This window comes from Myripristis murdjan, chromosome 12 (assembly GCF_902150065.1).
Source record: "Myripristis murdjan chromosome 12, fMyrMur1.1, whole genome shotgun sequence".
Taxonomy (NCBI): domain Eukaryota; kingdom Metazoa; phylum Chordata; class Actinopteri; order Holocentriformes; family Holocentridae; genus Myripristis; species Myripristis murdjan.
The window spans coordinates 30,120,865-30,192,953 of NC_043991.1; the positions used below are offsets into that span (position 1 = coordinate 30,120,865).

The following is a 72,089-nucleotide window of genomic DNA, read 5'->3' on the forward strand; positions in this document are numbered from 1 at the left end:
ATTGTGTGTGTGTGTGTGTGTGTGTATGTGTGTGTGTGTGTTTTTTTTCTTGTATATTTGTGTCTTGTTTGTGTAGGTTTTTAGGGTTAGGGTAGGGTGAAAGTACTATAGATACTCTATAGATATATTTTAGTATATTTTATTTTTATAGGGTAATGCAAAGGGTTTTCTTTTTCTTATATTCTTTGTATTGATTTGATGATTATTCATTATATGTTTTTGCTGATGTTGTGAGGTAGATTTTGTGCAGCCTACCATTGTTCCTGTGCAATGTGTGGACAGCCTGCTGCTGGAACACTAGAGTTTACCAGTTTGGCATCAATAAAGTACATCTATCTGTCTGCCTATTAGTTTGTTATTCACAGTTTAGTTTGTTACTGAGTTTGTTACTCACAGAACGTTACCACCTTTATGTGCTATCAGTCATTTCTCTGAACAGCTGCTTTTCTCCTCACATTTTGATATTACACAGCGTGAATTCTCAGGTCAGAATAAATCCACTGCATGTCTTTTTTTGTGAGTGGAAGTTCTTTTTTTAATTATTTTTTTAGAGCACTGAATCTATGCACATGAGACAGCTGTCAGTTTGAAATGTTTATTGCACATTAGATCAGTTTACATTTAAAAAAAATCAATTTTAAGCTTTAGACATATAAGATTAATGATTATCTCTATCGCTCATGATGCAATTAGTCACAGTAATGGAACATAATATTCTATAATATTGGCAGCAGACTGTAGTTTTTAAAGTGAGATTAAAAAAAAAAAAAAAAAAAATCAGCTGTGTATAGTTCCAGCATGATGGAAGAGTCATGGAAAATAGGGATTCTTATTCATGGCGTGTTTTAGGCACTACTTGCATTTTGATATTCCTTGAATCCTGCTGTAATACAAATACATAGTCTTAACACTGTAGAAAAGAGCACTGGTATTAGTTGAGTTATGTTATACAGTATAATTTTTAAACTTAACATTTTTTTAAGCTTTACAAAAAAGTTGAATATTTAATCATTATTTACTGTAATAAAACAATATACCACCCATAAAACATTTACCTTTTTAAAAATGTCAGAAATTTTGACATTTTTACAACAGTATTTTGACTCAAAATACTGTTGTACAGCTGGTAATCGGGTTATTTCACAGATTTTTCCCAAATTAGTAAACGCCTTCAAAAAAGTGTTACACATGCTCAAGATTGTAAAATAACAGTTTCATGATAGGAAAATATAGGAATATGTACATAGAAAGATTTATAGGAAAAGTTATGGAAAAAAGGGATTCATGTCCACGGTGTGTTTGAGGTTGAAAAGTAATTGTCAGTTCTTGGGAAAACAAATAAAAATGAAGACATGGTGACAAACTGGCAATAAGATGGCCACTAGTGTGCACAGTATCTGTTCACTGTCACACACACACACACACACACACACACACACACACACACACACACAGAGTTGCAAAATGTTACTCATCAGCTCCATCATATTCTCATTATAACTGATCTGAATTTGTGTATTGTGAGTATAGTTATTTTTTATTTTGGTAATATTAACTATGATTTATATTATTCCATGGGTTAGGGTTACAATTGTAAAAAAAATAAATCTGTAACCAATGCATTTGGTTTTAGTGTCATTTTTGAAAATTGATGAGGTTTGATAACGTGTGGAGCCAGTATGAAAAAATGGAATGAAACCAGGCCCTGGGCTCTGGCTTTAGTCCTGTCCTGCAGAAATAAGGCATTTTTACAGTGTGATTTTAATTTGAGATTTTCTCTTATCCTAATGACTTTGTCTTGCTGCTGTTGTTGTTGTTGTTGTTGTTGTTGTTGTTGTTGTTGTTGTTGTTGTTGTTGTTGTTAATATAAGGGATACAAATAAAAAGACAAGGGAACCCATTATTATTATTAACTAGACGTTAAACTTTGATCTCTCTGAGATGGATCCTTCAACAGTAAGCGTATTTAAAACATAAAATAAAATAAAATGTCCAGCAGGAGGCAGTATTGGGTTTTTTTTCTTTACTTTAAGCTTTATTGAATTAACAGCTTCAAAATATAATATTACATTCAAGAAGTTGGTCCTTGACTCATACCTTCACGCCCCCCCCCCCCCCCCCCCCCCCCCCCCCCCCACCACCACACACACACACACACACCTTTCACCAATGACTTATTTACATGTCATTTTTTACAGTTGTGAAGCAACAGGCTATTTAACACACGCACGCACGCACACACACACACACACACACACACACACACACACAGTCCCTGTTGATTTGGCAGTACGCCTCCTCCTCTTGTAGTTTTTAGGCACAAGAAAAGAAAGAGGGGGAAGAAAGAAAGCTGAGGAGTGAAGCAGTGAGAAGAATGCCAAGCAGACAGCACAGTGGTTTACCTCTCAGACAAGCCACTGACAGATTCTGAAAAATCTCTAGTGCAAACATGCAAACAGGGCTCTCATTTCTTCCATCTGATGGTTTGACCTTGATACAGAGCTTTTAAGCTTCATGAGAAATATTAAGATAAAATAATTTCATATTACAACTATAGTTTTCTTGTAATTGTTATTTTGTAAATAATATAACATTCTATTTACTTATTACACGCTAGAGAGAGACAGGAAAAGAAATTAAGTGAGTGTGTTCAGGGTTCAAACGGTTAAGCTATTTCCCAATATGTACTGGGCGTGCGCGCGCGCGCGCGCGCGTGTTGGTGTGTGTGTTTGGCTAACTTGACACAAGGTAGTATACTGGATCTCCATCAACTTTTGAACCCTAGGAATTGGTTAAAATGCACATAATACCTTGCATCGACCTTATGAGTAAGAATGAATGCTGTGAGGAAAACAAGGGCAAACGTGACAGATCTCACGGTTCATTCACACGGGTTGCATGAACATGAGGCTTTTATTTGGAAAGTCCTGCCGGAAGCGCTGTTTTACATTCGGCTGACAACTTGATGTTGGTATTGCGGATTTGTCTCTGGTGTCTTGACCGATGTCCAGCTGCGGATTAAAAAGGTATGTAACCCCTTTTATCATTTTATTTTTAAATATAACAGCACAAAACAGCAAGTTATCGTATATATCGGGCGTCTTCGAATGAATAAATCGTCTTTTTGTTTCGTTTAAGCGTGCCGATGCTATTCTATGCATATCTGCCAAAGCTCTCACCTATGTATTAGGCTAGCTAGCTTAATGAAGTTTGACGGCTACATAGAAAGCATCAGACTGTGGCCAGAAGACAGTTTGATATCAAACTGTGGAACCAAATGCAGCAACGTACGCTGTTCTTACAGCGTCACACCTGTCGGTCTGTAGGAAACGTAGTCGTTTCATCGTAGCTATCCAAGAATGGCAGCTGCGTAGGTGTTTGGGGGGATGACTTGCCTTTGAAGCTATTAAGCTGTAACGTCAAGACGCTCCGGTCGCTGTTGTTGGGATGTAACGTTATTGCACCACTGGAAAATGGCACCTGGTTCAAGACAAACACTCTAATACACCGACGCCGGCACGACACACGAACAAATTAATGAGCTCCATCTAACTAGCTGGCTATTATCTCGGTCCTGCTGTTTGTTTACTGGTAACGCCTGTGCGGGGACAGCGAAAAGGAAAGGAAACGGCCATTCCCTATCTGTGACACGTCCTGTTGTCCGTACTCGTCAACAGTGGAGTGCCATTATGAGCAACAAGCAGGATTCACACAATCGCACAATAATACAACACATTTTGTTTTAAGGGGGGCTCCCTCTGTTTTCATCATTATCTCCATCCACATCTCCCTCTATTACCCCTGCCTCAGTTGGTGCTGATCAGCTGTTCCACTGAGAACTACCACAGCACAGCAGCTGGCACAGCTGGATGCAGTGTGATATCCCAGCATCCCAGCAAACAGTGCTGAAAATGGAAAAAAAGTGACTCTTACTTTTTGGTACTTACTAGGACTGATATGCTTATCTCAATTCAATATTTGATTCAGTATGTATTGCAATTCTACAAGTACTGCAATGTGATATTCCAATTTATTGTCTTGTTTTTAAAATTCTCCTCTAGTTTGTGGATCTAAAGTTTCATGAAGCTGTGATTATTCTAGACGTCACAATGGGTTACTTTATACAGTGACATCAGGTTTCCACAAAAAATGCTCTCACTACAATGAAATGGCTGCTGTGGGGGCTAACATCATCCCACATGAATCAAATGTGGCTCACTGAATCCACAAGAGTCTCAGCTTTCCAGTCAAAGCCAATTTGATGCAACTCCAAGACTGTTTAGGCCCCAGTCTGCACAAACACACCATTTTACAACAGGCCACAAGAACACATTTGGACTGCATAGGGCTGCACAATATGAACAAAATTTCATGTGTCTGTTTATGCCAAATATCCTGATAGCAATATGATGTACAGTATGGCTATGTCTTCACATTTATTTGCAATTTTAAGTGTAGCAACAGTGAAAATTAAGCATTCTTCAGAAAACTGCACAATAATACTACATGGGCGTAAAGTATTTTATAAACTATAATAGACCAATCTGTGTCTAGGCTAACCCTAACCCTACATTTGATATCTTCCATATTGTTGTCTTTTGAGGTATTGATATCTCGCATGTTCATATCTGGATAAATATATGATAATGATATATTGCTCAGCTTTAGCACTGCATGCAAAAACCTGCATGGCTTGTGCTCCAAACTACATGGGATTAGCATAAAGTGGGCATGTCTGCAAAGGGGAGAGCCGTGGCTGCCGAGAGAACCCATTTTCATTCAGAAGTCAGAGGTCAAGGGACCCCGCTGAATATTACAGTTTTTCCCTCACCAATATTTAGCCTAACTTTGGAGCAATATTTTGCCGCCTTTCTGATGACATGCTTAGAACCAATGGATTCCTTAAGTCACCTAGTTTTGATTTTTTTTTTTATGCACAAATAGCCAATCGTGTGGTAACTGCCAAGAATGGGCAACAGGCACACACATGACACAAACTGGCAATCCTGTGGCAGGACTAGAGAAATTGATGTGATAGCTTGAGAGAAAGTGTAAGTGAAATGCTTGGAGATGTTGGCTAACTTTAGCTGACCAGCCTGCTAACTAAGCTGTAACAACACTAGACTATATGAACGATTGCTTCAAGTCGTCTTTATGTGAAGCACCAGTCACAGGCGTCCAGCATGGCACCTGAGCCTCTGTCACTGTTTATCTGCCCCTCTGTCACTCACTTTCCATTCCTGAAGCTTTAAAAGATTGTACCAGTGATTTTGAATGTTTGGGACCACTCACTACAGTTGACGTACTTTTCACATTACAACACACGATTTTGCAAATCATACAGGGTTACTGAAAATTTCACAGCACATAATCAGAATTCCACAATTTTCAAATTTGAATTTTTGGTTGAAACACAACACTTAAAAATGTTTGCCTACAGTGACGAACATTATAAGCTGGTGAACAAGTCGTTACCACTCATAAACCATGGAACTGATAATTGGCTGTGTAAAGAGACTGTTTCTCAAGGGACCATTTCACTCCACCCAGTTTCAAAACTTCAAAACACAGTTGCAAAACAGTGCTGCTGCTCTTGGGAAAACTAATGCGGACAACTTTGTTATGGTGATGGAATACTGGTGTGAAGACAGTCTGAAGTCTCTGAAAGTTAATTTTCATATTGAAGTGTAATATCAGAATTCTAAAATATGATTGCTTGCTTTGGGAAAAGATTAACAGAAACATGAAGTCCATGAATTTTGTAGCTATTAAACTAAACCTGCAAAATCACTGGTATGGTCCTTTAAACATGGTGGAATCCCCAACAGCAGTGCCGCAGCCTACTCACAGCCGGCACCGAGCAACTGTCAGCCGGCTGTCGTAGTGGATTTCCCCGAGCTTTGACCCTTCACCCTGGAGGGTGGAAGCAGCCTGGAGCAGATTAGTTTTTCATTTCCCAATTTTATTTTGATCAGAAGTAATGCTGACATAAATTTGCCAAGCATTCTTCAGTGACCATGTAGAACCGTACCTGTCTCCCAGGACGTTGGGTGTTGTTAGCATAGCCCCACTAACGCCAGAGACAGTGCAAAATGCCATTGACCAATCTCTCATTGTCTGTACAGTTAAGTTACTCACCAAATGAAAGACAATTTTGGAGCCAGTGTGGAGACTTATCTCCACACTGGCTATGGTTTCCAGTGTCAAAAAGGTTTGTTTTCCCATTTGCACATGTATGTGTGATTTCTTCCGGTTAGTCAAAGAGCAAACACTATTTCCATAGCTAGAGCACCAAGGTCTGCGCTGCGGTCTCTACTCCATACATTTTCCTGCTTTTGTGTCTTTTGGCAATCACATTATGTTACGATTCCCGCTTAATGGCTTTGTGTGTTTGTCTATAGCAAAAAGCCGGTGTGATGGGATGGTTGGTATTTACTCTGCAAAGGTATGCAAACGTCTGCGTGTTCTTTTATGAAATCGAGGAAGTCGGAGTTTGCCTTATTCTTGCTGGATGATTTTTTTTTGTCTAAGAGAGGACATTTCTTCCTCTGCAGTTTCAAGCAGTTGTGGTGCTTTGGGCAATAATTCTTGTTTTGTGCCATATTTGTTGCAGTTTGGGTCAAAGTTGAGGTTCTAGTGTTAAAAATGTTTTTAATTATCAGAATTAAAATTAGAAATAATTTATCGATCTCTGAGGGGGAAATTGGGTTAAAATCAGGAATGCTTCATGAATTTGTAATTACTATATAATCATTACTTCTAAAGCATTTGGACTACACTTAGTTCAGTTTGGTAAGGTTTATTTTCATTTTACATTTTCTGTTGCCGTCTTGATAAGTTCCACCACAGCAAGGAACTTACCACCGACTCCCTCTGGACCTGGTCAGTGCTGACAAGGAACTAAATGAATACAAAGTTGAATACAGAGGAAACACTGGAGGGTTTGGAACACTTAGCAAATAAACCTTGAAATCACAGAGTGGCACTTCAGGTTTTGTTGTCAGAAGCCTTTATAGGGCTTTTTGTTGGATGCTATTTGATGAAGGTTTAGGCTGTATTCAGAGCTTTATTTAATCAAACAGAGATTGTACAGAGAAAAATAGTTAACTGTCTTAACACATAAACTGTCAGTAAGGGACTGCATGCATCATGTCTTCAGCAGTGAGTCATGCACACAACAGCATTAGAGGAGATTCTGTGACAGATAACTGGACTTTATCTTGTTGAATAAAGGGAACTGGGGTTTACACAACAAGTGCTGATACAGTTATGAAATGATGCCAATTCATTTTGTGCCATTATATTCTTGGCAGTCGATACTCCAAGACTCTTTCAGGATTTTTTGTTGTATTAAGATGAACAGCACCATGCAGATTACTGAGAACCTATGATGATATGAAAGTTAATTCTGAGGTCACTGTCAAAACCATGTGCACAACTGACAACTTAACATTTATTAAGATTGTAAAAAACAAAACCACTTGTATGATTTGGCTGATAACTCCCCCACCATAATGTGTTGACAAATTTTTTTTTGTTTTCATGAAATTACTTGGATCAAGCCCCATATATTTTTGTCAGCCACACTTCTGCTCATGAGATTTTATGCCTTTTGCTAAATTTTCAAACAAATCTTGAATGAACTAGTGCCATGTTTTCAAGGGATGCATGATGTCTGGACCTCTGGATCTCTGGTCATGTTGTGGGCGCGGTCCAAAGTGCAAGAGGTTTTTAATCATGATAAATTATTGTTGTATCACTGAGAATGGGAACCTAGGCTGTATTTGCTTGATACATTTTATTGATGTATAATGTGTATCTTAATACATTTGTTGAATATTGTAAGGTGAATGTTTATTTGCTCGTACTCAGTGGCTGATGTTGTTTTAAAATGCTGCTGCTCTTCTTGGCCAGGATTCTTTTTTTTTTTTTTTTTTTTTTTTTTAAATCTGAATGGGACTAATCACACAAAATAAAGGTTTAGTAAAAAATAAATTTAGTGAATAGCACCATGAGGACAAATTAGCAATTTTTCAAATAGCATTATGTTAGGCACCGTTTCAAATATTCTTTGAGATGTAGAATTTTCCATAGTAATTGAGCAAGTTTATTTTCTCACTGTGCTTTGGTCCCACTAATGGCAGCCGGTGGCTTCATTTTATTTTTGTCTTTATACCCACCTGTAAAGTAGTGATTCTAAGCAGATGTCAATTGAGGTTCAGGAGGCTGCAGGTTTTTATTCCAGCCAAATTTGACAGCAGTTGATTTCACTGATTAACATTCCTTCATTCAGAGAGGAGGAATTGCTCAGTAAAATCAGCAGCAGATTGGATAGAATGGATATCTACAGATTGCTGGGCCTCCATCGTCCATAATACAACAAAACTAAGGAAAAGGAGCTAGAAACTGCTCATTAAGGCTGTGAACACATGTAGTGTTTTTCAAAAGAGAAAAAGTGCTGCAGAGAGTGATCTGATCTGACAGTGCAGTGAGATACGCACAGTATCCATAGCAACAGGCCACTGTGTACTTTGCTTAACTGCTTTTAATGGTTTACTACATAATTACATTTTTTGTAAACATTCTTATGCTGAAGATCAATGAATAACCCCAGTAAATATGTGTTGGTTTCCACAGTTGGGGGCCGGGAACTCCGAGGGGGTTTTCCAGGGGGTTCTCAGCAAAATGAGGTTTTAGTTTAGTTAGTTTAATTTCACTATAATTTATTAATTAGAAATTGTTACAATGCAGAAAATGTATGAGGGATTGTATTATCATTTTCTTCTTTCTGGTTTAATCTCACCATGATTTGTCAGTGCACAAGTATGACATCTAAACAGTTTAACCCTTTGAAACCTTTCAGCATCACAAAGTCCCAGATCTGGGTTGAGGGAGGAATGATGTCCCCCACTTTATCATTTGTCTTTCCCAGTTTGCAGACTACTGTCTGATAGTAATTGGTCCCTAAATTGGTCCTGTCACAGTGGAATTAAGTTCTTTGCAAAATGAGTCATTCATTCCCAGGGAAAAGAAAAGATTGCATCCATCTCTTGTTTAAAGTACAGTACAATCCTCATGTTTACAGTGAAGTTACCTGCAATTTTCCTATATGTTGTGATGACACATATTCCCGATCAAAGCAAAATCATGTCACATTATGTATTTGAGCAGTCATGTATGGAACACAATAGAGACCAACGACATACTGTGCATTTTCACAGGAGAAAACTGTGTAGCACCCTTCACAGGCTGCCTTGTCAATAATTATATTTGCATCAGCTTCCACACATCAGTACTTGATTCTGAAAATGTCTTCATTAAACCAGCATCAGCATGGTGAAAAGTTGGTGTTGTGCACCGTATTGCAGGGAGTAGATTGTCGCGACTGGTGTGTCTGCATGTCGCAACGGTGACTTCATGGGAAGTCTGAAGTGAAAACAAAATTGCACTGAAAAGAGCATGCTGTCACACAGGGTCCTAAGTCAGTGCTAGTTTTGTCAACATATTACATTAAACTCTCAACTAACAATTTTTCTTTCATTTTTACAGATTGTGAATGACAGAAGTTTTCACCATCCTGCCTGCATGAAGAAGACATGAATGAATCGCTGTCTGAGGTGCTGAAGGAGTGACTGAGCCTACAGAGATTCCACCAGCCATCCTCTTCCTCTTTACCCCTTTCACATCCCCTTTCCTCAACCAGACTAAGTGAGACTAAATGAGAGAAGGTTTAAATCGGCTCCTCTCACATCCCACCCAGTGTGTCTGGAACAGACACGTACAACACATTCAGACACGAGAGGTAGTGAAAACAGTGAGCTCCAGCTCGAGTCTACACTTGAACCCCTAGAACGGACGACAGAAGCAGTAGCTGTAGCCCTGCGAGGCTTCATCTTCCAGGGTTGGGAAAGCTGGTCAAAGAGAGGTTGTCTTTGGTTCTGTTGGCCTCTGCCTCAACTCCCTCTGGACCAGGTCAGTGCTGACAAACAATCAGCCACTGCTGCCTGGCTCTTCTTTTGGCACGGTGCTACCGGCTTCACCTTCACATCAGCAGGCAGGGTAGAGGGAAACACCCAGATAGCAACAGCAGAGACATTGTGATAACCATATGCGACATGGGAGTCCTGTGTTGCTTGCTGGTCGTAGCATTCATCTGTCACAGCCAGACTCTGGAGATTGAAAAACCTCTTCACAGTTCAAAAAGGTAAAAAACCTCATTTGTTATTCTTTTATATCTATGTAACTATAGCTATAATACTACTCTCTCTACACCTCTACAATTATTGCTGTTGTTACAAATAATAAATGAGTAGCCTTTATATTGCTTCTCTGTTCCTCTTAAAGGTATCAGGACAATGCCCGGACAGATCCTAATAACTGCATGTCGAGGACCAAGCAGGTTGTGACAAACACTCACAACTTCTCTATAGATATTCGTATGCCTGGTGTTGTTCCTACCAGGGTGAGTCTGCTTCTCTGAACACACTGTAGTCTGCATCCTTCACACACTTGTTATAATTACACCTTCTTTGGAGTTAGGTGAACCTGAATTAGACACATCAAACCCATTTGAGTTCCTAATCCTCTGCCAATCTTTAACCCCTGTTCCCTGATCAGGGTTTGTATCCAAAAATCAGGTGTACATCACATATCTGTAGAAGGCAAGTTTTTGATATTGGAGACAAAATCCTCATGTGAGAGCATTTTTTGTAAGAGTTGTGTCAGTTATCTAATGCATTCATTCATCTTTGTTTGGTCTTGATTACCTGTAACAATGCAATGTAATATTTCTACATTTACTAACAATTTAAAAATGTAATACATTTTCCCTTTATTAAGTAACTACATTTTGTAATAATTTGTCACATTAGGTAATGAACATTTTGAATGCAACACATTTATTTATAAAAATGTAATAATTCAACGCATTGCTTAATAACATGCCAAAATTGCTGCCTTCATTTACATCAGATTTCACACTTAACAATTTAGATTAGTCACTTCCAGAACAGCACTTACCAGTGATGACACTTTGGGGGTTTTTTTTGTTGCATGTTTGGAAATTATAATTTTAAGATTAGTTAGGTAACATTGCAGACACATAAGACTTTTGTCGTGTGTGTTGTTGCTTGTGCGAGTGGCTCTGATGCTGATGCAGTTGGGAGGTAGGAGCTTGCACCTGCCATTCTGTAGCTGAGCTCAAGCTAAGTGTGTGCACAAGACATGATTGGAGTGAGGCAGCAACGCTTCCTCTAGTTGATTAGTTGTTTGAGACACATCAAGATGGATTTCAACAAATGAGATTGTTACAGTCTCAGAAGACTGCATTTTTTTCTCAGCGCATTTAGTTTGGCTCATAAACTCTATGTGTTATGATGATTTGTCAAAATTATGAAGAAAATTTGCATGTCCAAGCTTTAAATTGTTTTATACCCAAATCATGTCCTTATGAGCTTGGTGAAGTTTAATTTGAAGCTTGAAGACTGATGATTGCCATGACCATTGGGAATAAGTTATACAGCAGCCCACAGTGATATATATGTGTGTTTTCAAGTAAATTGAAGGTTATTGAATGAAGTGAAAGATCTGGTGCTCTTGGTAGTTTAAATCCCACCATACAAAAGTAAATATTATAGTGTTGGCATGTTTGATGATCTAACTCAAATCAAGGGATACATGTAGAAACAATGGATGTTATGGCTCTTAGATATAGTGTTGGGAGTGACATGTTACAAAGTAACGTTGTTGTAATTACATTATTTTTCCTGGTAACACATTAAGGTAAAGTTTCATTTGAATGTAGAGCTAAAAAGCAGGTATATTTAAAACAAACAAACAAACAAACAAACAAACAAAAAAACAACCTTTTCTGACTTAATGAGACAATTTGCTCAGAATTCCAAGAAAATTTTTCATGGACAAAAAAATCTGCTGTTTCTCTGAATTAATGCGATAAGTTTCTCCAGATTCTGACATAACTATCTCATTAATCTCATAAACTGCAAAAAGTAGACAGTCAGTAGTAGATTGTTCAATATATATATATGCAGTTTTGTTAAAGGAGCCAAATAAGATTTTTTTGTTAAATTGATGGGGTCAGACAGGGTGAAAACCTATCCCCAATGGTAGTTTATTCATTCATAAATTACTTTGATGAATATCTGGCACAAAATGGATGTGAGCCTGTTAATTCTAAGGATGCCATGATAGATAGTTAGATTAAACTTATGGTACCCACATGATACTCTGTCCATGGCCACAACAAAAAAAAAAAAACTTCAGAAAGCAATCATCCAAATATGTGGAGGGCAAAGTAACATCATAGTCATACAAGTGACATAAGGCAAAGTATAATACAACACTTTATTTTGCTCAGAGCATCTGTAACTTTTGTAGGAAATGGAAGTTGAACATAAAAAGACGCAACTAAAGTCGCAATATTTGGTCATCATAAAGCTGACGTTGATAAGTATAAATATGTATGTGATGGCAAGGACCTAGAACATGTACACTGTTTTAAATGTCTGGGTGTTGTCTTTAATTATAATGACTCATTTAAGATTGCTATTGAGGAACTTCATAAGCAGGCCTCTGGAACTGTGTTTTCTTTATTGGGTAAGTGCAGGAAATTTGATTCACCAGCAGATATTAGACTGCAGCTTTTTGATGGGCTAGAGATACCAATTATGTTTTATGCATGTGACGTATGGGGCAAAGAAATTTTAGAGAAGCTGCATCTAAAATGTTTGAAGTATATGTTAAAAGTTAAAATGACAACCTAATAATATGACAATAATAAGATAAATGGTGAGCTAGAGAGATACCCACTATGTGTTGGTATTAAAAACACAATTCATCTTTACTGGGGAAGTTTGTTGAAGGGGAAGGAAACAAAGCTCAGTTGAGTAATGTATAACTGTTAATTTAATGTGTGTGTCCCATGTGTCCCATGGGTTACATTTGTTCAGCAGATATTAGATGAATGTGGAAAAACAGTAGCTGAATAGGCCAATACATGTGACTAGTAAAAAACCCCAAACAAAACAAAACAATACAGCAGTACACCTTACCAAGATACTCGACTCGACACTCAAAATGTCAAATGTCATGTATAATAATGAATAAGAAAAAATAGGGAGACAAGGAACAAAATACACCGACATAAAGAACAATAAAACAACAGAAACAGAAGAGTAAAGAAATGCACACATACATAGAAAATACATCAATACATCCCAAAAATTAATCTACTAGTAATCTATTATGAGCTCCAGAATATTCAGTATGTGGTCTGTATTTTGAGTTTTGCAGGACTTTATGTTTGAAAAGTACAATGTAAACATAGGAGGTATAGCTGTGCTATCTAGGATTTTTGAGGTTCTAATATTAAGATGACCAAGATAAACAGAGGCTTGGAAAAGAATATAAGGTTTTGTAATTTAGGTAATGATAACCATTTGGTGTCTTGTTTGAATGTAAAGAAACAAAGACAATACACAGTTACAGAGTATAGAAACAAGTGTTATAAACCAAAGATGCAAACTAGGTGCTATTTTGAGTAATGTTTTATCCCTTTTTAAACAATTTAGTTTGTTCTAATTTATTCCATAATTTACCATTGTAACATTTTTTTTGTCTTATGCTTGTACTGCATACCGCGATGTGTGGTCCGGTGTAAAGAAATCTGAATCTGTCATTTTTTGTTGGCATTGTAAGAGGCTGGCTCTAGTGGTTATCAGGATCTGTAACAATACCTGCTCTAAATGGAAGCAATTTTATTTTATGGACATGCTTCCTTGCACGTTACTGCTATGGCTGAGTGAGTCTCTGTGTGTTTGTATTTAGAGAGTGAGTGCTATTCCTGCTCTCCATGCAGGTTGATGACTCATCTGGCAATGATTCATCCATGGTGATGGTGGTGAGGGGGGTTATCTCTGCTGAGGGGGATCACGGTGATGTAACATCAGGGAGGAGACATGGCTCAGTTCTTTTTCTTAATAATCCATATTAAATCTTTGTCTGTGGATACTGCTGACGTGCCTCTAACACTGATTTTGCTCCCACTGTGCACACAGAGTAACAAAATGATGTTCATTGTCAAAACACTGATTACCATGCCTGTAGGCTTGTATTTCATGGGATTAAGCCCAGTTTATTTTTATGTACTGGGTGGGAAATTCGATTCACAGCATGGAGCACATAATAAATTACATAACATAAAATTAATGCATTTGCCAAGGTAGCTCATTTCAAATGCTTAGTAGTAATTAGTAGTAAATCAAGTCAGTAGTGATTTTTTTTAATATAACCCTGCTACTTATGTTACATTTAAATTAGGGATGGACCAATATCAGTTTTACAAGGCCATGCCAGTTATAAGTGATCAAGATATTTAGGCCCACATTCATTTGCAGTAAATTTTCAACCAGCTTTGTACCAGTTCAGTGTTGTTAGTATATGCAAATGAACAGTGTTTACTAGGGTTGACCTAAATGCTTTGAAGCATCAATCGTTGCCATGGCAATCGACAGAAAAAAAACTTTTTTTCCTTTCTTAAAGCTGATACCGAGCATTTTCTCTTCATGCAAACAGGTCCGTCGAAGTCTGGCCATAGCACACCCACACTTGCCTCACAAAAGCTGAATTCAGATTCCATCCCCCATATAGCAGCATACCCCTGGACAGCAGATCCGCCCTCAGACTCAGAACCCCCGGGACGTGTGTTTCTCTCAGAGACAGGAGACATTTGCTGCTCTGTAATATCAGTCTGTGTGCCAGCGTGTGGAACTGACGGGAACGCAAACGCTCCTGACGGTTGATATAAGCTACTGTGTCATATTGTCCGTTCTCACCAGAACATGATGCCCACTGAGAAATGGAAGAAAACACTTCAGGCTGACAAACACAGCTAAGAGCTCTACATAATTTATGTGGGACCACTGGAGACTCCTGCTCCAGAGATTTCTCACTGTCTCTCCCTTGTTTATTCCACTATAGCCCAACAAACTGGCATCACAGCATTATGGTGTGAAAAGTTTGTTACCCAGCAGTGCTATCTGCACAATGTATTCTAGTAGTTGTCGGTTTTCTATTTTTGAGCCAAAAGAAATACCACAGCCCCTTTTCTGTGTTTTCTCTGGTCATGTAGCACCAATTTCCAAAATATTTGTGCCTTTCTTTTGCACAGACATCCCAGTTTTATGAAAGGACCATCTTTTCAGCAGTGAAGTATTGCTTTAATTAACATTACTTGAAAAGTAAAGTGTGTGGAACTCCCAGTAGAAAAAATAAATAAATAGTTCCCCAAAACAAAACTTTGATTTCAAGATGCAACAGTTAACCTTGAACATCAAGTATCTACAAGTAGAGAAACTCACTGGACAGTTACAAGTTTTTTCCCTTTAATATAATATTTAGTTAAATAAAAATTCCAGTACAACTGAAGCTACAGTTGTAATCCTTTTGTTTTTAGGCAAAACTAAGATGGAGAGGTGGCTATATCAAAGCACTGTCTGAGTGGTTCTCACATTGCCCGTCACATTGGCCATCAAATCAAATTTATGACACTGATTATTGAAAAATTATTAAATTATCAGCCCCAAAAATGTCTAATTTGAATGAGCCTGATATTACTGGGGAACACTCAGTGATTGTCTTATCTAAGTTATCTTATTGATAGTGATGGCAGATGTAAGTGTAGGGTTTTGCATGATTTGAGTGGCACAGAGCAACAGGAAATACATGTGTGCGTATTCAGTCTTAACATCATCTAGTATCTCTGGGGCTTATCCTGTGGCTCATCCTCAGAGATGCACACACCCACACAGAGGGCAGCTGTTCGAGAGCTCCTCTGTTTAGGGGTGTGACCATGTACATGTCTAATAGTGCACATGAAATTGGAGCCAGAATTGTTAGGAAAAACTCTTAAATGGCAAAAAAAAAAAAAAAAAAAATTCTATTAGTGCACAAAAAACTGCAAATGTTGAGAGATAGGCACCTTGTAATAACTTAAAAATTAGGGTTGAGCATCGAAAATCGGTTATAAACTGGAACCGTTTCTAACCGTTTCTTAATAATTCCAAAGGATTCCAAAGGAATCGTTTAGATTATTTCGGTTCTGGTGATTGGTTCCTATTAAGCAAATTTCACTCATGTCAGTTTCTAGTTTCAGCTCCCCTAGTGGCTGCCATAGTATCCACCTGCAAGAGTTGGACGGGTTGAATCGTGGACTACAGCAGCCGCCACTCAAATGTGTGGCTTTATTTTACTGTGAAAAATGCTGGGTCAACAGCACAGGGCAACACCTGTGCTGAGCTCATTTGATGTAAGGGAGGATGACCCAGTAACATGTCTAAACACCTTCACCTGCATGGTGTACAAATCAACAAGTGTACCGTGTTGGATGTGTTGTGTTGGTCTCCCTCTCCTGCCTCACCCCCCTCCGTCTCTCCTGAGCTAAATACAACCAGCACCTCATCACAGTCGAGTAAAGGTGTGAGTTTTGTATATTTATGTTACGTTATGTTATTTGGTTTGGGTTTGGTTGCAGTTACACAAGTGCACTAAGCACCATGCACAGACATTCCTACTTCTCTCTCGTTAACACCCACATGAGCTGCAAAAATGAGTTGGTTTTGCCGTGTTATCATTTAAGTGGCCCACAGGAATGGATTTATTATCAAATCATTCATCCTTAATGACAGAAACCAAATTGAACCCACTCACTGTATGCAACAATACATTCATTTTTTTTTTTTTTTTTTTTTTTTTTTTATTATTCTTTTTAAATAAAAATTTCTTGTGAAATAAACAAGTGACCTGTTTTGACTCTGCCCCTCAAAGAACTGGAATAGAAATCAGAATTGTTAAAATCAAACAATGCCCAACCCTACTTAGAATGCAGATTGGAAGTAGGGTTGCCCTTTTTTGATGTCCCTGCTTATACCAATCCTGTGTGAAGAAAAATTTAGTACTTAAAGGCATAATTCATGTATAGCGTGAGATTTCTGCATCTTCTCAGAGATGTGATTTCTTTCTTTCTTTCTGAAAAATTAAGTTTTTTTTCATGGAATTCTTGGCTCAGTTACGATGTAACAAATTGTACAATCTTGACCTTATCCAAATGTATCCAGGGCACCAACAATTTTAGCACATTGCATTATTTCATGCAATGCGTTTCATTAAACACAATGGTTGCGTGACAGTTCAGTAATTGCATGAAGTCCCCCACATTATACAATATATTTCCTGCACCACTAGCTCTTTAGATCAGTATTTGTCTGGAACTGGCCTTTCTGGTGTTTCCATTTCCATCAGACATCCGACATCCACTGTTAGTGAAGTTGCTATGAGCTATGACCCCCCCTCTAGCGCCACCAGCTCAAATGATGTAAAAGTGGCAGTGGTCCAGTGGTTGTAGGAATTGAATTTTTCTCTCTCTCTCTCTGTGAATATTTCTCTCTCTTTGTATATTACTGGTTAACCCATATTCATTTGCTTCCATTTTCTCACTATAGAAGCACTAATTGTCTGTAAGAGGGATATTAAGTTCAGTAAGAGCATTTCACTCTGTGCTAATAAGAGGTGAGGCATGATAATGGAAATATTATGCTGAAGCTTTTTGAGAATTTGCACTAGCCAACAGGTTGTTTTGGTGTGGGAGAGAGAGAGAGAGAGCAAATGAGAGAGACAGCTGAGAGACCAAGTGGGAAAGACAGAAACCAATGCAAAGCAAAGTCCATCATGGCACCTAAACAGTGGAATGACCTGCCTGAGCAGATCAAACAATTTTACAGTCTTATTTTCTTCTTTTATTATTTTAGTCTTCTGTATTTTTCCACTATGGAGATAATGTCTGTATTGTCTATTTTCACTGTCTGTGTAGACTGGCTCACACATGAAAGACACCTGACATTTCATGCAACTTGTATTTAGACTGCATCCAGATGTGATTGATCTACATTACATTTGTTATCAAAAATACATCTTTTGCAGCCAAACAGAAGGCTGATGGCCCCTTATGTTGCACTTTCATTTGCAATATGCAAATTCGTCTTTCTAAATATAGGCCAGTCTTAAAATGAATTCATTGTAAAACCTGTTAAAATGTCAAACCTGTTCTCTGTTTTCTCAGTCAGATTCTTATTTGTGCATGGCGGTTCCGGTACCGACCATCCAAGATGCTTATGTTGGTGAGTATAAACTCTTTGAAAATTTTTCATTTTCTTTAGAATTCACAGTCAGCTGTATTCTCTTTGCAATAAATTATTTGTAAGATACTCTGAACTAATTCTTATTAACTCAAACAGAGCAGTGTTCTTTATTCCAGAAAATGCTGCTGCCAGAATTCCCAGGGCAAATTAATTTATTTTAATTTGGAGAACCTCCAAATTAAAATAAATAACTCCCTGTCTCAGACTCTTTACAGGGTTTGAGACAGAGCTTTGTCTTTGTATTGTTTCATGGACCAATTCATGTCATGTGAAATTTGATTACACCTAGACATTTATCAGTTGCAAGATTTTATCTACTGAGGTTCCTGTATGTCTATGAATCTACCTCCAATATCAATTTCATCAGCAAACGTTAGGATTGAATAAAAATGGCAAGAACTAGATGAAAATTAGATGTCATTGTACTTAATAAAATATTGAATGACTTTTTAAAAAAAAATTCTTAATGTTGTATGCCTTTAACTGAGAAAGCTAACAACCAGCTGCTTAATTATTGTGCCCTTTCTCAAGCCATACTGTCAATCATGCAAAGAGCCTACCTTACAGAGAGGGATCTGTACAGATTTACTGTGTTTTCATCCAAGTAAAAGGAATGTTTTTAACAATCATTTTCTTTCTTTTTTTTTTAACATGTTTTTGAGATATGTATCCAAACATATTTGCAAACTATTGACATAACATAAGGGAGAAATGTACATTTTTTTTTTTAAATTTCCAGTGGCCTGGTCCCTCGTTAATCGCGGGAGTTACGTTCTAAAAATAACCCGCAATAGGCGAAATCCGCAAAGTAGTCAGCTTTATTTTTTACAGTTATTCTAGATGTTTTAAGGCTGTAAAACCCCTCACTACACACTTTATACACTTTTCTCAGACAGGCATTAACATTTTCTCACTTTTCTCTCTTGTTAAACACTCTCAAAGTTCAAACCTTCGTAGAAAAATAAGTCCAGTAAAAAAAAAAGCATGCAAAATTGCACTAAAAAAAATCCGTGAAACTGCGAGGCCGCGAAAGGTGAACCGCGTTATAGCGAGGGACAACTGTAGTGTATTTAGGGCAGTTTAGCCTTAGTGAGTCAGCACAAGAGACAAATGAATATCTAATTTTATTGCTATTGTGCTAGCTACCGAGCAAGCTAGCTAACCAGAGAGAGTGACAAGCAACAGACCTTCATGCTGACACTGCCAATGCAATTATCATTACACATATATATACAGCTTGAACAAATTCAGAGTAGCATGAAAATGAAGGTTCAGTGCGTCTGTTTTGTTACCTGGATCACAGAAGTCAACTGGAGACAGTTGTCCACCACGCATGCATTTTTACATTGTACTTACTTACATTGTACTTTTTACATACTGTCTTGTGCATTATGTTAATTGCCAATTCTTAGCAAGAATGTGAAGAGAAGAAAATTGATCAGCTCAGTTGACTGGCACTTGTTATTTGGAGTTTTTCAGTGTGTCCTGGACTTATGGGTTTGTAAGTTGCTAGTATCATTAAAATACGGTCTTCCTCAGTTAGGCTTTCTTTAGTTAAGTTGAATTCATGAAACAAAGCACATCACTGCAGTTATGAGTAAAGCCATAACTATTTTGAATTTGTCCAAAACCCATTTTTTTGGCCTCTTCTACAAATTTGATACATCTTCAACAAATCGGACTCCTAATATGCCTGGATTGCCATGAATAAGTTAATAAATGGAGTTGAATTGAGATGAGCTGGACTTTATTTGTAGATTCTTGAAGATGTTTCACTCTTCATCCAGGAAGCTTCTTCACTTCTGACAGACTGATGGAGAGTTCCAGGTATTCCAGGAGGGGCATTAGGATCATCTTAGTCCAGGAGTGAATGACAATTGTTAGGGTCACCTGACTCTTGCAGTGAACACTGAATGTGGGACCTCACTTAACCTTGTTGCTAATGTCAGATTTCAGTTCAGTTTTGACAGTTTTCCAAGTGTTGAGTAGTGTTGAGTTTTTCAGCATTGTACCATGAGTATGAAATATGTATCATTTGCATGAGATCACCATCATTTTATTTAACCTGGTTTGGCACAGGTAGCCAGGTGCACTCCACCTCCTAGTCAGTCCAAGCTGTTGCCAAGGCACTGCGTTTCACTCCTTGTGTGCACAAGCTCACTGATAAGCTGGGTTCACAAAAGCAAACAATGTTAACCCTGGTTACTGCACCTATAAAGGCTGTGACATGGATAGATCCAGTGTATTTAACATCAAATGATGAAGAAAGGTGCCAACTAGATAGTCCCAATGATTTGCCCATTCTCACTCACCTTGAAAACAGATTGGGTAGTTTGTGATTGGTGCTGTCTGTCTTAATGATCTATAGATATATGACAGCATAAATTGATGGTTTCTGATGTGTTTTCTGGGGTGTGTTAGTATTTGCTCTCTAACTGATATTGGTTCAGCATATTTCTTTCTTCCTCATTTTAGCATTTTCATTATATCAGTTACGAAGAGCCAACTTCACTTTAACCTACCTGTACTTTAATCTACCCATGAGGGTAGGGCCATATCTTTTTGGGGGGTGTCTAATAAGAGTTAGCCAAATGTCCAAGATTCTGATTTGTGGTTGATGTGTTTTTCCTTCCTAGTTGACTTTCTACCTGTTGCCAGTATGGACACAGCACATCACATGCTGCTCTATGGCTGCCAAACTCCTGCCTCCTACAACAGCTACTGGTAAGGGCTCACTCCATGTCACTGCTGCCTGCACTATCTGTCCTAGTGCAGTGTAACCATCCAGGAAGTCCAGATGCTGTCAGTTTGGAGGCTTCTTGATACAGAATCATTGTTTTGAATTGATTTAATTATCCCATGGCTGGAAAGAGAATAAAGCAGATAGCAGAGACTGTCTGAGAACAGGCAAAGACTGTGTAACTGAAGTGTTTTATCAAATATCTTTTGTGACTACAACGTTAACTACAGACAACAATTGCTGGAATTTGATACTTGCCAGGTGGTAATTTCAGACCCTGTCTCAATAGTTGAACCACTTTTAAGAGCACTGTCTCATCCTTCAGTATACCCCTATGTTCACATAGAAACTCATACTTGTATGAGTTACAGTTAGGTCCATAAATATTTGGACAGTGACACAATATTTATAATTTTGCCCTTGTACACCACCACAGTGGATTTGAAATGGAATAATCAAGATGTGATTGCAGTGCAGACTTTCAACTTTAATATAGCATTAACCGTTTAGGAATTACAGCCAGTTTTATACATTGTCACGCCCATCCAATTCTCAAGTAATTGGACAAACCATACAAAACATACATAACTATAATCATAAAGACTGTATTCAGTATTTGGAGAAAAATCCTTTGCAGTCTATGACTGCCTGAAGTCTGGAACCCATGGACAACATCACCAAATTCTGAGTTTCCTCCCTTGAGGGAGGAATTATTGGTTTTATTTGTCTTGTTTTCCGAATACCTCTGTAGCCCAATGAATTTCCTCAGCTGGTCATCGATAAGCAGAGTGGTAATGACAATAAAGAATCTGTCTTTCTAGGGATTGTGGGAGTACACAGGGCACTTGTGAGGATGATGCCTCAATCCTATATGCCTGGGCTCGCAACGCACCACCCACTAAATTACCCACAGGTACATAGATTTTATGTTTTGACTTTTTGTCCCTTTATATACCTCTCTTCCTAGATCTCTTTCTGTTGCTTTATCTGTCTCCCATGCAGCATCCTCCACTCTGTATCAAACATATGTGTGTGCATATCTATAAAAGTAAATACAGATTTTATCTACATTAGTAAAGGTCTGGAAACATCAATCCAGATGGAGCTACACGCCTCAGATGTAATTAGTGAATGCTTTATCGATGTGTCTGTCAGGTTTTTCAGAAACCAATTATCACCATTTATGTTACATAACCACAGTTTGACTATCATGAGATACCAAACACATTGGACACACTGGGCATGTAAACTGTTCATTAATATCTGACTGCAACACATAATATGTAAACATATCTCCATAGCCACAGTCGTTAGCTACACTTGATAAAGCTAAAAATGGCATGTGGCAGCATGTGGCAGGTAAAGCCTTTGGATGCAGACAAAATGTAGTTCTTCCACCACCTCTATTGTTTTAAATAGTCTACATGTTTGAGCCTCAGGACCCTGAGATGGAAACACATTTTTGTGTGTATCTCTGTTTTTCTTCCTCTTTAATTCCGTGTCTCTTTCTCTATTTTGTCCTCTCTATTCTTTTATCAGATGTGGGTTTTAGAGTTGGAGGGAATTCGCGAGTCTCCTACTTCGTGCTACAGATCCACTATGGAGATGTCAATGCCTTTAGAGGTGAGTTATGAACGCAATGTTAAAGTAGGAACATCCATTGTCACCTTGACTTGGAATACTGTATGGATCTTCTGGAGTGTTACTGACCTGACCTGAGTATGTCAGCAGCTGGCTGACATTATTGAATGTTTCCAAAGGACCACAATGCTGTGGTATTTGCTTGAATGAATACAAGCCATTACTCTTGGTGTGCAAAATCTGGACAAGGACAATTCAAAAGATCAGCGACGTAAAATTTCAAAGTGAAAATAACAACACAATCCCTCAAATTTCTGGTACCAAGTTTTAGAAGATTTTGCATGGCTAACTCTGTTCCAGTTGGTTTGTTTCTGTGACTAGCCTGCCAGCCCCACTAATGCCCTGCCAGGGACAATTTAGAACACCGTTGATCAAATTCTCCCTGTCTGCACTTAAGTGACTGTAACTGGCTTAAGTAACTGGCTTTAATATATCTGTGTTACTCACTCAAGTAAAGTTCTAGAGGCATGAAAGACTTTTCTCCACATTGGCAATGATCTTCATTCTCAAAGTTTTGTTTCAAAAGCATAGTTAAACAGAAAAGGTGGCATTAGCACTTTTGGAGTTGACATGGCTCATTTGTACATTTGTGTGTAGTATGCTTTGTTGTTCTACTCTACTCTGATAATTTTATCGTAGAGCAATTTATTTAGGGCTCTGTGCACAAATCCGGTTTGGTCCATTTTCAACCCAAATCCTTTTACCACTTATGCTGAGTAAAAATTAAGTGGAAATACGCAGTTGTTTTCAGCCTCATCACATGTGCAGCCTCTGACATACTCAGATGGTACAGGTGCTTTCTATTTTTATACAAAGGTCTTCCAAAATGTGTGATTAATCCTGTCAAATCCTGCCTGGATTGTTGCTTTATTTTTGACAAAAGACAGCAAACTCAAGTGGACTATAAAGGGTATTTTTTTAGAGTATTAAATATATGGAGAGAAAAAAATAGCTTGATAAGGTAATTTATTCATGTATTTCCCTTTTTCTTTTTTTCTTTGTTCTGCAGACCACCATAGAGATTGCTCAGGACTTACCTTAAGAATGACCACCAAACCGTAAGTATTTTAAAATCTTGTACTTAGTATATTTTTACAAGCTATTCAATAAGCTAATATTTCATGCTTCCGTGTTGGAAACTGTGTCACCAGCATACATAGTTACTCAGGCCTATGTCATTATCACAGCAGCACATTCATATAGGTTGGATATATCTGGACACACAAACCAGATCTTGTTACTAGCAAATAACAGTGCAGACAGTCTGTCTTGAAGATTTGATTTGAGAAACAAATCTAATTTACAGACTGCAGACTGAACAAGGTTATAATGAAAAGCAGTGCGACCAAAGTTGTTATTTACATTGGAAAGTTTCAAATAAGCAGAAAGTTTAACTTCTGGTTTGCAAAAATGGCTTAGCTTAGTGGATATACTTGCACACTGAAATTTTTTTTAATATAAATTTATTTCATAAAATGTTTTTAGACTTGTCCATCTGATTTTTAGCAGCATTCAAATTTTGTGTTTTACTTTTACTTTGTGATAGAAATGAAATAATTCTCATATTTATTAACTCCAGCATAGCATTTGCGTTTCATGTACAATGTCTGTACATTTGTGTGTATTTACTGCACATAGCAAAAATAGTTTGCACTCAGTAAACTATGGTTTGCTAAGTGCAACCACTTAATGATAGCAGATTAATTTGTTTGTGTGTAGAGCTAGACAATAATTTAGTCGTATTGCTCGTTGTCTCTCAATTGGGGTTATATTTTGATAAATTGTCGTGTGATACCAAACATATATAAACTAAAATATCTAACAAAATTGCATCTGCTGCAGGGAATATTAATTAAAATATATAGTTTTGGATTGATACCACACCTAACATTACCATGCAATTCATTGTTACGAACATCACTTGGTTTATGTCGTGATTTTCACATACATGATGCCATAATTCATTCCATATTGCCCAGCTTTATCCTCCAGCTTGTAGGATTATAAATATAATAATTTGAACTTTAATTTATGTATTTGCCAAAAGCATTTACCCATGTTAAAGAATTAATTTACCCATACGGAATAATTTTTATATCAAATTGTCATCATGTGCTGCCTTCAGCCTCCAATGAAGAAAGTTTTACTCTCAAACTGAAGATTCCCCAGAGCTCAGGGAAGCCTTGGAGGACAAAATGATCGAAAATTTCCAGCCTCTAACCGCTGTCGTTCTGTGTGTGTTTGTTCCTCAAAGGCAGCCATTCATTGCTGGCATGTATTTATTGATGTCCATGGACACTGTTATCCTCCCAGGAAAAAGAGGTATATATTTATGAATGTATATTCTTCTCTGGATGTTGATGTGTCAGCCACAGTCCCAGGCTTAAACAAGCGTATACAAACACCTGATCCGTCCCACTCACCCTTTTTGTCACTTTCTCACTCACACACATTCACACACACACACACACACACACACACACACACACACACACACACACACACACACACACACTCATGCAAACACACTCACACACACTCATGCACACTCATGCACACATGCCGCAGATTTATGCCTAAATTTCACTGGTACACTGGTAAGTCTGATTTCACCAAAGCCATTGTTTTACTTGCCCTGAGAACATTTGATTCAGCGACAATTGTTCACACTTTCAGAGCAGAAGGAATATTACCCAGTTTTTTGCCCAACTGGAAAGCAGGGGCCTATATTTAACCGTGTCTGTTGGTGTGTCAGCAATTTGGCCAAAAGGGCCATATCTTCAAATGTGGTGGCTCACCATTTATTTTGGTGATAACATTCATATTGCCTAGAGGATGAAACCTGAGGGCTGTACTGCGAAGCACGCTCAACAGAGCCAGGCTTGCTTTGTGTGAGCTGGCTCGACAAAACCTAGAGCCCCAAGTAGAGATAACTGGTATCAGGACGGTGGTTATCCACTGGCTTTGTGAAGCCCACCATTCTTGTCTGAGCTCTGCACACTTTCACATTGAAATGGGCCTTTGGTGCGTCATGTGACTCTTCTGCACAAGATGGACTGATCGCATGCTGCCAACTTTACTCAGGAAGAACAAACTGTCACTGTGGAGAGCTATGAGGAGTGTTACCGCAAGTAAGGCCAGAGAAGAACAGTTGCAGAAAACTGTAGATTGTGTAAATTTGTAAATTATCTTTCAGTTTATTTTTATTAATTAAACATTACGCTCAAGAATTGCTTCTGGGACTCAGACTATCCTGTAAGGAAGGATACATGTAAATCACTGTAGTTTTTGTCAGTATCAAGTGAAATATATTTAATTGATATAATAATAGGCCTATGTGTGATAGACTTTGATTTTTATTTGTTGTTTTATTAGATGCGGTAGCAGCAGCATCAAACGAACTTGGTAGCAAATAAGGACCAACCATAAAAATATCACTCAAAGTGGCATGTAGTTGCTGTGGCTTATTATTCTTGTATTTTGTGGCTGATATTCAGTGTAAAATTTAAAGGGTTAACAGATGTATTACCTGAAGCAAACAGGAAAAAACTGATTTTTAAGCTGAAACTCTGAGCATAACCTGGTCTGGAGCAGGTTATGTTTGCAGCATATGTTACCATGACATTGAAGCAAAAGATATCCGCCTTCGTGACACAGAAAACTCTGGCTTTAGACTCAACATACCTCGCTAACCCCTTAATCTCGCTTTGTAGTACAGCCCTTTGGGAATTCTGGTCACCCCATGACCTTTCCTCAAGTGCCACCAGCAGGTGGCACTAGAGGACTACCTTGAAATTTGGTGGACTACCATGAAATTTGGTGATGATAACATTTATGTTGGCTAGCTGATGCACCACCAACAGGTCAAATCACCATGAAATTTGGGGAAAAAATTCATTTTGGCTAGAGGATGAAACCTGGCAATTCTGTTGAGCCCACGACCTTTCCTTTAGCGCCACTAGCAGGTCCAGCAGGGAATCTGTTTTAGAACTAACAGGTTTGTTAATGCTTAAAATGAGGCCGTAACACATTCTTTCAGAACTGACAGGGGCAGTATAAATACAATTTATGCTTGTTCAAATGTGTGCCAAAAAAGAGACAAACACATGTGAAAGGTAGCTCAAAAAGAAACACAGCAAGAGTCGTGAATGGAGGGAATTTGCATTTGAGGCGGGTGCTCAGAGGAAAGAAATACATTTCCAAAATCCAATGTAAAAATGGTGCCATCAAAGTTTCCAGGAAGGAGGAAACACTTCCAATTTAGTGAAGCACCTCAGAGACGGGCATGTAATGTTAACTGATTGTTTCTTTTTCTAACTATGTAGAAGCCTATTTATTATTTCAATATTTTACATATGTCTCTGCTCGATACTGCAAATGAAAGATTGTGCAAACTAAAAAGTTGTAATTTAAGCACAGTTGACGCACCGTTTGTTTAATTACTTGAAGGTGTAAATACTTGAATATTAAACAAAATTTAATAAAGAAGTGTATGTTGAAGTGAATACAATGAGTAATTACGTTGAGCAATAGCTTAGTCAAATGGAAGTGTTTGTGCACCACACGTTGATATCCTTGTGCCATTCCTCTATAAATATATAGAGAAATAATAGAAATAACAACTAGGCAGATTAATTGTTGCTGCTAAAGAGTTGTATTCTCTCCATTTACCTCCTCAACAGTAACAAATGCAGACATCGCCTGTGATTACACTTCCTATCCCATCCACCCATTTGCCTTTAGGACCCACACACATCACCTTGGTAAGTTATACTGAATAAGTTTTCAATATGGCCTGTACAGCCTCACAGCAAAACAACCTTGATAGTATAATAAATTGATAATGCTGGTTTACTCCTTGTTTAGTCTTAGCACTACTCATTTTCAGTATAACTTTTTCACATCAGTTGTAATCTGGTCTGCCTGTTCTAGGTAAAGTGGTAAGCGGCTATAGAATCAGGGATGGAAAGTGGACCTTAATTGGGCGACAGTCTCCCCTGCTACCCCAGGTATGTCACTGTCAACACTTTATCAGATAAGCCAGTTAAAAGGTGGAACAAAAATTTTGGAGAAGAAGAGGATGAAGTTGCTATAAAATTAGCAGACAACAAAGCTGTCTAAGAACATTAGCCAGATTATCAGCTTTAAGAAACACTTTCTTATACCTTTGTAACTCCACTATAGATGGTACATCAGGACTTAATTGAGCTAAAGAAAGCTTCATTGATCAAGCCATTATTGATAATACAAATAATATAACCTAACATAAACCTGCTGGTTGCAGTTGGTGACACACAGTATATTTTAATAAGATGTGGATAGTTTATTTATCAGCATAATTACAGTACATGCCACACAGAATTTCTATATTAGAGAATAGATAAACTGCATTGGTCTGTAGATAAAAACCACTGCAGTAGGAGGACCCTATGTTGGTCCCAGCATTAGATCAAGGCACAAGCCTTGACCTGCAATAAGATGTTGGGGTGAAAGAAAAAAAAAAAAGAATAATGGTTTTCAAAGCTCGGGTTTCAAATCCAGAATTTTCTGAACACAGCTGTGATGACCCTGTCTGTTTCTCACGAACAATGCTGTTATTGTTATTGTTATTGTGTCTGAGCTCTGCCAACTCTGCATTTACTCTAACCCCCACCCACCCACAGGCTTTCTATGCTGCTAACAAGGATGCGGATATTAAGTATGGTGACACCGTCGCAGCCCGATGTGTATTCAGTGGAGAGGGAAGAACCTCAAAAACATACATTGGGTAAGGGCTGCTGCAAAAGTTTCAAAATCCTGCCAAGAATGTTTTTACATATAATTAATTCTCATCTACACTTATGAACCCCATGCTGTAGATTTGCAATACTGTAGCAAGTCTAATTTTATAAAGATTATCTTACTGTTGTCTGTAGCACCTTGACAGCTGTGGGTGCGGGTAGGGCTTATAAAGTGAAATCAGATAGTAGGCCAGTGCAAGCCCACGTATAATCTTATTTGTCAATAAAATGTGCTTTGGCATGACTTGGGAGCCAGTGAAGGGAAGCCAGGACTTCCTTGTGGTCAGGGTTTTGGCAGCAGTATTCTGAACTAGCTAAAGACTCTTGGTACTCGATGCGGGCAGACCAGAGTGCAGAACATTACAGTACTTAAGGCCAGATGTGACAAATGCATGGACAGTAGTACCTGTGTCTGTCATACTTAACATGTGCCCAATTTTAGCGATGTTGTGGAGATGATAAAAGGCAGTGTCGGGTAATGTTTGTGATATGAGTGACTAGTGAGAGACTAGAGTCCAAAATTACACCAGGAGTTTTAGCCATAGGGTTTTAGGATTGATGCGTTGTCAGAATTAAAGGTAAGTCATTAAAAGGTTAGTTTGGGTTTTTGGACATCGGGTTGTATGAGTAACTTATGGATAGACAAACAATAGCACAAGCAAACAGGGACAATTATCAAAACATATTTTAAACCACAAACAAATAGGCCCCGTAAAAAATTCAATATCATGTTTTAAAAAACTGTTGGGATGCATTCTGACCAGTATCCAGCACTGCTTAAAAATGATCCATGTTGCTTTGGAGAAGGCTGACATGGACCTACACTGACTAACTTTGTGTTATGTTGACATATAATCTCAACTAGTGTTTCGACTGACATGAGGGTGAGTAGATAGGGTGACAAAGTTGTCATTTTTTGGAGAACTATTCTTTTGTTATTTCTATTCTTTTTTTTATTTTCTTCTTGCAGTGGTACTTCTGATGATGAAATGTGCAACTTCTACATCATGTACTACATGGATAGTAAACATGCTGTCCCCTTCATGAACTGCATGGAGACTGGCTCTAAGGAGCTGTTCCGGCATATTCCAGCGGAAGCCAATGTTCCCATCCCTGTCAGTCCAGAACAGATGATGCCCATGATGCACACAGGACACAGAACAGGTACAGAATGCACTGAATATAGTAATACCTCGGTATACAATGCAAACCAAACCTTAATGTGTAAGGTTTTCCATCACATAAGATGAAAATAGACAAGGATTTTCACAGTTAAACTTGCCTGAAATAGTAGGGAGTTTTATTGTCTGAACGCCACAATCTCTGCACTTCTTCAGATATTTGTCTCTCTTATTATTCTTACTCTTACTCTTATTCTTATATCCACTTAGCTTACATTTGTCATTGAAAAAGGGGCATTTTAACTAAACTTTGTTTTTTACCCAAAGATCATCAAGAGAACAAGTCATTATTGGAGACAAACAGAGCAGACGAGGAGGTGCTGAATCAGGGTGAGTTCAAGGACAATGAGTACCACCACTTAATTACTCTGGGTTCATAACTGTAACCACCTGTGATTTGTTTGATAATATTACACACTCTTAAAAATATGACAAAACAATGTCTGAATCTTGGATTAGTGAGAATCTCTTCTTATCACCTATACTGCTGTCAAGGTGCAGACAGTGGGTTGTTTTTCTGTTGTTGACAGTCAGATTATTCAGTTTTACAAAATTTCTTAATTTTTTTATAAGGTGTTAGAAGTGGCAGTATGGTCTATTTGACTTCATTAGTGTGTGTGACCTAGCCTTCAGATTAATGTTTTCTCCAATGCTCGCGGATATGGCATAGCCCCCATACAAAGTAGTAGGAAGGCAACTTGACTCCTTACAAATGATCCTGGATCAACCCTTAATCTAGATATCTGCTTAAGTGCACTGAAGTAAGACAGTCGCCAAATTGTTTAGGTAATCTTATTGGTTAGTCTGTGATACTGCTCTTAACTGATTTTAACAGACCCCAGTGTGTGCTCCTAAATGGTACATAGTTTGCCTGTTCTGATGTTGACGGTCCTCTTTTGTATTTTTTATATACTCATCCTCAGAAGCAGTTCCAGGAAATTTGAGATTTTCTTTGACATGTATGCCACACAACTTAACACTGCAAAAAACAGCTAAAATAGCCTTTAATCCAATATCTTATACAAACAACTACATTTGCAGCAGTGGAGTGTTCTGCCCATTGCATGTTCTCTACTGCAAATAAATAAGATTTGGATTACTTTGGTGTAGTTCATGGTACATTGTGCTGTACTTTGGTGTACAGTGTAGTGCACCGTTGTGCATTTTTTTGCTCCTCAGGAGCACTTTGTTGTACACTGTGGCATTTCACAACACTCATGCCAGTGTCACATCGGAGTCATTATAGTTATATTAGTTATTCTAGTATAATTTTTCATTATTTTCTATTTTTATTTTGTTTACAATTTTGGTTCAGTTTGTTTCGGGAGTGGGTTTCCTGGTTTTTGTTTAGGTTTTATTGTTTTAAATGTTTGGGTTTTTTTACTTTCAGTATTAGTTTTAGTTTAGTTTAGTTTTAATTCTAATATGGCGGATGTTTCTCTCAGTAGGTATTCCAAGCCAAAGCCAACACTTTGTGAAGGAAGGTAATATGGTAATATGCTAATCCAGGGTAATTAAAATTCAGTATTTTGTGTTTTTATAGGCTGTTCTTGACGTGGCACGCTGTAGGGACTGGTTGGCACATTCCATTTCTTGCTCCATCTCTTGCCCACTACGCTGCTACTGTGATTCTGATTATGTTAATGCAGGGCAGTTGACTGGAAAGTGGCTGTTAAATGAAAGGCCAAATGATGGTTTATTTTCTACAAATCCAGTTCAGAAGATGCCAGTGAATTACAGAGGGAGATTTTGTGGTTGAGTGTTTTTGTTTGTTTGTTTGTTTGTTTGTTTTGTATTTGATTTTTTTTCATCATGGTGCATTTGTTTAAATATGAATTTTAGTTTAAACTTCAAATAAATAATGTGAACTCAGCAACATAATGCAGCAATAGCACTAACAGTGAAAACAGAATTCTCAACGTCACTCAAGTGGTATAGAACTTTGATTAACAATTAGATTTGTTGTGATATACGAGGCCCTGCGATGGACTGGTGACCTGTCCAGTGCGTTTTACTGCCTTTCGCCCTAGGCATGCTGAGATAGGCTCCAGCTCTCTTGTGACCATTGTGAGAATAATTGAGTGCAGAAGATGGATGGACAGGGGGTGCCCCGGTAGCTCACCTGGTAGAGCACATACCAAGTAACAAGGTGTTACTTACTGCAGTAAGGTGTCCTTACTTCAGACGGTTGACATAAATTGGGCAGAAGAAGAAAATTCTATTGGTGTAAATCTGATCAGGCGATTTGTTGCTGATTCTGGTCACTTATAAATGGCTGGATCATTTTCTGTTGCAGGTATGCATTTTGACATCACAGTGTGCTGGAATTTGACACTCTAATGTATGCAAAAGGCTGGTGACTCCTTGTGAGCTCGTCCAGTTGTGCAGTACTCAAGTCTAACAGCAAGAGACAAGAGTGAGCATCTCGCCTGCCGAAAAGCAGGCTCAGATGCTTCTTCTTGTTAGAAGAAGAGGTCCAGTAATCATAGCGCTACATTTGTTCTCCTTGCCTTCACCCTCCAATGGAAAAAAAATATTTGCAAGCAGGAATGATTCAGGCAGAATGGGTAGGAGTTGTCGGTTGCAGTTTGTAAACACAGGTTTCACAGCTGTCCCCTCTCTGGCTACAAATTTGGTCTGCCTACCTGTCCAGCAGAAAACAGGTCAACAGAGTGTCGGCCTTCATCCCCTCCTCTTCCTCAGTGCTCATCCTTTTTTCTGCAGTCCAAAATTTTTGTAGCTTTCTATGCCCCGATGCCCAGAGTCCTGAGCTCAGCAAAACAAGAAAATCCAGGCAGAGGGCAGGGTCTCTTCAGACACACACCGAAACACACTTCTAGTGGGTTATAAGTGATGATTGAGAGGGATTATTTTTGTATTAATCTATACATTGTTTTTGAGGAACATCCCACTCGTGCTGCCTTTAACGTCAGCCTAACATTATATAGATATATATGTATATTTAAAGCTTGCTTTCTTGTTACCAGTCATTTAAGTTAGCAAGATTAAGTTGTACTATCTGTTTGTCAAAGATGGTTACAACGTGACTTTTCATAGCATTAATTATTGCAGCCAGACCCCAATTGTAATAAGAGGAACAGGTCATGGCATGTCCAACTGGAAAAAAATAGTGCACACGTCATAAAAATTCCTAGAAAGTTAACAGGAGGGTAATAATTGAACATTGCATAATAGCATCTTCGGTGTAATGTTTATGTATTGAGGTTGCGATTTAAAAGGGATAAATTACAACAAAAATGGCAGTACTAGCTTTATATTTCGGTGTATCCCAAGAATGAAAATAACATGACACACTCATGATGGCATAAGATGTTGATGAGTTAAAAACTTAAGATGAGTTCCGCCATACCCCCAGCCCCACCCCTACCATGTAGTGGTAGGGGTGACTTTCTTTAAGGTTAGCTGGTCTGAGGTACCTGTTAGGCTTGCATCATCCAATCGACTAATCATAGCATCAAAGCTAAACTGGCAATCACAGTGGATTCCATCCTCTGGCGATTGCCAATTCAATCGTCAATTGTTCCAAGCCTAATAGCTATCTCTCATATCAGCTCAGGACATCCATATTGAACATTACAGTATATTGGTTGAAAACATAGCTAGCACTTCACATAATACATTAAGTTCCATCACACATTTCTGTCCTGGTCCCTTTCTTTTTTATGTTGCCTGTTGGCCAAGGCATCTTACTTTTTCAAGCTACATCATCCTTTTCCAAAGAATGCACTTATTCCATCCTCTTCCTTGACTTCAGTCTCTTGCTAGCTAACGTTTACCTCATCACTTAACTAATTAATATTCCTACCCACTCCACAACACTACTCCCTCTGTTACTCTCTGCAAAAGGAATTGCTGCAGAACCACTTCTTCCTTTCAATCTTTTCTTCTTTCCTGCTCTTTTTTTCCCTGTGGTCTATCTCTATCCTGTTTGTGCAGGTGACTTCTATTCTCTTCTATCCAAGCTGCTAGACAAGAGCAAAGATGTAGTCCACGTTCATAAGTACAACCCCAGTGTGATGCAGAAAGCCCAGGCTGAGTTGGTGGCTCAAATTGATAACATAATGCAAAAGAAGGACCTGGGCCTGCCCAGTTCCAGACTAGTCTTCCCAGCCAGGGAGGACACCATTCTGGTGAGGGACAGAGTGCACAAATTTCACCAGTTTGAGGCTACAGCCAGACCACCAGGAAACAAGCTGGTAGATGAAAATAAAGGTGGGTCCAGAGCTGTATTTATTGTTGTTGCTGAAAATCCCATTTTTTGCTTTTCCTCAGGCATCGTCCAGTTTTATAAGGCGCACATCTCTCATATGTATGTTTTGATGTTGTTGTTTTATACTTGTTTTACTTTTTCTTTTCTTTTTTCTTCTTTCCTTTTCATTTTTTCAGCACCATGTCCCCTCATTTTCCTGCCATCATTAATAAGCACTTGCAAGAGGTCAGTGTGGCCAGGTCTTGTTTTTACAGTAAATGTTGATAAGACTGAAAGTGAAGCTGGTGACCTTAAGGATTGTTAGATTGAGTTATTAAACTGCTCTGGAGAGTAATATTTAGTAACTACATATTTTAAAATTAAATTTAAGCACGCTTTCTGAACATAAAACATTCTATAATGCCAGTAATTTGAAAATGAAAAAAGGCATGTATGATCATGCACCCAGCTGCTGTGAGGTTGATCCAAGATCATTTCAAAGTTGGGCTTAGTGCTACGTGGTTGTTATAGTGGTGTAGGTCATTGCTATATGTTGTTAGGTGCTAAGTGTTCTGGCTGAGTGCTAGGGTGTTGCTAGATGGTTGCTAAGGTGTTGTAGGTGATTTGCAGTGTGTTACTAGGCAGTTGCTATGAAGTCCTGTATGGTTCCTACAGTAATTCTAGCTGTTTGTTAGGGTATCCTAGGTGGTTGCTACAGTATTAATAATGCATACTAGATGGTTATTTAGCTTATTTAGTAATTGCTATAGTGTAGTGGATATTTGTTAGATTGTTGCTTTTTGGTTGCTGTGGTGTTTTACGTGCTTGCTGTAGTATGGTATGGGATTGCTATGGTCTTTTGAGATGGTGTTCCATGTAGTCGCTAGGGTGTTGCTAGTTTTGTCACAGGTGAACAGCAAGTTATAGACAACATGCAATATATTTACTTAACACTGCTAGTTTTAGTTTAGTTTAGTTTTTCTCAGAGTGCCTTTGCTTGCTGAGAGCACCACCTGCATGTCCCTGCTTCAGCTTTTCTGCACCTCTTGATGTCCATGTCCTCAGCTGCAAGCTGCATCTTTGTCCTTTCCTGACTCCTCACAGAAACGCAGTGGGATTGTTTTGATGAATAATTGTTCATTCTTTATCTAACTTCTTACTTTCCTGGCTGTGGTCCTGTTGCTCCAACCCACACACTGCTTTTGCATCACAGCATATAGCCAGCTCAACATCAGCATGTATACTTCCGCCAGAGCAAAGCAATGAAAATAGTCACACAAACCATGGAATGTAACAATAAAAATATATATTTTTTTGTTATATTTAAGCTACTCAGTTCACAGCCAGCCTGCAATAGTGATGTGAGCTGTTAAATGAGTTAAAATGTGGATTGAGTTTTTGCGAATTTTGTCCCCCATCACTTACATTGAAGCTGAGAGCGAGCAGACACACACAGGGATACCTACTTTACCTGATTTAGGGGGCACTCCATATACAGCCTATGATATTGGGTGATAATGTTAAAATTAATGTTTGGTTCTGTTCACAATCGGTACCATCACCCATTGGTACCTTTTTTTGGTACTTTACCCTCTTTGTAATAACAGTAAATGTAATTTTGCTTGTAAAAAATAAGTCCAGATATTTCAATTTCAATATTTAGAACATTTTGTTGTAACACATCACACAAAATAAAACACCTCCTACCTGCAGAGCAGTAGCCAGGAAGCTGTGATAACCCTCTTTGGCCCTCTTCGCTGCTCAACCCTCCATAAAAGGGAGTTTGACCCAAACATGAGCGTATGAGCTCTTGTTTGCTTTTATTGTGTTTACATTAAATTGACACGTTCCTATAAATTGTTCATGAATTTAAACATAAAATAACTGTGATGACAGCAAGGGCCTCATTATCACGGAATATAAATTCTTTTAGTTTTATTTGGGGAGGGGACAGCGTATATCTTTATGTCTTTGGGTGAAATGTGGGGAAATTGTGGTAGACACAGACAATACACTGAGACGTGGCCAATAGGAAGAAAGAACGCATTAGCAGCTAATTGCCAACAGGTACAGTGTGATGTGTCAGTGTTCGACGACATTTGTGTGGTAGCCAGAAGTCTTGTGATCCTGTGAAAGCCTGGCAGCTACACACTGTCAAAAGCTGCAAAGCAAAGAAGCATTGTGTGCTAATCCAAGGACAGTGAAGGTTGATTTTTAGCTTGATTAGGAGCGGGTGATGTACATTAAGGAGAATGTTGAATAGGATCACTTTTATTTTAACTCCATTTACTCCATTTGGACATTACATGGAATGCTAGAATCATTTTGTAATGTTTTTAGGGTTAATGCCAAACTCTTGAGTCAAAGCTCACTTCTGTGTGTGTGTGTATGTGTGTGTGTGTGTGTGTGTGTGTGTGTGTGTGTGTGTGTGTGTGTGTTACCAGGGTACCATGTGGAGGAGGTGCCAACCTGGCCAGAGAGTTATCTCCAGTTGGGTCAAGTTTCAGGCCTTGCCCTTGACTCTGATGATAACCTGGTCATTTTTCACAGAGGTGACCACCGCTGGGGGGTGAAGTAAGTCGCTTTCAGTCATGCTGTATCCATCCACTCTTAATTCAAATTATCTGCAGGTTAGGGCAGGATGATACGGGCACAATTTAATATCATAACATTTTTGACTGAAAACATTAATATCAGGAAGATATTGTAGGGATAAATATTGGTGCTTCCACAAAATATTTGTACAATGAGATTTTTGTTAAACACTGATTAGTGATATGATATTTTTCTTAATCAGAATACTAATAACAATGGAATTCAGAAAAAACATATAAAACAGGGCAGGTGATATATGAAGGACTATAACAAATATAGCCATTACACATTGACTGTGATCTCCACAAAACATGGGACACCTGCAGTTAAAGGTACAGAGAAATATCATTTTAAGTACCACAAAAGTGACTAAGGCCAAGTGCCAAAAATGCCAAAAATGTATCTTCTTGTCTGTAACATGTGATTGCATGAAATTTAGTCCAGTGCTTTCGACATAAATGTTTGTCAAAATACTGAAAATTTATTTTGAATTTTGGTTTCAGTTTTTTCATGCAGGTGTTTTTTTTATTTATTTGATTTTTTTTTCTTACTCCTCCTATGTTTTTGCAATGTCTTGTGGAATGGTATATAATAGAGACATGCAATTTGGGGAAAAAACTTTTCAGTTGAAATAGGGAAAATAGGGCCATAATTGGATACATAGTGGTATTACAAAATAAATACACACAAACCTCTAAAAATTAGTTTGAATTGTAGCAATCATGTTGTATCAGTTCTTGTTGCTGCTGCCCCCTACTGTTGGTCTGGGGAGGTGCAAACTACCAACATACCACCTCTGATACAGAGAGTTGCGCACCACTTACTTTCACCTGACATCAAGGAAGTTCAATGGGAGAGGCTCTGCACACAAATATTTACTCTCTCTCCCCTACATTATCCTCCTCTCTCATATTGGATATGCACCAGCCAACCAGTAGGAGGCACTAGTGCAGCAACACATGCCCAATTCCAGGTTCCCACCTATGAACACAACCAGCTGCTCTTGTAGGGGAATTCTGGACGCACCACTGCTGGTAAGCAAACCCAGATCTTTGCAGTGGTTGGCGAGTTCATTTTGGCTTTTTGAATAAGAAATCTTTCTCTTTAACTGTTGTTTCCATGATAACCAAACTTCTCAGAAAACATCTACGGACAAGCCAGATCAAAATTGCATTTGGTGTTTTGATGTCTGACATGGTTTGGCTTTATCTTAATGAAGGATCAAGCAGACCATAACTCCAACCTTTGTCCAACCAAAATTTGATGAAAGAGGCTTATAATATTTTATTGTCTTCGGTTTCTTCCTGTGTGCGGAACTCTGTGTCCTATTTGTGTTTCAACCCTGGGTTTGTGCTTCAGATCACCTCTTGGAGTTATCTTTACTTTGCTATCTTCATAGAGTGATTGAAGTTCTTTCTCTGTTTGACCATCACTAAAATCGTCCATTTCTTTTTTTTTTTTTTTTTTTTCAGCTCTTTTGACAACCAGGCTATATACCAGCAGATGTCCTTAGGTCCAATTCAGCAGTCAACCATTTTAGTTGTGGACCCGGTCAAAGGGCGTGTCCTCAAGGCCTCTGGCAGAAACATGTAAGCACTGATGCACTTGTTTTTGTTGTTATTGTTACAAGGGATGGTGTTAGGTAATTTATCACCTACAAATCACTTTGTCTAGTTTAAAGCACAACTTTTAGAGGACTGAGAAAAAAAACATTGGGCAAAGTCACTTGATCCCTCTCAAAAATGAGGGTAAAATAGGCAATAAGCCAGTTACTAAGAAATGACCCAGAAACTAACAAGAAATTAATAAAAACTTGCAAGAAAATGACCAAAAAAATGTTAATTAAAAAGACAATAAAACTATATTTAGAATGATTAAAATTATAGAAACTGTTCAGCAATGCTAAATCAGCGTCAGATTTCTTGTGTTTTAGCATTTAAACTATTCTTCATTTGCTGTTGACCCCGTGGAGGACCCTCAAGGACCCCCGGGGGTCAGTGGATCTCTCTTTGAAAACCCCTGCCCTAATGTAAAGTGTTATTACCAAAAAACAACTAAAGCCAAGAAGGCAACAATGTTCATCTTCACTAATTATTAATTGCTCTATTTCTGCAGGTTTTACTTGCCTCATGGAATAACCACAGATGCAGACAATAATTACTGGGTCACTGATGTGGCTCTTCATCAGGTAAGCCGGGGTATGGGGAATAATCTGTAAAATCAAATCCAAGTCATGTGTTTGAGTTCAATGTTTAGTTTTTACGGTTGGCAGTAAAGCTGTCCCAGAAATATGTTTTTGAGATGATTACAGATTTAGGCTACATCCACATGGAGGCAGATTTCTTGAAATACATCTTTATTTATCCAGGTTTTTTTTTTTTTTTCTTTTTTTTTTTTTTTTTTTTTTTGGAAAAGCCCTTGGGAGCAATTTTAAAAAAATAAATCTGTACACATGAGAATGTAAAAGTGCATACATTTTTGCGATATGATCGTGCACAAAGAAACTGAACTTTTTAAACCGTATTTACAAGTGCATGTGTAAATATGGTTAAAAATGTCTTGGAAATGTCCAAAACTTTGCAGAAAAAGAAGTTAAATGATAAAAACAAGGGCGGGTCATTTATATGGACAGGATCACATAACTGCATGATAACTGCATGATGCACCTGTGTGGACTGAAAGAGAAGAGTCAAAGTGGCGCCAGTGTTTTCAAATTGTTTTGTTTTCACTTGTCCACATTACAAGAGGAAAAGTGCATTTTCAAAAAATTCTGCTCTTGAGGGCATTTTTGAAAAGTTGCACTTTCCGTGACTGAAAACAATTTGGTGTAGACAGAAGGCTGTTAATGCCTCTTATAATCAATGAACTAATAGAAAACATTGAAGAGGATAACATTACATTTGAATTGTATGTGATTTGAATTAGGATTCCACCCTTAAGTGCCAACACTAATGCCAGTATTTTTAGATGTAAGGTGCTCATTACTAATTTGTCATTACTACATCATCGGGTTGGTCTGTTGGTCAGTGTGTCAGCAGTTAGATCCAGAGCAGCATATCGCAAAACCAATTTGGTGGATTAATGTGAAATTTGGTGACATTGTTCATGTTGGCTAGAGGATGAAACCTGGCAATTTTGGTGACCCCCATGACCTACATACAGCAAGGCCCAGTGGAATATCTGCATTAGAAATAATACTCTTGTTTTTTGATATACGATATTATTTTTATGCCAAAAATTTAGTTCTTCCCCAAGAACAGTAGTCTTGTCAGAATGAATAAAGCATACATGCAAACTCCTTTGACAAAATTTGCCATTTTGAATCCAAAATAGGACAACGACGTGATTTGAACAATTCTGATGAGAAGATGTTTTTTTATGCCTCCATGCCAGCAACAGGGCTGTGCTCATGTAATGTAAATGCTTTAATAAAAACAGGGTTCTGAGTATGCCTTTAAATGTGTTACAATGTTTTACTGAAACTGAACACTGCAGTTCCTCATACAAACCCACTTTTTCCAGTATCTTTCATATCTATCAGTTTTAGCCCTTAATTTGAAAGTCAGATTCACCATACGCTCTGTTTCATGCCTAATTTTGATGTAGCCTTTTTTAGGTGGGGCATTAGTGTGCTGGTGGCACTAGAGGAAAGGTCATGGAGTGACCCAAATTGCCAGGTTTCATTCTCTAGACAACATGAGTGTTGCCACCAAATTCCAAGCTGATCCACCAAATAGGTTTTGAGATATTCCACAATTTGGCCTGCTGGTGGTGCTAGAGGGAAGGTCATAGGTTCACCAAAATAGACAGATTTCGTGCTTTAGACAGCATGAATGTTTTCACCATTTGTGACAGTCCACCAAATGATATGGCCATACTGCTGACCAACAGACTAAGTGACATGGTGATGTGTAGGCAAAACATGGGTATCTTTGACTTGTTGAAGCCAGTACACTAATAATATGTCAGGTTTTCCATGTCAGGCTTTCCAGACTGTTTGTTACATAGCTGTGATGATCCTCTATCCCTACAAACATTTAGGTTTTCAAGTTGAGCAGTGATGGTCGAGACAAGGTCCTGGTGGCACTGGGACAGGCCTTCATGCCAGGCACTGACAAAAAGCACTTCTGCCAGCCCACTGATGTGGCTGTAGACACTGTGACAGGGAACATCTACATATCTGATGGCTACTGCAATGCCAGAATACTCAAGTTCACTGCTGACGGAAAATACCTGTCTGAATGGGGCGCAGGTATTTATCTTCATGTGTAAACACATAGGAATGAATGTTTTTTAGCAGGTCTGGTTGGGGCAGAGGCTTTGCAGTCACATTTAGAGAATGTATTTCAGTTTTTATGTGATTTTGTACCAAGATTTTAGAAAATATTGTGTGCTTATTTGGCTGGCATGGATTGAGCAATATCTAAGTAATATTAGTCTTTCTTTGACACAATTCTGTTGTTATGAACTTGTTTGGAAAATGGGTTAAATACACAGAACTTGAACAGAGTGCGATAGACATTGTACAGATTGCCTTGGTCATTTTGCTGGTATACAACAAAATGGCGGTGAAAGAAAAAAAGTTCTGCATAATTGTATCAAAAAGTGTCTTGAAGGTGCGTAGGAGGAAAACCACAACTTTAGGCACCTTAATTTCACAGGATAACACACTGCATGCATTTAATAATAAATCACATGGTTGTATGAGCAGTGCCTCCCTGTGTGTATGCAGTATGCTACAGGTTAGGTTTGCTGAGGTTATTGTCGCCTCCACAGAAGAGATGAAGGCAGCTGATCAACTCGGGAGCCAGGGAGCAGAAATCTCATTTACATAAACTGATCCTTTTTCAGGATTTTATGCCATCACTACTAGTGCTCTGGGGGACTATGCAGGAGCCACTCTTGTTCATTGATTTTTCCTTGATTCTCTGACTTAAGGCTCATCAGACGGAAGGAACCGGAAGCCATTCCGAATCCCACACAGCCTCGTCTTCCTCCCTGACAGACAGGAGCTGTGTGTGGCTGACAGGGAGAATGGCAACATCCAGTGCTTTGTTGCCAACACTGGAGAATTTGTCAAGGAAATAAGTAAGAAGGAGTTTGGAGGGGAGGTGTATGCTGTCTCTTACAGTCCTGCTGGTGGTGAGTTTATTGACAACTTGACATTTCACTGAAAAACAGAAAAATGGCAAATTCTTTTCATTGCTGGAATCAAAAATGGAGAAAATAATTTTTATCTCTGGGAGAGATAGGGAGTTGACTTTGAGAGAGTGACTTTGATCAACAACAGGTGGAATCTTTTTATTGGTCTAAAGTCAGCATGTGGTCCACTTTCTCATGGCTCACTAATCAGTGTGTGGTCTAAATGAGCCTCTGAATATTGATTGGGTGTCAAAACGTGTAAGCACTAAAGGAGGGGGAAAAACATTATTTCTCTCACTTTCTGCGCTCACCTGTTTGATTCACTTAACACAATCTCAACAGTTAATACAAATTCAACCGATTCCAGTAAATTCTTCATGACCTACATAATGAGCCCTACATAATGTGACCGACTTTTTTTTTTTATGATACCATATGCTTTCTACAGGCTGCTCCAGCCTTTTGAACTCTACATAGTTCACTTGGAAATAGATTTTTGAAATTATTTAACAATGTACCTCATTATTTGGAAACATGTAATCAGCCAAATTGCAAATCTTGATGTTGACCCCCCAAAATAACTTTTTGATTATTCAGTATGCTTATTTTCATAGTATATTTGTACATAAAACACATCATATGTGGTCTTGGTATTCATTGTATTTGTTCTGTGAAGAATAGGACACCAACTTCCTGATATCACATTGAGATGCATGCATTTCATGACCAGTCAGATTCAGGAACATACAGTTGACACCAATTGCAATTTGACAACACACACAACCTGAAATTTAGCACTTTACACCTGCCAAATAATCCCCTTCTCAAGAGGAGCATTTCAAGACTCCAGAGTCATGTTTAAAAAGTCAAACATGTTCATTCTATGACTGATCAAACTTTCTACAGACATGAAAATCATTTAGCCATGTCATCACTATAACTGGACCATTAAGTTGTTTAATGTTTCTGTAGCATTAGAAAAATGCTACAGAACTGTATCAGTCTTCAATCCCAGTTCATTCAAAATGAAATGGTAAGGTATTTATAAAGCACAGAATGGTGTGGGGCTATTAAAACTAAATGAAAAGTTTTATAATAGAAGCTTTTTTAAATGAAAATAACATCTGTGCATGTGTGTGTATGTGTGTGCCTGTGTGCATGTTAATGTGTGTACATGCAGGTGGTTTGATCTTTGCAGTCAATGGCGAATCTCCATACGGCCACTCAGCTCCACTCAGAGGCTTTGTAATAAATTATTCAACCCAAGAAATTGTGGATTCCTTCAGCCCAGAGAAAAAGGTACGCAAACACTTGCAAACACACTTACACAGATAATCAGTTCTTACTTTTCATGCTTTCAATTGAAGGCAGTGTTAGTGTTTAATAAATTCAAATGGTTATGTGTGTGTGGTTGATTTAGGGAGTATTTCTGTTGCTGGAGTTCTGCACCTTTTTGTGCCACGCCCACCGCCACACTCCCTTTTTACCAATCAGCATGCAAGGTTCATCAGATCTTTCTTGCCCAGTGACCAAGCTCCCTACAAAATCTAGCCATGTTACATGAATCCACTCAGAAGTTATATGTTTTTTGTTATCAGCGACAACACCACCATGCCCCTTTTTTACCAGTCAGCATGAAAAGTTAATCAGCTCTTTCTTCCATAAAGTTTTGTGTAAATCCGTTCATACTTTTTTGAGATATCCTGCTAAGTAGCAGACAGAAATGGGGCAAAGCATAACTCGTCCAACTCCTTTGTTGGAGGTAGTGATTAATTTCTATGAGGTTTTCTATGCTAACAAGAATGTTTTTGTATATATGTCTGTAGAGAGGCTGTTACACATAGTGCTGTAAGGCTCTTGGCAGGATTCAAAGCCCTGTGTACAACTTGGAGGAAGCAGCCATCTGGAATGCTTTAGTTCATCTCATCAATTTAATGTTAATGATTGACAATACCATTTTTGCCACAGTTTGGCAAAAATGGTGTGGCTGGGATTTATTTTAGAAAAGCTGTCATTACTCATGAATGCATCGTGCTGTCACTACATGTGTAAGTAATATGTCTAAGGAGACATGGAAATTTGGTGATGTTTTACCTATAAATACTGCATACCAGTATTATAGTTTAAATGGCAATAACTCAATGGCCTAAATTCATTTGAAACATTGCTCATTCTAAACAATTTTATAAAAACGCTATAGATGATCCAGACACATAGCATTTTGTGCTTGGACCATGTTAATTGTTGCTTGCAGCTTTATTTTTGACTTTGATGTGAGGCGGGCTGCAGTTATTGAACTGAATTGAGGCAGGCAAGTTCATAACTAGTCTGGATGTTTCTTGGCTGATTAGACCTGATGCACCACAAATACAACACTACAGTTTTGTGTCCACTGTATCACTCCTCTACAGCATGAAAATAATTCTTGTCTGAGAAAATTGTTGAACTGTTTCCTTCTTTTTCAGAAATTTAAAATGCCACATGACATAGTTGTCAGCAAGGATGGCAGCGTCTTCGTCGGGGATGCAGGCAGTGATGCTGTCTTCAAGTTTACCTCTGAGAGTAAGACAGAATTGATTTTTATTAAGATTCTAAATGTTTTTGACAGGGTCACACTGAATCTCATCAGTCTCTATTGATTGATTGATTGTAACTTTCATGATCTTGGACAGTTCAGTTAAGTATTCATGGATATGACTGACTTCACAAGCTACAACAAAATGATTGTAGCTGTAATCCGGCTTGTTATCTGGACTTGACACAACTGCACCTCATATTGGCAGTTGAAGTTTAACCTCGATGAGTGTTGCAGCACAAATGAATGCAATTAATAAAACTTAACTTCGATGTACAGGCAGATTCTCTATGGGCTCTATTTTAACTCTCCATAGCAATGACCAGCACCACGCGCTTTGTGGTAGTACACAGACAGTGAGGGCGGATGCAAAGTCACTCCATATTTTCATTCATCTGAGCACTGTCTTGCCCACACGCTGTGAGGAATGGAATTCCAAATGGAATTGTGGAATTCCAAAAAGTAACAACAACAACAAAACTATTTTAAATTTGATCGACTCATATTTGTATGACCCTCCCCTGGACTAAAATGAAAAAAGCATGACCCATCCTTGTTTTCCTCCAGTGTACCCCTCCCATTAAGTTTGAATAGTCCCTTAAAGAAAACAACAAATGTAACTAATGCAGTAAATAATCCATGGCTACAGCTCCTCTGTTAACTGGTCCCTCCTCTCCCGTGCGTTACACATAAAGTTGGCCTGCTGTACCATCATCATCACCACATTCAGTTCAGCCTGTCTCTGCCAAATATACCAATTCTTCATAGTGCTGCTTGTGACAGTCTTTGCACATCCATGCAAATACAGTCTTATGTGTTTTATCATCAGAAAATTTCCATAGTTAGATTTACTGAACTTGTCAATATATTGTTACCCCCCCCCCGGTTTGGCAATTTTAAAGCAGAAAATGTCAAAATTAAGATGGTTAAATTGAAATAAAAATGAATTTTAGCCCTTAAAGTAATTTCACTCAATACTGAGCACAAAGAAAGCAGCTACTAAGTGTTCCATTTTACCAGATGTCATATTGACTTTTTAATGTCACTAAATACTTTTTTTTTTTTTTTTGTTTAATTGTTCCACTCCCAGTGGAACAGCCTGAAAATAGCCTGAAATTTAGTTTTGCACTCAGTTACTTCAGTCCTTGACTAAACACGGCATGTTAGGCTAATGCCTTGGAAGTAACCGTGTTTTTCTTTTTCTTTTTTTTTCATCCTCTTTAGAAGCACACCGCTCTGTCAAGAAGAGTGGAATAGAGGTTCAAGAACTTGAAGGTAAGCAAGCAGGTTCTTTATTGTCTGTACTTATTCATGGATTCAGGAATTAATTGATGCTAAGTGTATTGTCAAGTGCTGCTTGAGCTCATTGTGTTTGACAAGTCAGACAATATTTGCTAAATTTCTACAGATGAATTAGTCACTTTAAATAGCTTTAGCTACACAGGCAGGCCACTGTGCTCGGAGGGGTTGGTGCATTATACAAGATATAATTCATTAACTGAGGGAATGGGTCACACTAAAGTTGAATTTTCTCAGCAGAATGTATTTACATATTAATACACATGATGACATAATATTTTTGGCTATGAGGCTTTAATCAGTGTCTGTGAGAACATCTTCCACATCAAACTTTAAAAAAATTGGTGAGACACAGGTGTTCACAGTCACAGTCGGTAGCTATGTTCAGCTATGGGGGCTAACACTTTCTTTAGAATCAGTTTGAAAGCCCAAACAGAATAAAAATTCTTCATATTAACAGCTCAAACAGAATTAACAGACCAAATCAATTGAAATTGCAGTTGGTTGCAGAGGGGGGTGGTTTAGACCTTTTCATAAACTGATCAGAGGAAAATTTGTTGATGTAAACAATTTCACTGTGCCTGCTGTCTGTCATGACTTAGGTTCATCCACTGATTTTTGGTCGTAAGAGTAGGCAGCATAGACCTATAACTGCCGAAATCATCGCTGCATGCGCTTGCATCATGTATGACACTGTTTGGGGTTTAGTGTCAAAAGTAGGTTAGTATTGTGTTAACTCGCGTTCATTTTTTAAAAACTTAGGAAGGTCCTGATACTGATCATGTGTTAACACAATAACTTTGACAGCCCTAGTTATTAAGCTTTACCCTGATGAAAAGCATCACAAGAGTTGAACCACTGCGCTGAACAGATGACGAATATCCATCTTCAGGGAGCTGATCAAACACATATTAAAGGCATATTGCTGAATGGGTTGGTGGTAAAAGGCAGCCATATTTATCACTTGTGTGCGTGTCACAAAGCTGTTGCGATTAAATGCATCAGTGCATGTAAATACCATGTTAGATAACATGCCATGTAATCAGTTGACCCAAAATCTTCAATCAGAAAGAAAAAAAGTGTGTCAGATAGTGTGTCAGCTGGCAGGCTCAACCCCAAAATAAGACAGAAGAACAAAATACACCTTGAACAAATAACTCAAAATATTATAAATATTATAAATGCTAAATGATCCTGAAGACCACAAGCACAAAGCCATTATAAACAAGTCTTAGTAATATTCAGCAAGGAATATTAATTGTTGATAACAGACAAGAGTATGGATTGAGTAACTATTACTGTTATGATTCTAAAAACCAAGTGTGTAATTAACTTAAATCAATATCACTCATATCTAATGAATCATGCATCCAAGTATACATATTTATACTGATAAGTTGCATTCCTCCTTCATGCCAACAGGGGACATCGTTCCCGGAGCACAGGTGTAGAAACACCCTCTCTTGAGTAATCTAATCTCATCAAGATTTGACATTCACACACTCCTCCTTGAGTGATCAGTAGCCCTTTTGTACAGCAGCCATTTTGACATGAAATAGCAGGTAAACACAGGTGTTGCAAGTGACATGAATCAAGGTTACATTGTCTTTAGCTGTAACAGAGCCATGTTCCTGCTGCTCGACATGTTGACTCACTGGGAAGGCTCTGCTGCAGCTAATTGGAACAGAGCCTTAACTAATGTCACTGCTAACACCTGTGTTTACCTCACCATTTCATGTCAAAAGGCTGCTGTGAAACATTTGCATGAAGATTTGATCCTCAATCAAGCTGTGAGTCGTGCTGATACTATGTAAAGGTTATCCTCATGTTCCATCCCCATTAGCCGATTCTTTCAACATCAAGATGGAATCATTCCAATTTATCAGATATGCAAACTTTTTGCCCCAAAATTCTGATATGACTAGTGAGCATACAGACTTATTCAAACCCAAAAGCACATTTATTCTTCCTATTAACAATAATAACAACAATATAGTGGAATCCTATAGATCAGTAAAACAGGGTGTAGAAAAAAAAAGTCATTTTAGAGAGTAAGCAAAAGCAATTTAATAATCTGCTGGTATGAAATGAAGAGAGATAGAAGTCTTACTTCATCACATTTTGCCCTTTGTAGAAATGGAGACATTTGTCCAAACCAACCGGAAGCCTGTCCACACAGTGTCCATGTCAATGGCTGTAGCCACCCACCCAAAGATGGAAGCCGTCGCAGAAAAGCAGCCACAGCTTTCCCAAACCCCGGCTAAACAGCAACAACCAGCAACTGACAAGGAGAAGACGATGAAGGAAAAGGGCGACGTCAAGCAAAGCAGCCAACAGGCTGTCTCTCCAGCCGTCATCACCACCCTACTCCTCATCCCCCTGGTGCTCATCATTTCTGTAGGGATCTTCATTCGCTGGACAAAAACCAGGATGTATGGAAGTAAGGGCACAGTGCACTGCAGTGGGCATTATTCACTGAAGGGCAGAGGTTCCCAAACATTTTGAAATCACTGACCCACCCCCACCAAACAGACATAACACAGCGCACAGAGCCCAGTTAACAAGGTTTAGTATCAGGGACTTAAAGTGATACTTTGAGTTCTTACCTATGTAGTTGTATTTGCTACTCCATGCAAGTGTAATACATCCACCAAGTTTGGTTCGTCAACTCCCTGTCGCAAAAACAAGAGCTTCAACGGGTGTTTTTAAGATTCCAAAAATGTTTTCAAGGATGCAGGTTTCACTTTCATATTTTCTTTCCTGTCACCATTGATTTCAAATGGCCTAACTTTTTTCTGCTGTAGCAATGAAGGGATTTTGATTGTATGCCGTCAAATCTTTAGTTCCCCCTCATGATTTGCAGCATTGCGTGTTGCAATGTAAAATGTGGGTAAATTGTAGTAAATGGGCCAAACATTCAAAATCCCTCATTTGGTCCTTTAAAATTGTGACTCGTCATCCTAAGGAACCCAGAGATGAGTGAACATGACTCGTTTTAATCTGATGTTTTCCGTCCTTGTCAGGTAAAACAGCCAGTGGTCTGAACCTGGGGAATTTCTTTGCGTCTCATAAGGGCTACAGTCAGCAAGGCTTCGACCGGCTCAGCACTGAGGGCAGCGACCAGGAGAAAGACGAGGAGGAAAGCACCGACTCTGATAATGAGGAGTACTCCGCCCCACCGCCTACTGTATCGTCAAGTTAGACCCAGAGCCATGTGTGCCAACCAGCCCTCTGCTCATATGGCCAGGATGAATTTTGTTGATCATATGTGTAACCGCTTGTGTTGGCTGCCAGTCTAATTATTTATTTGTGAGAAACATACTTTTCAGTCAATGATTAATTGTTCTACTGCCACTTTATTTATAATAAATGGGGACCAGGGGTTCGGTGAGAAATATACTGGGAGGGACTGAAGAATGATGATGAATATTTTACTGGAAACAAGGAAATGATAGGGTTAGCTTTCATTTTTTTAATAATTTTACATACATACATCTCTACAATACCGCTTTTACACGGATGCCATATTTCATGACTAATTTTTGGGAGATTTGATTTGTCCACATTTCCGTTCAGTGATATTTCTATCTGCACATTGGTGCCTTTTGAAGTATGTATTTTGCCTTTCTGCGGCACCTGTCATTACAAAATATGCCACACTATGAAAATGGATGCCAATAGTATCACCCATGCTTTTTTAATTTTCATTGTTTTACTTTGAAATGAAAGGAAATAATGCTATATATGACTGTGTATATCTATCTATCCATCTATCCATCTATCTATCTATCTGTCTAAGATATATGTATAGCTAGATAGACAGACAGACAGACAGATGTATCTAAAGCTGTATTTCAGATTTTCCAGTCAGGTGTATGTGTGTCAGATATTTATTGTGACATATTGAGGTTTCACTGCTAGAATACTATTTTCTGCAAGTTATTTGTGTAATAAAGTGTCTGCAAAGCATAACAGTCTATTAGTGTTTGTGGGATAGGCCAATCTATATTTTTGTTAAATTCAGATAGTCTGAAAGAAAAGTGTCAAAAGATCAGACCAAAATATTGTATTACATTTGTTTTATTTCATCATTTCAATGGTAACTAGATATTTTATTTTCTGGAGTGCTGAATATTTTGTATACCGCAGTAGTCAGCTATCTAGGGTGACACGATGTTTTCACAATTGATGTGATGCTTTGTTTTACACACACACACACACACACATCAAGATCCATAGCATAGAGGTCAGGGTCTACCATACCAGGCAGGACCCCGGGTGCAGGCTGTGCAGAGGGACCCCTGAAACGGTACAGCACATCACAGCAGGGTGCAAGATGCTGGAAGGTACATGCAGCGCCATGGAAGTTCCAGGGTCAAAATGGAAGACTCCTCCAAAGGTGGTGGAGAACGACAGAGCCAAGATCCTGTGGGACTTCCAGATCCAGACTGACAAGCTGGTGGTGGTCATTGCATTATATTTATTGTTATGTTTGTTTTTAAATACATAGACTTACAAGCTCTTAAAGGACACATTCCAGTCTTTACTGGTAACAATATAGTCTTTTAAATTAACATAGGTGGAGGAGTTTGGCTGGTCACACCAAATCTCACCTGTTTTAATAGTTGAGTCTACATTGTTGTCATGGTCAGACTGAGTTAAAAGCAGGATTTCAGTCACTGTGGGTCAAAACATGAATCTGTTTTGACTCTGATAGAAAACTGTGTTTTCAGTGGAAAGTGAGGTAATTGTAAGAGAAACCTACCAATAAGAAAACCATGCAGACAGTATTTACATTTCTAGCAAATACAGTGGATGGGCAGATTCAGAAATTTCATCAATATATGGGAGAAAATCAGAGGAAATGAAGAAAAACATGCAAAATACTATGTATTATCTGTGGGTTTTCTTTGAAATTCGCTCACAGTGCATAGAGAAAATAGAACTTCCATCTTAGATCACCTGTGCATCCTGAATAACAGGCACACAGAGGGCAAGTAAAAACTTTGTGGCGTTTTTTTTTTTTTTTTTTTTGACGGTCCACAGCCGCACTAATGCGGTGGCCATTGGGCCCGATGGCCAGTGCACCATGACGTCGGAGAAGAAGATTTTTAATTAACATTTTTAATCCAATCAAAGAGGACGTCACACAGTTCAAATGCATACAGTGTACTGTACAAAAACCAATAAAACCGTTTCATTGCTGTGCGTCGTGTTGCCTGTTTGAACTGACTGCATGCTGCAAACACGCCCGAACCGGTGAATTAGAAAACAAAATACTGCCAAAACAAAATTGAACTTCATGAAAAATGCTACACAACTTTCCACAACTCTTTAGGAGCCTGGATCTTCAACCCAACCGGCACAGCCCGAAAAACCCCAAAGCAGCAGCTCTGTTCTCGCTGAGACTGTCGCCAGAGTCGGCACTGAAACGAGCCAGGCCAGAGCCCGTCTACGACGCGCCTTGCCACTCTCATTAACACTCAGAGGCCACTCACACTGGCAAGTTTGATCCGCGCCCAAGCACGATTGCCCTTAAAATCCGGATTCTTTGACCAGTGTGATCGCTCCGTATCGTGCTTGAATACAGTACACTTCCCCCGCTCTGGCACGGTTGGAGGAGGTGTGCTTCAGCGCGGTACGGGCGCGTACACGAGCACATGCACGGTCACGCACGCAGTGCGCGGACGTAAATCATGCAACTTTCCTCCTGCCTCTGCAAAATTGTTTAATGTGCGCAGCGCGATTACCGGCGAATGGCCGCGTTGCGCAATCAATAATCAACCTTGTTGTCTGTGTCGCTGTCCGTTGTGCTGCTGCAACCGCATATAAACAAAAGTCGGTTTATAATGAAAGTCCAGCAGTCTGTGTGCGGAGATCCGGCAGACCTGGTGCTGGCCGGCACCGGGTCGGCGCCGGCCGTCACTGGCCGCGGCACCGCGCGGTGTGCGGCCACCCGGTCACCCGGTCTGCCGGATCTGACAGGTGCCGCTCCGGCTGTCAGTTGGACGCTTTCTGAAGGAGGAAGTTTCCTCCAAAACTGTCAAGGTAAATAAACATCCCATGTCTGATTAAAAGGACCAAAAACGTTTTTTAATTAAAAGGAAGACATGATGAATGTATTTGAACTATACTGATTTATAATGACGTCGGGCCATGCCTGTTGTCGTATTTCAACGTGATGACGTGCACAGCGGGGGCAATCGTGCTTGGGCGCGTTTGGGAAAAAGGTAATGTGAGTGCAGGCCAGCCGGGGACTGGGGAGGGGGGGATTTTGGCTTTAGCACGATACGGACTCAAACTTGCCAATGTGAGTGGGCCCTCAGAGGCCACTCACACTGGCAAGTTTGATCCGCGCCCAAGCACGATTGCCCTTAAAATCCGGATTCTTTGACCAGTGTGATCGCTCCGTATCGTGCTTGAATACAGTACACTTCCCCCGCTCTGGCACGGTTGGAAGGGGTGTGCTTCAGCGCGGTACGGGCGCGTACATGAGCACATGCACGGTCACGCACGCAGTGCGCGGACGTAAATCATGCAACTTTCCTCCTGCCTCTGCAAAACTGTTTAATGTGCGCAGCCGATTACCGGCGAATGGCCGCGTTGCGCAATCAATAATCAACCATGTTGTGTCATTGTCCGTTGTGCTGCTGCAACCGCGTATAAACAAAAGTCGGTTTATAATGAAAGTACAGCAGTCTGTGTGCGGAGATCCGGCAGACCTGGTGCTGGCCGCGGCACCGCGTCGGCACCGGCCGGCACTGGCCGCGGCACCGCGCGGTGTGCGGCCACCCGGTCACCCGGTCTGCCGGATCTGACAGGTGCCGCTCCGGCTGTCAGTTGGACCTTTCTGAAGGAGGAAGTTACCTCCGAAACTGTCAAGGTAAATAAACACCCCATGTCTGATTAAAAGGACCAAAAACGTTTTCTAGTTAAAAGGAAGACATGATGTAGCCTATTTGAACTACATTGATTTATAATGATGTCGGGCCATGCCTGTTGTTGTCGTATTTCAACGTTATGACGCGCACACCGGGGGCAATCGTGCTTGGGCGCGTTTGGGAAAAAGGCAATGTGAGTGCAGGCCAGCCGGGGACTGGAGAGGGGGGGATTTTGGCTTTAGCACGATACGGACTCAAACTTGCCAATGTGAGTGGGCCCTGAGGGCCCACTCACATTGGCAAGTTTGATCCGCGCCCAAGCACGATTGCCCTTAAAATCCGGATTCTTTGACCAGTGTGATCGCTCCATATCGTGCTTGAATACAGTACACTTCCTCTGCTCTGGCACGGTTGGAAGGGATGTGCTTCTGCACGGTACGGGCGCGTACATGAGCACATGCACGGTCACGCACGCAGTGCGCGGACGTAAATCATGCAACTTTCCTCCTGCCTATGCAAAACTGTTTACAACCCCCGTTGTATCGAACTTGGTTGCAGTTCCACTGTAATTCCACTGGGGGTGATCGCGGGCGAGTGCAGAATGAATGGGGCTCTATGGAGCTAAACGGCTAAATTTGTCTCTTACTCCTGTTTATGGTTGAAAAATCGCAAATACTGTTGTAGTTTCTGAAAGTTCAATATGGATTATAGGTTAAAAATGAAATTAGCGAGAACTTATATCCTTTCAGTTTCCTACAGTTTGGGCTGTTGTTGGCCATAACACGCTAGCATTTGCTAATGAATGCTGATTGGTCAGTGACAGACTTGCGGCTGTTTACGACCAGGGATCCCACCTGATGGCACCCGAAGACCAAGAGAATCTGGAAACACCACTCTTAAGGAGGACTTTTCCATCAAAGTTGATATTTGTGCATACAGAGAATGTCTAATACAGAGCAGACGGGCTCTCTGAGTGTCTCCATCTGCTCTCCGGAGACGGGCTCTGGAAATGGCCGTAAAGCAGCACCTCTCAATGTGTGACATCATCACACTTTTTGAACGGCTTTTTAGAACATATAGGTGAACTTAAAAAATCCAATATTCAGCTGAGTGTATTTTTTCAGCCCCCCTTTTGAAAACAGTATTCAAATTACTTGACAAAAAATTATATCCAGAGAAAAGTGGATTTTTAGGGGTGTAGCCCCATAGACTCCCATTCATTCTGCACTCGCCCACGAGCGCCCTCACATGGACAGAGACGTGTTTCCGAGACCCGGAAGTTAGACGAGAGTGCCACTTCTCCCCATATTAGACATTCTCTGGCCAGGCTGGTTCCGACTGCATGGAAGATTGTAGTCGGGACACTCAATGCAGAGTGGTACAAAAACAGAGAGTGGTTAATCCTTTGCAAAACCACTAAGCGAGCCTTTTGTGAAATATGCAGATTTGCTGCTGTCAAAAATCGTGTCACTTTCTGCAAATGTGGAGATGACAGCTGAGAATCACTAAGGCACAACGCTTCTCTACCTCTGTGGGTTGGCTTCCCGAGTCAGGAATATCGGGAATCCCTACAGGCCATGAACCCCCCACAAGGTCTCGCGATGCTGTTGTCACCGGCGCGCAGTGCTTTTGGCTAGCAGCAAAGGTGGAGATTTCCCACATGAAAAGACTTTCTAACTTGATATTTGAGGAACAAAAACGTAATATTAACTGGGAAACCAACGTCTGACCTCAAGGATTTAATCCAAAGGAAGGGACAAAAAATGCGAGGACTTTTCAAACGGAATGGTACAAAAAGAAAGAGCGGGTTGTGTGGATGTAGTCAAGCTAGCAAGTTGTTGTGCTTTCCGAGTCTCCTTTTCTCGGCGGGTCGCGGCAGCGTCTGGCTGAGAGAGGCTGACTGCGACCTGCACAGCCTGCCGAGGCTTTGCTGGAGCACCAAACCTCCACAGCCCACATCCGCTCTCTGATCAACCTGAACACCTTTGGTAAGAGTCGGACAGACACAGACACAGCGCTGGATGAGCAGCTCAGGCTCCACATCAGTGCACACAACGAAAGGTAAAAGCTAACAGGGAGATTTAAAAGTCTCTCTCTCTCTCTCTCTCTCTCTCTCTCTCTCTGTATGAATGAATGAATTAACACACCTTAATGGATGAGAGCAGCTCATGTTTTATCCTTATAAAATAAGTCTGATCTATTTAGCACTGTCGCACACGTATCAATAACCAAACACAGAGTTGGCACTAGACAATTTATTTTCCTGAAGTAGAACTGATATTCTTACCAGTTGGTTTTTTGAGGTCAGGGCTATTTCTTAGCCGCTCCTCCAGGTTTTCGCTTTCGCGAAAAACAAGGGGTCTAGAACTGCGGGTCTGAATCTGTAGTCTCCGGGTCTGCAGACACATGCTCCTCGGGTTAACGGGAATGAGCCAAACGTCTTTTTATTTTTTATACCGTAAGTGTTGCAATATAGGGCCATGGATGAGGTGCACGGAATAGAGGCACTGTGAATGAGCTGAACACACAACACGGCACTTTTTGGCCTCCCCACTTCTTAAGTGAATCCAGCGCTCCTGCAGTGCACTGCATGCAAACACTAAACTGCAAGGTCAAACTGACCCATTAGTGTTAGTGTCTGCAGGACTCTGAAGCTAACAATTTATTTTACATTTTCTCTCACAAAAAAGACTAAGAAGCATCAAGACCAGAACAACCAGATTTCAGAACAGTACATATTCACAGGCTGTGTGACTTCTCAACACAATCAGAACTGTTCTATGTGTAAGGACTACTTTTTTTTTTTACTCATTTTATTGCACTTTATAGCCTACTATTTGATGCAGCTAATTCCTCTACAGGTGCCTTAGTATTATTTTAGTATTCATTCCCTTTTATGGTTTGGATTTTATCTTGCTTTTATGTATTTATTTTATTGTGAGTGAGTGTTTCCTTGTCAGTGCGTGAAGCTCCACTGAAACAAATTCCTATCAACTATGTCGACATGGCAATAAAGTATTGAATCTTGAATCTTACATTTAGCATATTCCATTGAGATAAACAACATGAGGTCAAGGTCGAGGTTCCTTAATATCCACTTCCCAGCCTCACTTCCCTTCATGGCTCCAGGGGAGTTCCAGGGGTCCCAGGACCATCAGCTGCTCAGCTCCTTCACCGCTGGCTTCCTGCCTCCACGTCCTCCCCTGGCCACAGCAGACTTCCCAGCAGCCAATTGTAACGAGACATCAAGCTCAATAATCACGCACCTCCTGTCTGCTTTTGCCTTTGATCCTGCACTGGACTTACACATATCACATCAACAGAGGCAGTCCATCAGTGCCATCAACCACTCTGTAACTCCACCTGTCCCCATGCTTAATGAACAAGAGATAGCATCAGCCCCTGACTGTGACACAGATCAGACCAATCATACAGCAGGTACGGTACAGACTTTGTGGCGATATTATTCTATTGCAAGATTACAAAATTTTAAATTCTATTCCAAAATCCAGAACATTGTTAAACTGAACTGAGTCATATGATCTTTTTTCTGTTTTATGTCTCCAGCTGGCCACAGCCTTTAAAGCTCTGAAGAGCATTGATATGATTCCCACAGACCTGAAACCAGACAACATCATGCTGGTGAATCAAGGAGCAGCCGCTCAGCGTCAAGCTGATTGACTTTGGCTTGACCACTGCTGCCACAGGTGTGAAGCTGGGCAGCATGTTTCAGGCCATCGCACACAGGTGAGTATTACTGAGACCTGAACCACTTATCTGCTGGTGTGCTTGCAATTTTCAAGCTCTTCTGTAAATGAGTGGTTTAGGTTTTGTCATTCCTCTGTAGCTGCAGTGGAAACTGTTGTACTGATTCACTGCCAGTGTTTAGTACTCACTGTGTTCTTATATCTGGCTTGGTACCATATCAGGCCTTGTTGACATTTCTTGTGTTTGGTTCTTGTCTTCCACCCTCAGATCTCCAGAAGTTCACTTGGGCCTGCCAGTCTCTGAGGCCATTGACATGTGGGCTCTGGGATGTGTTATGGCTTACATGTTCCTGCAGAACCACCTTTATAGTGCATGAAATGAATATGACGCAGTAAGTAATCCAATAACTTATATACCAGTAGCAATACCTCAAATAATAATGTAACATCAGGTGGTTTCCACCACTGACAAATCTCCAAACCCATGTGGAGACTTGATGCAGAATGCAAGCTAAAATAATGCTCTATTTTCTTTCCAGATATGCTTTATCATGGCAACACACGGTCAGCCAGGGGACCATATGCTTGATGCTGAGGTGTACACCAGCTGTTTTTTCACAAAGGATGCAGATGATAATTTTAACTTTTTTCCTCTCTTTTTCCTCTTTTTCTTATCGTAAAACAAGAGGACAATCAAAAGGGTTATTGTGTGCAATAATAATAATAATAAGTTAAATAATAATAGTTTTAATGCCTTTGAGTTTGCTGTAATCCACTTTTTGTTAATCCATTTATTTTTGTTGGGTATATTTTTATGTATTGTTCTTGTCATATTTTGTGTTAGAGGCTTCACGTTTTTTTTCTGTTTAGTTAGTTAGTTATCCCTTTATTTCAGACCCAGGGGATCCATATCACAATAAAAAATATTGTTTGTAAGCAATATTAGAATCATTGTTTTTGTCTCGAAATAAAGATTTGCAAGAAAAAAAATGTCCACAGGATCAGTTATTTCCACGCTTCCGATTCATTTTGTCTATGTAGGCAGCTTGCATTGTGTTTCGAGAGACGTGCGTGACGTCGACGTCGACGCCCATCAAGCGTCCAGTGTGGGAAGCAGCGCGGCACCTAGCGTCAAAAGCCCGTGTGCACAGAGGGGGTCGGCGCTGACGTTTCCCAGCCAGGGAGGAGTTAATAGGTTTCCACCTGATTGCGGAGATATGCTCGTCGTGCGGGCTTTTGTTTTGAAAAACGGTCGACCGGAGGTTTCGTTTTCATTTCTCCATGTGTGACAGCAGTCGGCCAGCCGAGGGGAAGTGAGAGCAGCGGATTCTCTGCGGTCAGAGAGGTCTGTCATTTCTTCTCTTTTCTAACGATCAGCGTCGTGTCTTTCTGCCCGTAAAGCCTTACCACGCTTTTTTCTTTTTTTCCTCCGCAGGATTAACAGTAAAGGCAAAATGCCGGTCAAATGCGTTCTGTACACGCTGTCTAGCAGTATGGTGGCTTAATCTTTGATTTAATGACGCTGCTGATGTTGGTGGCATGCTAATAAAAATATATTGAATATCTCAAGATATTAAATGTCCTCTCCGCGTAGTGGAGCTGGGTTTCCCACCACCCACGGAAAACAGGATGAAACCGGCCTGTCATGTTTTTTTTTTTTTTTTTCCCCGGCCGACCGTCATTTCCCACATCACAGTCTTTGTAGCCGTGTGTGTTTGTAAATGTATCTATCTATCCATCTACATGTATATACACATAGGCCTACATTTTTTATGCAGCTTCAATAATGCATCTATAGATGTTATGTAGTGGGCAACGCCGCCTCGGTCGTTCTGTTGAATAGGAAGGCTTCTGTGCGCAGATTGCTCAGTGGCCTATTTGAAATAATGTCCTGCTACATTATCTGCCAGTGTGGACATTTTCCTGCAGCATGTCCTCGCCTTAAAGGCCGTGTAGCTCTGTGATGGGGTGATGAAATGTGACTGGGGCTTTGATTGAATGGCCTGCAGTTGTTTCTAGATGGGTTTTATTACATACAGTGGACTCGATGACACACCGTGGTGGGACACTTACTAAAAAATAGGTACCTCATTGTAGTCTGTTCATCCATTTCTTTTGCCTCCTACCGGGCAAATTAACAATTAATTTAGGAAGGTGGGTGGGGTACCGTGTGTACACATTACTGTCTGCCAGAGGTGGTATACCAGGCCTGAGGGAGGGAGTGATAGAATATATAATATTTGTTATAGCTGCTATCAGGGGTGGGACTGTTCAGTAAACCCACGGTTCAGTTTGTGTTGTGGGTTTTTTTTGGGTCTCGAGTACGGTTTTAGGTCAGTTTGCTTTATGTATTATGGAGAAAAAATATACCAAATCTTTTTTTTATTTTTTATTTATTTATTTTTATTTTTTTGCGGTCAAATATTTATTGACATGAAAAAACAAAATCTGCAACCAAAAACACAACTTGTCTTGATTTTAACAACAGAAAATACGTACTTAGAACAATAATACAATTAATTCAAATTATACTGTAACAAGTTGCAGATTGTATCATATGTTACATACATAAAACATCATAACAAAGGTGCTATTTTTTTGCCTAACAAAGGTGAAGCAATTAAAAAAAAAAAAAAATTACAATTTCCAATGTTCTCTGCAGTTTGTCGTATTTGCCAAAATATGACAAAATAATTTTTTCATTCTGAAATTTGGGATAACAACATGAAATCAACAAATATTCTTTAAAAGGCAAAAGTCAGCTATTTAAAATAAACGTAAAAATACAGTATATGCTTGAATGCCTCAGCTCAGTGTGTGGTTGTATGGCTCTCATACAGTGGGTGTGTGTGTAACACTGCACTTTGAAGGCTGTGCTGTGGATTGAATGGTTTGATTTTTTTTTTTTTTTTTTAAATGATTCGGTTTCACAGCCCTAGTTGCTGCATTTGTTGAAACCACCGCAGTTTTTCTGCAGTGGTTTCAACAAATCTAATTCTATCCATGAAAATACTTCAGTCACTCCTCTGACTATAGTCAAGGGCATGCACAGCCTGTAGTATGCATGTTTCATTGTGTTTTAAAAATTTAGTCATTTTGTATATATTATCTGTTCCTATTCCTTATGTACACTCTCCTCACATAGGGGGCTTTAAATTCTCATTAGTAAAGTAAGTAAACCCACACTTACCCACATGTTAGGCATTTTTATGGATAGACAAGGTTCTGGGCCACTCAGGCCTTCATCAGGTCTAATAAAACCCATCAGCTGCACAGGTGTTATATAGGGGACACATGAGTGGATGTGTCCACCGCTATGATAAAGCAACATAGTGGCCCCTGTGGCCAAAGAGCCAAATAACATTAATAGCCTTTAAATAACACATATAATGAACATTTGAAGAATAATGATACAACATCAACAATTTTAATATGAAAAAAAAACAAAGCAAAAAAACAAAGACAATTATAATATACTCAAGCTATGTCAACATATAAAGGAATTGATCTAATCTGACAGAGATTTAGTGTGAGTGTTAAACCTCTGAAACAGCTGGCTTGCACACAACTTGAAATACACAAAAACAAGATCAAGTAAATAAATAAAAAAAAAACAATACATAATTAAGTAATTACATAAGTAAATCCCCCAACTCTGTTCCCTCCAGCAGATGATAATGATTCTCTGAAAAGTTGTTAGAAGATCTAAAACATCATAAATATATTCAGTATTGCTAATTGGCATGGAAACTAGCATATGATAATGAAGGACAGAAAGACAGAGACGATACAAAAAGGACATACAGTCTAGGTGTTAAAATGTTTTCTCTTCAAACAGAAATGGCTGTAAATACACATTGTAGAAATAATGATTCATATGGAAATATGAACATTACATGAAACATTCCTCCACAAAAATGTGTTTCTATAAAAAAAACAAAGATATCTTAAACCAAACTGATCAGAGACGAAAATGACACAAAAAGAGTTCACTGCATCTTTCTTTTTTCTGGCAGATTGTATCTGCAAGTCAACCTTGAATCCTTTCAAATGACAAATAGTCACATGGAATCAGAAATAACCAGATGATAGCCACAAATAACCAGACTGATGTTTGGCTGAAGAGAAATCTACAGTCACATGTTTTTACTCATGCATGCACATTACTGGCATGCAAATACAGCTAGAAGTAAAGGTACAATTTTCATGTAAAGCCACACCCCAAAATATGCCTAAGTATTTCATAAGTCAAAGACAAAAATATATGCAGGTTTATTGTGAATACAAAAACAAACAACAAACAAACAAACAAAAAACCCAACAAGACATAACAATAACTGTCTCATAACGTCTGATAAGGTTCTATTCTTTCATTAGAGCCACAACAGCTCCCAACATGAGACAGACAGGTTTGTCCTTACAACAGACAACAAGTACTCGACCTCACACCTGTCTTGGAAACACCTTTCTGTTTTTTTGTTTTGACGTTGCCTCTGGCTGGCTGGCTAGTGAGCAAGGTAGCCAGTAACTGTTTTGATGGAAGTGATCCACTGAGCTGCTGATGAGCCCGTCAGGAGGAGGAAGCAGTGGGGCTATGCAGCTGTTTCAGGGTGTTGATAGCTCCAGATGTTCCAGTGCATGTTGGGGTTTGTAGTAATTCAACACAAACACCCACTTCCACTCTTTGTCTAGCAGTAGTTTGTTTAGGTCCCCAGTGAATATACTGATATTATTATACATTATTATATAATGACTAAGACGATTAATATTTGGCTTCCTTGATATAGCGGCAGCAATGTTGCTCTATGATATTGACAGTCACATCCACTCATTTGCCCCTGTATAACACCTGTGTGAACTGATGTTTTGTCGACCTGATGAAAGCCCGAGTCGCCCAAAACCATGTCTAATAAAAATGCCTAACATGCTGATAAATGTGCAGGTTTACTTACTTTACTGGACTTCATTCAGTTTAGCACTAATCAGAACTAGAGTGTGGATACCCAACGAATTCTGATGGGTTGGACTGGGTTTGGACAAAAATTTAGAAATTATGTCCAGGTTTGAGTCAGGTTCAGTCACATTGGCATTAATTTAGTGAAATGCTACTGTAAAATAAATAGAAATGGACCTGTCTATTCTGAGCAACTTCCTGTAAAGTGCTAGAGTTTACGTGACAACGCTGAAGGCAGCACGTAGACTATTTCAGGTGGTATATATATATATATATATATGTACACATATATGTAACCTAATGATGGAGGACAAGCAAAATCTGGGGCTTGGTTCGGGCTTGGACATAAAAAAGGAATGCCTGTCAGGTTCGGGTTGGGCTCAGTTACTATGCTTTTGGGCTCAGGTTGGGTTTGGACAAAAATATGCAGCTTGATCCACACTCTAATCAGAACACACTAAACTTACTACTAAACAATTTCAGCCGTTTTGCTGTTCTTCACCACTTTTCTGTTAAATTCTAGCCCAGAACTTAGCTCTGCCAACTCCTCTCCTTCCTGTATACAACTGGCCCTCTCCCCTTCCCACTTCACCCCCTGGCCGCTTCAAAGCATGTTCAAAGCATCTCTGAAAGCGCATATTTTGCAGATAAACAGATCCAAATTTTAAATGACTCGCCTCTGTCACTGTAATCAGCACTGTAGTGACAGAAAAAGTTCATTCAAAGCAGCTTGCCTTGTTGCTGAAAGTCTGCACCTTCATCACATTTTCAAATTGGAGCTTGGAGACAGTATAATCCAAGTAATGCAACAGGACTGAAATGTATCCCTCATTTCCATCTAAATAACTTGTTTTTTTGTTTTTTTTACCATAATGTTTGGTTTTATACAAGTGATCTAGAATATCGTGACTATTTGTATTTTCATAATTCCATGCATTTTGAATGACAGCAAGGTTTAGAGTCACATATTTTTGAAGCACTAAGGGATGTTTATTCATGGTAAAAAACTTATCAAGATCTAATATTGATGAACAGAGATTATTTTTTTAGGGGCTTAATAAATAACTGGAGGGGGACTTAATTAATAAATGTAGTACATTAATATTGTCTATTAGTGTATTCAGCAACAAGAAGAATATGTAATTACTATAAATTTTAAAATAAAAGTTGATTTGGTTATCACTTATAGCTGCATTTACTGTGTGGAATGCAGATAATTTGCCTGTACATATTACATAAATGGTCATATCCCTGTCTTTAATAAAAACTGTATTTTTTTTTCCCCTCAAAAGTGATTTTTTTTTTTTTTTCATTATTATTGAATTCTTAAACGGAACCATTTGGTAGATATGTCAGTTTAAAGTAAAACTAAAAAACGCTGACTCAGGTCTCAGTGAACATGACAGTTCTTGACAGAAACAAAACTTGTATAATATATAGAGATGACCACAAGCCTGTTTCTGCCCGTTCCTTTTTTTTTTTTTTTTTTTTTGCATTTAGAGAATGTACTTGGCACATCATCTGATCCACATAACTTAGAGAGGTGAGAACCATCACTATGATGGCTCTCATGACGACAGGGGATGTAATCTGGATCATCATCATTATCCTCATCACTAAATTCTCAATTTCCTAGTTGACAGGATTTTCTGGGAGTGTACATTCTCTTTTCTTGAATCACCATCAAGGCCCTGAGGTACACCCAGGACCAAATTTGTTACAGGACCCAATACGCAGACCTGAAAGTCACATTTCTTGATGATATCCCAGTTCTTGTAAATTTGGAACCGGCTCTTAATACCCAGCCCTAAAGAACATCCAACATCCAGCAGATAGAATACTTGACTTTTTTCTACCGTGAGAGACTTGAGACTTGACTTGGAATTGACCCTCAGAGAAATGAGTCTTGACTTGGACTTAAAGTGTCTAGATTTGACTTGGACTTGCAAGAAAAAACTTGTGAGCATCTCTGTTCTCGACACTTCTCTCAGAGCAGCCTCCTGTGCACATTTCCACTCCCTCATGCTGATTTTCACCATTCATAGAAGTTCAGTTCTGGCCGGCCACCAGTGAACCAGTCAACATAACCTACTGCCATCTGGTCACCAGGCTTAATACTCTCAGTAGTTATTTCTGTGGATGTGCCCTCAGGGCCTGATGGTGGCTCCTCTTCCATTTCCTTCATAAGTTGTGCTCACAGTCTTTAAACCTTCTTTGGGGGCTGCAGAATATCTCTGGTTTTCCATTCTGCTCATTTCCATGCTGGTTTTCCTTGTTGCTCGGTGCCTAAAGCACAACAAACTGAAACAGTGACACATTCCTGAATCATTCTGACACTGCATGTCCATGTCTGTTCTCCGCACCAGAGGCGCTTCTGGTGTGGGTTGACCCACCCAAGTTTTCAGGGTACGAGGAGGGACTTTGGCAAAGCTCTTAATATCTTGTCCCTCAGTGAGGTAGAATAGTATGTTGTTAAGGCTGTAGGAAACCTTGTCATCAAACTGCTTGGCAATGACAGTATCATGTCCTCTTAAAACCACACTGTCAGCTGCCCTCTTCACTCTAACTCCAATTCCATCTGGAGCATCCTTTCCATGTGAAGTTGGAAAAAAAGTTCCATGTTGCCATTTTAAACTCCTATTTCATAGGAATGTCACTGAGGAAGTGTACTCCATCAGCTGCTGGATGTGCCCTGTGTATCTCTCTCAGTATGGGATCCATGTAGGCCCAAATGGATGCAGCATCTTGCATTTAGATTCACAGACTGTGCAGAATTTTGACTTACCTTCCTTTGTGTAATTTGTACCAATATGTAATTTTAACACAGGTGAGTTCTGTCCAAAACAGCACATTTGAACTTCAGCATGGTACTTGCATTTCCATGTCTCTGAAAAATCTATGTGTATGTTGAGCTCGTTCTCTTTGCATGCTTGAAGCTGGTTGTGGTATTCTTGTGACTGGCTCCAGACAAGACACACACATGTCGGGGCTCCATTTTTGAGATTTTCATCATATAATCATATAAGCTCTTATAGTTGTGTATCTTTCACCAGCTGTTAACTGTCCCACTCTTTCCCATTGAATCCAGTGGACATTAGTGTCATGTTCATGTTCTAGGAGCAGCACTGTCTGCTCGTTTACACGACCTGTTTGTTTTTGAAGAAGGCAGGATTCAGTTGCTTGTGTGCAACACACCAATTTAAAACTCTCCTCCAGTTTTGTCGAATCCACAAAACGTAATAGATCATATTCACATGGTTGCCATCTTCCTCTGACGTCACACTCAGGGTGGGAAGCTGAAATGCTGTTATGTGGTGCTGCTGTGTTCCAGGCTGCACATCAGCTAAACACAGGGAATTTGACACATGGTTTTCATTTCACCACTTTACAATTGATGAACAACTGAAAAGACAATGGCTAGTGAAAATCTGGAGGGACACTGGGCTATATTTAAGGCTAACTTTTAGCCTGAAATATAGCCCAGTGTCCCTCCAGCATGTTTGATAACCTGTTAGCTACTGTTAGACACCAGCTAATGTTAGCATTCAACCACTTCCAAGCCAATGTTACTAGTTGATAGCATTGCTATCCATTGTCTTCTCAGTAGTTCATCAATTGGGAGGTGGTGAGTTGACAACAGTTTGTCAGATTTTCCACGACATGCAGCCTGGAACACAGCAGTATGACCTGATAACAGCATTCGAGCCTCCCACCCTGAGTGTGATGGAGGAAAATGGCCGCCATGTGAACACAGTGTATGACTGAAGCTCCTCCAGCATTAAAGCTGCATGGTCATGAAGGTTACAGAGGCATGTCTTGTGGTCAGGGGGTTTTGGTGCAGTAATATAATAGGGCCCTAAAGCACAAAAGGATGAGTGACTGAGTGCTGATGTAGGGTGGCTTGTGATGAATTCTTTGTGTAAGTTCAGCATGGTGGCCGTTAGGATCAGCCTCTGACGCTTTACTCTCTTCCTTGTCATGGAGTCTTGTTTGTCTGGTGTAATAAGCAGCTAGTTTTTAAAGACTTGTCTTGTGATTGTCCTGGCTGTAAGGGACTGTGGCTCAGCAAAGCCTTCATCTAATGGAGCACCTGCTGGTGTGTCTGCTGTCTGCAGCACGTCAAAGTCTTGTTGCACTTTTGTCACGTCCTCTAAGAACGTCTCCATGTCCTCCTCTTTAATCTCCTTTCTTGCCTCCATGGCTCATGTCTCCAGCTTGTTTTATTTTCTGCTCCACAACCCCTTTTCTCCAACTTTCTTTCTCTCTTTGTGGCTCTTCTGCCTGTCTGTCTGCCTCATTATTTATCCTCTCCCTCCTCTTTCTCTGATAAACTGTTTTTGGCCCTCTGGTCCTCCAGTGACAGGTTGTATTAACTGTTTGTACCTGAAGCATTTCAAAGTAAAAAGCCTTCTTAGTCATTGATATGCATCCATTAAAACACTAAATTAATGTAGTAATGATATTTAAATAATTTAATGCAATATAACTAGCCCTTTTATGCATGAGTAAATTATGTGTTTGTAAAAATCTGACAGTTGACAAAAATCTGGGACACAACTTTAAATTGCCAACATTTTCATAAAAATATTTTTTAAAATGAAGATGATTGTAATGGTAAATTTTTACACCTTCGTTATTAGTAGGTATTGTTAGTTTTAGATTTTGGAGGCATTTAACACATTTATCATTTATAAATTATATTTATTCCAGATAAATCTCTAAAAAAAGATTTTTTTTTTTTACCCCCCCAAAAATGGAAGTACCATGTTACCAAATTACCAAGTTTTTTTTTTTTTTTTTGTAATTTCAGAAGCCAAAGGCAAATTTCCACTTGGTGGACAATACAGATTTGTATTATTAGTATTTGTATAACATGGTACCGGTATGGATTGACACAACACTTACTGACTGATGTCTTTTCTCTGCCTTTCTTCAGTCAGGCTATGTCTGTGAAGATGGAAATGGATATCAGTGGAGTATCAAGGGCACCCATCTCCATCCTGCCTACTGCTGAGGTCAAAGCCACACTGAAACCAGAGGCAGACAGACCCCGCTGCGCCAGCACCCCTTGCTCACCTATCAAAAGTACTGTTGCAGGGTACCAGATTCTCCACATGGACTCCAACTATCTGGTGGGCTTCACCACCGGGGAAGAGCTGCTCAAATTAGCCCACAAGTGGTCGGCCAGCACTCCGGAGAAGAGCTCTGTATCAGAGGCGTTGCCTAGCCCTGTCCCGAGCTCTGTCTCCAAGCCGATGGACTTGGGCATCCACCGGGCATCACGAATCTTCAAAGCCAAAAGCCGCTACTACCAACCCTATGATATTCCTGCTGCCAACGGACGGAGACGGAGGCGGATGCCCAGCTCAAGTGACACCTTCCTCAGGTCCCTGGCTCACAGCGAGCCTGGGAGAGGCCTGCACGGGCCTTTACCCCTCTGCCTGCTCAAAGGGAAGAGGGCCCAGTCCAAGTCTCTGGACTACCTCAATCTGGACAAAATGAGCATCAAGGAGTCGGCAGACACAGACGTTCTGCAGTACCAGCTGCAGCACCTCACCCTGCGCGGAGAGCGTATGTTCAGCAGAAACAAGACATGAAAGCACATGGGAGGGCGTTTGAGGCGTCGTCCACTCTGCTGGAGATTTGGGTGCTGTTTCCAGCTGTGTGTTTCTCTCTACTCAGATTATAGGCAGTTATTTAACCAGACACTTAACAGGCACTCAATTAACTTATTACATTTAAGCGGGGGTTACAATGGGATTCTGAGATCCACACTAAAATATACCCTATACACATAAAATTGTGAACAAAATTCTCTGTAACCTGGTTGTTTAGGTACAAAAATGTGAACTATGTCAAAATTTAGCAATAACTGTTGAACTTCTTTATTGACGATGTTGTGTGTTTTTACTGTACTTTGGTATGGATGTGCGAGTGTTTGTGTGCCTGTGGATGTGGGTGTGTGCTCTTCTTGAACATTGCACTTGATTGCACTGTTAGACATCTAGGGCTCTATGTTGTGGTGGTGCAGATCAAGGGCAGTGACTTTGGCAGTGACAAAGTGGTAAATTCGTCAGTCACAAGCAGAGTTTTTGCCGCCTGCACCCATTTGGTGTTCATTTGCTGGCTCACCCTGGCATGTCTTCCACCAAAAAGGGCGTGGAGAGCAGGTGGGGCGAGTGTCAACAGAAAGTGGGTGGCATGATGTAAGTTTGGGTTCTTACAATACACTGAACACCTTTTAGTTACATTTTAGTTAGTGGAGACGCCCCACCATAGTACTCTTAAAAATCACATATAAGACTTAATATATGTTATACTTGTCTGTTTCACTTTGATTTAAAGGTCCATTTCACACAGTCACACTTTTAGAATGCAGAACATGCCATTGAGAACATTTACATGCACGCTAATAATATGACCATGAGGGACAATACTAATGATTTTGCATGTTTAGCCTAATATCTACAAAATATATAAACTTCATGTTTCTGCTAATCTTTTCCCAAAGCAAGCAGTCACGTTATATCATTTTTCCTCCATTTTCTCCAGCTGTTGGTTTCCATTCATTCCGCTTTGATATGAAAATGAACTTTCAGAGACTTCAGACTTTCTTCACATCAATATTCCATCACAGTAATAAAGTCGTCCATGTTAGTTTTCCTAAAAGCAGCAGCACTGGTCTGTTTTGTGGACGTGAATTGGGTGGAGTGAAATGGTGTCTGCGCTGGAAAATAGTCCCTGGGGAAACATTTGCTTTACACAGCAAATTATCATTTCTGTGGTTTATGAATGGTGACAATAGTTACCAGCAGAAGCAGAACAAAGGTGGCTGTTGTAACCAAAAATTCAAATTTGAAAATGGAGGGATTTTGAGTATATGTTGTGAAATCTTTAGTACCCCTGCATGTTCGGCAAGATGGTTTGTTGCAGTGTAAAATGTGGTTAAATTACAGTAAATGGGCCAAACATTCAGAATCACTGGGGTGGTACTTTAAAATGTCCCAGCAGTAGACATGTTTACTTGCAACATCAATAAGTTGATTTTAATTTGATTAAAAGCATGTTATTGAAGCAGAGTTTGTACTGGGGCAGATTAAAAGAACCCATCAAGTTTTGGGGGGAATTGCACTAGTCTATCATGTACTGGATGGATAACATGATAACTGATCGCCCATTAAGGTTGGAATTATGGAAAGTGGGTCAGCCGCCGTATTGGTACGCCCAAAGGAAGCAGAAAATTTGCAGCATAGCTTCAAAAGAACTCGTAAAAAGAGTGTAAAAACAATCCACGGCCGATTATAACTTCATAACTCTTTATAATGATGGGGATTGATCTGACATTATTGTTGCTATATAGGTCTAGTTCTAAGAGGTTTTGCTGTCTAATCGTAGTAAGTGTATTTTACAGACGTCTCATTCAAAAAAAAAAAAAAAAAAAAAAATAGCATAATTTAGCAGCCAGGCTAACAGCCAATGAGCTTCTTCCCTACTACTAACTTTGATGTGTCAGTAGCACTGATGATACAAGCTGAGAGGAGCAGTTTATTCACTGTTTTACAAGCACAGTTTGCTTCGGTTCTGTGTGTGTACGACTGGGATGACAAGTGTTACCTGTCTATTAATAATAAAGGTAAACGAAAAATCGAAGGTGTATTTTTTTTTTTTAATTTCAGTTTTAAGTTTGTAACATGAAAAGGGAAGTGTTTAAAGGTGAGGTTGATAGAGCTACAGATGATAGACTTAGTGATTGTAACGCCTCTGTCATAAAGTGTTGGGCATACCAATATGGCGTCACAGTGACTTCACTGTTTATTATGTCAACTGCAATCCAGTTTTTATCAGAGATCAAAGGGAAATTGATATTTTGTGTATCCTACCCAGAGTCAGAAGAGAGGATTGATACAAATTTCATTCAGTTCAAAGAGAGCAGAGTGCTGTGAGCTGAGTCAGCACAAAGACGGGCTGCAGGATGAAGCTGCCGGCCTGTGAGGAAAGGGAAGTAGACCTTCCATGTAGCGTGCCCAAAACAGACAAAAACATCTTGCCCTGTTCTGACAAGTCAAATGAAATCTCAACCTTTGACCTTTATCTCGACAGGATTTGCTGCACAGTCACTCGTAATCATCATGCTGCTTAGCTGGTGACATGTTGGTCACAGAACTTGAATGGAGTAGAACAAACTATCCCTTTCACATCAACACAGCAGGATGGCCGCAGTGGTGGCCGTGTAGATGTGGGCCACTGCCATGGCACCAGGTCAGATCCTGTGTAAATCCACTGACTCTCTCAGTAAAAGGTTTTGTAGTGAGGAGCCAAGTAGTGGAAATGGTTGTGTCTCCACCAGTGGCTGTTTTATGAAGTGAAATAGTTTTGAGTTATGACTGTTGTGTCAGTGCATGTGCAACACAGCAGGAAACACTAATTCTCAGCTGTAATTTCTGCTTTTAGGTTACACAGGACAACATGTCTGACCCTCTCTCAAGCAAGTGTAGTGTGACACACTTTACTGCCCTTCTGACTGGATGTCATAGCAAAGAACTGCAATCATTTTGTTGTGCACCAGCCAAAAGACCACAGTAAACAATACAGACACAGCAGGGCCTCTTCTGTAGCTCGATACGATTTGGCTTCAAATAACTGCAAGTCTTGATCTGTCGATCATGAAGAAATGGTCATCAAAAGCAGCCTCTTGTTCATTTGAGGGATGCGGTGCACATGATCAAAGTGCTGTGCAATTTTTCTCTTGTGCAAAAAGCTCTGCACTGTTGCAAAATCATTACATGCACGTCTGTGCTTTATGTACACATCAGACCGATAAATATAAATTGGTATGCTACTGTGCACAGCTTCCATCCACCAGAGCCAACCACCAGTCCTCTCTCAGTGTTCTCATCCAAGAACGCCGGGTTGCTGGGTTGCAACAGCTCCATGCGCTGTCTCGTTTCCAGTGGCTGTCCCAAAAGTACAGCCTGAAGCATGACATTTTTTTAAAATATTATTTTGGCATTTCTGCTTTATTTGATAGTGACAGTAGAGAGAGACAGGAGAGGCAGGGGAGAGAGGGAGGATGACATGCAGCAAAGGGCCTGAAAACCGTTGGATGAGGAAAATGGCAGCAGACGACCCCGGTGTGTAGCGTGCACTGCTTTTAAAAGGGATGAAAAAAATTTGGCTATAACGAACATCAGCTGCTAATAGACTAACTGTTAATGTATTCTGCATATTCTTCTTGAGTCAAATCCTGTGGCCGCTGTGTCTCTTCAGTGCCACTGCCTGTGGTCCCGAAATGACCAAAAATGTGTCGGCCATGCCCGAGTGAGCCTGCTCCATGAGCTTGAGCCACTGCCTGCGTCTCCACCTTCATTCACAAATATAGAGCTCCTGATTTATCCACCTACATCTCTAGAGACTGTGGCACACCTTTACGTGGTCACCCACCATGGCACCTTTTAGCAATTAGCATCACACCAAGAAATACTGTATGTAAGCAAGCCTTGTGTACCTTGCCATGTAAAACCACTCCTATACACTTCTATTTTTCCTCATGCCAAATACAAAGGAACTGTAGACTTCATGTTAACCAATGACTGTTACATGATTAAAAGTGATTTAAAACGGAGCCTCTGGAGAAGACTGAGCTCAAGCTACTAACTGATGCACAGAGCTGAGGGTCCTCTCTGTGTCTGTGGCTGTAGATGAACACTGAAGTAGGGCTTTAACAGAGCTGACTGTCTGCTGTGTCCTCTTTGCCTCGAAATTGCCTATAGGGTCAGCTTTTTTTTTTTTTTTTTTTTTAAACCCAAATAACTCCTTGAAACCCTACACACAAAACTCATCTTATTTTGTTTCCTTCTTCTTCTTCTTCTTCTTCTTCTTCTTCTTCTTCTTCTTCTTCTTTGCAGTAATTTAACCAAATTAATTAAATTACATTTGATTTAATTAATTTAATTATTTTAATCTAATTTTTTGGTAATTGTATGGTAATTTTACGGTACTTTCCTTGTAATTTTAATTCCTATATAGAATTAAAACACTTCCAAATATATGTTTTCTGGTATTCTTTTGTTGTTGTGTTGTTGTTGGTGTTGTTTTTTTTGCTGCAAATCTTATGGTTATTGTCTGCTAATGTTTTGCTACTTTTATGGTCATTTTTCTGTAAATTTTACTACTTTTCTACTTTTTGCTAATTTTGTTTTTTTTTTTATGTTAACTTTTTCATGGTAATTTTGTGGTGATTTCATAGTGATTTTCTTGCAGTTTAATTTGAAATATATAATGTTTTTGAGATCGATTAAGTGAATTTGCTGAAGTTTCAATGGGTTAAACGCTGGAGATTCCCTTTACTTTCTAAAATCAGAATAAAATAAAATTTGGGAATGGTTGTGGCTAAAGTGTGATAATCAGCAAAGGGACGTGGAAATAAGATATAAAATGTGTTTTTCAGTTGAAACAAAGGAGTCACAATACACAGGGTGAACACAGGGACTAGCCTGTAGAGTAAAAGGTAAAATCCAAAAAAAAAATTAACAAAAAGAGAGAGAGAGAGAGAGAAGGAGAAAAAAGAATGATACCTGATCTTGATGCCACTGAATGTTGCACATTATGACGTATTACTTCATCTAAAACAGCTGATTCTGCCTCATTGCTCAAAGCCAAAATGTGCCCTAAATAGGACATGAAATATTCAGATTCACAGATACACACACACACACACACACACACACACACACACACACACACCATTATGTTGGGAGTGTCAAAATAACTCAGATCAGTGGTAGGCTGATTTGTGTTTGTGCACCCTAAAAGCTTAATCAGCTTATTCTGTAATCCATAATCGTACTCAGGTAATTCAGCCCTTATTTGCAGTGAGCCTGGTAGTTTGTCATAGGTTAAGTGTTGCTATATACTGATCCTACAACTTTATGAAAAACCTCAGAGGAATGTGGCAGATTCAGGACAAATCAACTCGACTTTTAGTTTATTTAAAGGATAAGTTCATTGAGCTTCCTGCTTCCCAGAGTCAGTAACGACTGGCCAGTTGAGCGCTGTGGCCGTGTGGGAGGCTGCAGTGCAGGGAGGTCAGGCTCAGTGCTGAAGTGACCAGTGAAATGTGGCTCTGTGTGTGTGTGTGTGAGGATGATACCAGACAGTCAGTAAACAGGGCCT

The 72,089-nt window shown here is 39.5% G+C and overlaps 2 protein-coding genes across 4 annotated transcripts; both read left to right on the forward strand.

Moving 5' to 3' along the window:
* Positions 1-2,935: 2,935 nt before the first annotated feature.
* Positions 2,936-49,352, forward strand: pam (peptidylglycine alpha-amidating monooxygenase). 3 transcript variants are annotated; one of them, XM_030065231.1, is made up of 25 exons: positions 2,936-3,026; positions 9,550-10,204; positions 10,345-10,462; positions 18,134-18,191; positions 20,849-20,936; positions 21,774-21,865; positions 22,492-22,575; positions 23,603-23,651; positions 24,848-24,915; positions 27,276-27,356; positions 27,526-27,602; positions 28,257-28,360; positions 29,344-29,537; positions 29,822-29,884; positions 33,512-33,787; positions 36,209-36,338; positions 37,832-37,948; positions 38,475-38,547; positions 40,401-40,611; positions 41,298-41,501; positions 42,682-42,800; positions 43,967-44,063; positions 45,301-45,351; positions 47,510-47,815; positions 48,399-49,352. In XM_030065231.1, exons 2-25 carry the CDS (start codon positions 10,116-10,118, stop codon positions 48,575-48,577), a joined length of 2,928 nt encoding a protein of 975 aa, XP_029921091.1. In that variant the 5' UTR covers positions 2,936-3,026; positions 9,550-10,115; the 3' UTR covers positions 48,578-49,352. The 3 variants fall into 3 exon arrangements, with proteins under 3 accessions (XP_029921091.1, XP_029921092.1, XP_029921093.1); XM_030065232.1 differs by having other exon boundaries at positions 45,301-45,343; positions 47,508-47,815; XM_030065233.1 differs by lacking the exon at positions 33,512-33,787.
* A 7,820-nt stretch (positions 49,353-57,172) lies between these two features.
* macir (macrophage immunometabolism regulator) lies at positions 57,173-67,463 on the forward strand. The gene is made up of 2 exons (XM_030066107.1): positions 57,173-57,308; positions 65,854-67,463. Exon 2 carries the CDS (start codon positions 65,861-65,863, stop codon positions 66,512-66,514), a length of 654 nt encoding a protein of 217 aa, XP_029921967.1. The 5' UTR covers positions 57,173-57,308; positions 65,854-65,860; the 3' UTR covers positions 66,515-67,463.
* The last annotated feature ends 4,626 nt before the right edge of the window (positions 67,464-72,089 follow it).

Bases quoted from the DNA above. Each gene is read 5' to 3' on its own strand.
- pam (XM_030065231.1), top strand. From the start codon at position 10,116: ATGGGAGTCCTGTGTTGCTTGCTGGTCGTAGCATTCATCTGTCACAGC. The intron at 22,576-23,602 runs GTGAGTTATGAA...TTTGTTCTGCAG, and splicing joins AGATGTCAATGCCTTTAGAG to ACCACCATAGAGATTGCTCA. The intron at 37,949-38,474 runs GTAAGCACTGAT...CTATTTCTGCAG, and splicing joins AAGGCCTCTGGCAGAAACAT to GTTTTACTTGCCTCATGGAA.
- macir (XM_030066107.1), top strand. From the start codon at position 65,861: ATGTCTGTGAAGATGGAAATGGATATCAGTGGAGTATCAAGGGCACCC.